Source organism: Populus nigra, chromosome 8 (genome assembly GCF_951802175.1).
Source record: "Populus nigra chromosome 8, ddPopNigr1.1, whole genome shotgun sequence".
NCBI classification, from domain to species: Eukaryota; Viridiplantae; Streptophyta; class Magnoliopsida; order Malpighiales; family Salicaceae; genus Populus; species Populus nigra.
In genome coordinates this window covers 5,062,731-5,134,819 of record NC_084859.1, presented here as the reverse complement: position 1 = coordinate 5,134,819, position 72,089 = coordinate 5,062,731, and the positions used below count along the sequence as shown (strand labels likewise).

Below are 72,089 nucleotides of genomic sequence, written 5' to 3'. Positions count from 1 at the left end.
GCCCCCCTTCATCCTTTTTCTTTGGTACCATCCTTCATTCACATGGCATGTAAGAACACTCCAATCCACCATTAATGTCGCAGAGCCTAGATCTCATCCTTGTTTACCTTGAACCCACTCCTCTACAAGAAAACCTTGAATTCCCATTTCAGAAAAAGGCTAAACTCTAATCTACCTTAAGTGGTAAAGAATCGAAAGAGGTAACATGGGAGATGAAAAGGATGCAAGGAGAGTGCCTTGCTCTCGCTTCAGTGATGATGAAGATTGTGATGCTGGCGGAGATGCTTCTAAGATGGATTAGAGAATATGAGAAAACCTAAAAATGTATATTCTTTTATGGTTTGTATTTGTTTATTGGGTTTGATTGCGAGCATTTATGTGTAGTTTTAGTTCTTGATGAGTTGTAGATTTTTTTCCAGATTTTCCTCTGTTTCTTCTTTTGTGGGATTTGATTCCTTTTGTTTAGTTGTTTATATGTAATTGTCTGGAATAAATGCAGAGAAGAGAGGATCTGTTGCAGATTACAGGCCAATTTGTTGAGAATAATTAATTGTTAATATGTTTGAGCTTTTTTTTTTCCTTGCTGTTTCAAGTTCTTAGGGACAGATTTTGTGCTTCTCTTTAATTGTTGGTGTCCATGGTATATTACGTTATTTTCTATTTTTAATTATGTTTTTTATAGATTAGAATTCTCAATTTTTTCCTTTTTAAAGCAATCAATTTATACCTCTTGAATTTGTAAAATTTGTTGAAACAAGTGTCATAACTCAATTTTAGTTGAATCTCCAAAATTGTTCTATAAAAAATACATTTTATTCAAGAATTCAAATCAATTTTAGTTATATCTCCAAAATTGTTTTATGAAAAATACATTTTATTCAGGAATTCAAAAAAATAAAAAATTCTAAAATATTTTTAAGACATGAAAAGATAAGTTTTTAAGTGCAATAAATTAAACTGCTAGCTAGATTGAGGTATTTTAACAAAAAAAAAAAAAAAATATAATTAAAATAAAGTTTAATGTTAAAATTTGATTTATCTAAAATTAGAATAAATAATTAAGTTTAAGGATTTAATTAAACTTTTAATAGGTTTAATTAACTTAATTAAAGATTTAATTAAAGTAAAATTAAGTCTAAAAATTAATTTAAACTCAAAATTAAAAGAATTAATTAAGTGAAAAGATTTCATTAAATTTTCAATGGTTTTTAAGGATTCAATCAATGATTTAATTAAAAGGAAAAAGTTTGAAGGTCTAATTCTGATCAATTTGCAAAGATTGAAAGATTAGGGATACAATTAAAATCGTAACAATCTCAAATTGTAAACTCAAAATATATGATATATATTTGTAGTTACCAAATATATATATATATATATATATATATATATATATATATATATATATATATATATTTCCCAACCTGTAACATCAATCACAATATTCATCCCATCATTTGGACTTCAAAACTCAAGCATATTTTAATATCTCAATTCTATTTTCTATAGAACACTATAATAAAACTAATAAATTCTTAACATGCATCGTCTCTTTTTTTTTTTTAAAGTATTTATACTCAAATATATATACAACCAACCATAATTCAACTTAATAATAACATTATAAATTACATCATACACGAAATAATAAGTTAAACATTACATTTTTATATATGGAAATATATTACAACAAAATATTAGTTCTTCCAATTACATTAATAACATAACAAAATTATTTATCCAAGCATCTACTTTCCAAATCGAGGGTGCGATGTATCTAAAAATATTATCGCATGAATCATGATTAAAACAATTGCACATTTCAATAAGTAATTGATTAAGGACTAATTATTCATATACATTAAAGTGACTTTCATATCATAGAATAAATTATCTTATTTTCTTTTTTAAGTTTCTAATTTCATAAATTCTCTTCTAAACATAAGGATAAATCTACTAAAATAAAAATATCAAGAGTGTCTCCCACAAACCAGCATATTTAACTTCAAAGTTTTACAATTAATCTATTTAACATCGAGTGATTATCCCATTAATTTGTAAATTAATTTTCTTAACATGGCCATTCAACCAGACATAAATTCCAGTAATCAGGAAATGATCTTCAAGGCTTGCCCATTTGCCAGGGCATTATTTCCAGTAACTAGGAAATAATTTTCAAGGGTTGCCTATTCATAAGGGCATTATTTTTAGTAACCAACACTAGAATTTACAATCTATAAAAATTCCTTCTATAATAATAAAAAAATATAAACTAATTAATTACTCCAAGGTGTCAAACACCTACCTGGTGTCTGTGCCCGTGAAGAGGTTCCTTGTTGCTGATTAGGTAATGCGGCCTCATCTGTACCAATAAAAATTACTTTGTCATTGTTCATTCATTCGAACCGGTAAAATTCTAATACCCATTACATATTCTTTGATTAAATCCAACACCCTTAATTAAGTTTAATTGACTTTTAATTCAAGGAAGATAAAACCCTCCTTTTTGAAACATTTACTTATTTTTTCACAAAAGTCCCTATACAATTTAACCTATCAACATCAATTGTCTTTAATTTGGTAAGATTCCTCAATTATATTATTTAAACTCTATTCTTTAATTTTTCTTCTCCATTTAGCCAAAAACTCCTCAATAATATCATTTAAACTCCATTCTCTAATTTTTCTTCTCTGTTTAGCCAAAAACAACCTAGGGAAGGAAGTGAAGATTTTTCTTTTTTCTTTGAAAAATTCTTACTCCATTCATATATTAACACTTATAAACCTTCATCTTCCCATATTTTCCAAACAATTGTATTAAACCTCAATCCCCTAAATTATTCCTTTTTTGGCCAAATATTCAATTATAATGAGGAAAAATAATTCTTGTTTCTTTTACTTAAAATTAAACACTTACCCAATCATAATTCATGCTTTCTAACATGGTTCAAACATAATTTTCATTATTCCTATAAATTATAACATAAATCCACAATTTCACATAATCATAATTTTGCATAATCCTTCATTAAACATAAAATTAAAGGAATTAATCATTTAGAGCATGTTATTTACCTCACTTTGAAAAGTATTTAAGGAAAGAATGCAAGAAAAATCAAGTTTTTTTCTTCTCCCTCTTCAAACCCTAGCTTGAAATCCTTCCTCCAATGCATTCACCACCTTAAAATCAACCCCCTCTTAATATTTAATTAAGTTAATCACTCTAATTACTCACTTTAATTAGTGAAATCAATGAGAATTTAAGTAGAAAAATCACACAATTCTTCCCCCTCTCTTTGTTTAAAGCTCACGACTAAAAGAGAAAAAATGAAGCATTTATAGTCTAACTTTTACCTATTTACATATTGGCCCTCATTTCTTCTCGTTTCTATTTTTATCACTCAACTCTTCTTTTTACTTAATTCTCACCTTAACATCTTATATTTTATTCTATTGTATCCAATTACAATACTTGAAATCCTTTTATTTAATCTATTCGGTACTTTATTTATTTTACTTAGATTATAATTTAGAGGGTTTTCACAAAAACTTTGGAATGCTAAATTGGTGTAATAAGGGGTTCAATTGTAAGAAATTTCAAGTTTAAAGGTTAATTAAGGGCCAAATTGGAAAAATTCAAGACCAAGGACCTTTTTGGAAAATCAAGCAACATTAGGAGCTATACAAAACTTTTTCAAGGACTAGATTAAAAAAAATCAAAGTTTAAGGCTTAATTGAGGATTAAATTGAACAAACTGGAAACCAAGAGCTACTTTGTTAAAGACACTAGACTTGAAGGATCCCAATTGCTTAAAATTAGCTAGTCTTGTCTCAATCAAGGATGTCTGAGCTTGAATTAGAAGTACAACGACCAAATCAAAATTACTTAAATTCCTAATTAAAATTTCTAATTTTTAGGGTTTTATTGGATGATGTGTTACTCAAAATTAAATGAAGAAAATGAATGACACATTATTTAGTCGTTGTGTTTCACCTCTTTTCGTCAAGAAGACTAATCGAGATACAACCTTCATGTGAATGAATATGACATCTTTGACCACCCTAGAAGTTTTAACATCCACCAATAAACTGAGAAACATATCATCTATAAGGATGAGTCACTCCCATCAAACATTTACATCTTATTTTTTTCAACGAATCAAACAACATATTGTCCCTTATCAGCCACTCTGCATTAACAGATTGAAATTGATCAGGGGTCAATCTTCCAAGTAATGATTATGGAGTTCTGGACCTCCAAATCGAATGTGGTTTGTTTTTAAGCGTACATATGCGTCCCCATTACATGGTTTAGGTAGACCAAGGGCATGATTATCTCTTAATTTTCAAGATGACCTCATCAAAGTAGCACACTCATTCAACTATGACTGAAGAAGAAAAACTCTCTTGATTAACTAACTCCATGGTTGCCTTCTCTTGATTGAATTGAACCCACAAGACGACAAAATGAACCAAAACCCATTTTTCTATGAAGGTTAGGAAAGTTTTGATAGGCATGAATCTTCCCTAAATCACCTATTTTTTTGCAAAACCATCTTGGTTTTGCAATGACTGGTTTTGGATTTGGATATAAAAAAGTAGTTGCTCTTTAAGAAAAAGGGGTATTGGAAAAGAAAAGGCAGAAAAAAAAAAGAAATGCTTAAAGACTTGAAAAAGGAATCCTATAATTGATTTAAGATAGAACCTAAAGGATTAATGTACCAAATCGAGAGAGATGTAGAATCCAAACTAGTTAGGGGTGGTTAGTTATGTCATGATTTAGTGTGTGTGTGTGTGTGTGTGTGTGTGTGTTTTTTTTTTGTTTAAAGTTTGGTTGAATGATTAAGTCTATTCATTGAAGTGTTAAATGTTAGTATATGGTAATGCTTTACATGCTTTGATGTTATGATAATTATTTTTGAAGTTATGGAAATGTGTTTAAGTTTTGAAGTTGTTATGGTTTAAGTTGTTTTAAGATAGTCTGATGCGTTTGTTAAAGTTGTGTGTATGTTGCTTAATCATCAAGATATTGAATTTATCTAATAGAACAATGTTTTTTTTTTATCTAAGAAATGTTATTTTTGCTCACTGTTTTACTTGACCTTGCTTATTGTTTTTCCTATTGATTTTGTTTCTTGTTTGTTTTGATGATTCAAGTGGGTTGTATTAAAAATGCTTAAGCTTTGTTTGCAAGGTTTAGTTGTTATTCTGGGTTATATTGTATTTTTTCGAGGTTTAAGTTCTGTTGCTGGATTTCTAGGTTTACAAACTTTCCTAGGATGATGTTCTTGCCATGAATTTTACCTTAGGTCTTTGATATGGGTATCAGTTTTAGTTGATTGTTGGTTCTTACATGTGTGTGCATACCTATTTATTTTTAATTTGAGGTTTTTATCGCTTAAAAAATTTACTTTTGATATTCATTTTTGTCTTTTCATATGTTGGATAAAATCAAATAATTGTGGCTTTTGTTGGATTATTTTGATGATCTAAGCCCAAAATCTTGTTTGAATGATGTTTGTGTGTGATTTTGTGCCTTTAATTTTGTGCAATCTAGTCTGAAATTGAATTTATATTTTTTGGGTTTATTTCCTGTCCTTCTTCGTGTTCTTCATCAAATTCAAGAAAAAAAAACTTGTTTGATCTTCAGTCTTGACCTTGTTTATAGGCTGGGGTCTTTAGGCTAGGAGACCTAACCCATTTTTTTAATAAGGCAGTGTTTGGCTAATTTGGTTTTTACCAAAGGAAAAATGCATTTTTTTTTGTTCTTAAGGCGTGTTTGTCAAACACGACATTGAGATATTTTTTTAGCCTCTGATTTTTAGTTAATGACGTGTTTGGCAAATATACCCTATTGTTTCCCCGCAATGTTTATTTTCTTATTTTTTTGCTTTTGCCAAACATACCCAAATAATTTCCAAAAGACCCTGGAAAAAATTCAATAACCATTTTAAAATTATTTTTGGGTGTCTTGCGTATTTTCCAACCATTTTATTTAATATTTGGACTGTAGACTTATATTGTAAAATACTAACCCGATATTAAATATACTTGCTTTTCTTTAAAAATTTCACAAAATTACAATCAAAATTTGCTTATTCAAAGAAAAATACAAAAAAAAATATATGTTTTTATCTATATGCATATGGTCAAGCTTCTCAAAAACAAAAATAAAATCATATTTGTATAAATAATAATAAAAAAAACACAATGTTTGATTTAGCATGTTTAAATACAAAAATTCAAGAAAATAGTTTTGTTGATATATTTGCATGAATTTTTTTATTTAATACCCAATTTATGAAATCCTTAAAAACTTGGCCTATATTTTAAAATTACCAGAAAAATTATTTTGTTTGTTCGAATATCAAGGATTATGGACTTATATGTAAGATGTATTCTTGATATTAAAAGAAAAATGCAAAATATATATTTTAACATTATAATGGTTAGGTTCTAACCTGATAAGATAAAGACTTCCTTACCAATGAGAACATGTCTTAAATGTTAGACAAGCCAATGATTATAAAACATAATAATACCTTATATCAGACAAACAAACAATGTAACTTACCCTAGGTAAAGTGTATTAGGGATGACACGTCCTCCCTCTACGCAACCAGTCCCCTTGTTTAGACTCTAAAACTAGTTAGGATTTCTAGTTATCAAAATATTAGATGGCGACTTCAATCTCTTTTTTGATAAGAAACAAGAATTTTTTTTTCTTTCTACTCATCACCATGAAAATCCTGACTTAGAAAGACAATCGCAGCGATGCCGCACACATGTGACAACTAAGAGCTTTGAAAAGTGAATGAATACTATAAGTAATGGAATGCTAGGAGTTCATTATGGAAAGTAATGAAACAATAGGTTACTTTTTATTCAATTTCTATTATCGCTTTCCTTTCCTTTTTTATAGAACAATTTTGATTCAATTTTAGGTTTGCATATATGGAAAAACAATTGAAGCAGAAAAAGCATATATATGGTTACTCGCCATAATCAACTTCATTAATCACTTATTTGATTGAATTAAAAAGTTTGTATTACTTTATATGAATCTTAAAAAAAATATAAACTTGAAAAGTGTTGATGTTTCCTAACTTTGCCATTGTTTTACTTTTCTTAACATTTAAGAAGTATGTCTATAATGTTGTTAGGTTATATGTAAAAGATATCATTTATTTTTACATCTTTATTATTGTATTATATCCCAAACACCGATATGGTTTAAAGGATTTACATTGACTATATGCATAAATCTACATATAGATAATGCATGCAAATACAAAATACTCACATTTGTGCATTTTTGTTGTTCACATGAAGTTTGTAAGTTTTGTGTTATTTGTGCATTTAAATATTAGTTTCTCAATTAAGAAGAACCATTTTTAACTACAAACAGAGTAGTTCTAATATTCTCAGAGATATCATCCTTTTATTTATAATGGACCTAAAAACTATGGGATTTGTGTATGATTATCAGTAAGTGTAAAATAAAATAAAAAGACAATATAATCATTTGTTTTAATATAACAAGTCTACTGTTTATATGTCTGAAACCTAGTGAAGTGCTCCTTGGTTTTACCCTAGTAGCTTCACAAGGTCCATAATGTTTTTGGCTAATGCAAGATGAGGTGGGATTTTTATCTTTTCCAATGATTTAAATAAGTATTTATAAAGGTAAATATGTTGTGGTTGGATAATTCTAATGGGAGGAAAGTCCATCACTTAGCACTTAATTAGTTTATTGGGCAATTTTAGACACCTTTTATGGCCTTTATTGTAGGTTTTGGTATACCGATATAAAACCATATAGTTTGTGGAATTAGAACTTTAAAAACTTTTATGCCTTACATAACTTACTAGACTATTTTAGAAACCTTTCAAGGCCTCATGGTAGGACTTTAGATACCGGTGCAAAACCATAAAGTTTATGGAATTAGTGCTTTTGCAAGTTTAGTACCTTAAATAGCCTATTAGTCAACTTTAGACACATTTTGAAGCTTGATGACCAGCTTTTGTATACCAATATGAAAATCATTTTTTTGAAATCATTTTTTATTTAACTAAAGTTTTTTCAGAATAGATCATACCATGATGTTAAGATATTTTTCTAATACCAACTTAATGCTAAGATATTTTTTTGATACTACAATAATCATATAAAAAGCAAATTTTTTGATACTAACCTGATGTTGTAGTATATATTTTTTTAAACTGCGATAACCATATAAAAGACAATAAATTATCAAATCTAATCCCAATAAACATGTCATAGAAGGAAAAATTAAAAAAAAATTAATACAAAAAAAGATAAAAAAAACATTGTGAATTACAATTGTAATCCACAATACTAATGGGTGTAGGAAAAAGATATTTTCCCCATCTTTTAGCTTTATACTTAATAATAAGACATGACTTTTGGCTGAAGAGTGAACAAAGTCTTTTACAAGTAACACTTAAATAACATGATGATACTTGAGTCATGGTTGTCGCACTTAAGATGTTAAAAATTCTTTTACTGCTAAAAGGAGTTGTGTTCAACATAAATAAGACTCGCATGAAGAAGAAAATTTATTGAAATGAGATAGATATGTGATTTTTTTTTATCCTAGAGTTACACGTGATTGAAATCCTACACTTCTTAGTAATATAACTATTCATGTTTATGAATATTCTATTGAAAAGAAATAGTCAATTGTCATTTGTTTTTGTCTATCATTCAAAAATAAAAATATTGTCAATGACTTTCAAGCCTATTTCAATAACATATACACTTTTTGAAGTAATGTATGAAAGTTTATGGTTTATTACTAAAGATAAAATAAATATTTTTATTTCTATTGCTTATCATTTCATTGTTATATATAATCTTTAATTGGCAATAACATCCCATAAGAACATAGACAAGAAAGTTCTTGTAATTGTAAGACTTTGTAGCATGATTTTTTCAAAAAAACAAAAAAACTTAATGAAACAATGACATGACTTGAATAACTCAATCTTTACTTTCAATCCCATTAGACCTAACCCAACCTACTAATCCTTAAACCTTTTTTTACAGAAACATAATGAGCTTAATTTGAAAAAAAAAGGGTGCGCAAATAGAGGAAAGTAAAAAAACTATTCAGCCCACATATTCTTATATTTCAATGAGATAGTGTTGAATTTACCAAGATCAAAACATCTTCTTCTAATTAAAAGAGTAGGGAGAGCAAACTCTAAGGAGAACACACAAGAAAAGATGACAGGAGCAGTATTCAAATCTTTTAACAACCATTTCAGAATAATAAAATCAGAAAACTAGAATCAAAAGGAGGAGGCCCTTGACAAAACAAGTAATGAGCAAGAACTAGGTAGTAATCTATTTTTCTACATTTGATATGCACTATTATATATTGTTTGTGAATTTTATGAAGAAAAGAATGGGTGGAAGCATGTAACTAACCTATGATATAAGCCCTTCACATATCTTATCAAGCTGAATACATCATGTTTAAAGAGATGCTAAAGCTATGTTGGTTAATAGAGGGCATAAATAAAAAAATATGGATGTTGATAAAAAATAAAAACAAAAGATTGGTGCAGTATTTTTTTTCAACAACATTTGAAATTATATTTTATCCACTCTTGATAACAGTCAATCTAGGATCTCAAACAATCATTCAATATATATGATACAACTTTTTTTTTTTTCACTTAACAAAGACTAATCCGCAGCTTATCAAATAAACAACATAAACATGCAGTTTTGTAAACTTTATGATTGCTTTTATAATGAAAGGAGTCTTGAAAAAAGATGATGGAAACAAGTTTTCCTTTTATAATGAAAGGAGTCTACACTTCTTTTGCCACTACTCTTTGTAAAATTAAAGAATTGATAAAAGGAGTTATTTGTATTGCAAAATTCAAACTCTGTGAAAGCCTATCCCCAAACGGATATAAATCTTGCCATAAAAAAACTACCAACCACCATTTATTATACGAGATGGACCATTCATCAAACATTGGAGCTAAGTTTTTTTCCTAGAAAATCTCCTTAAAACAGGCCAGGTAAATTTGTTGGTTCCTATAAATCCCAGGCCACTACAAGGCATGAATAGTTTTAAAGAAACCATTAATTTCTTTGTATGTGGAACATCAAAGGGTTAAGGTGTTCTAATCTATTTAAGAAAAATAATTTCCCATATCAAAATTGATTACAGATAACACACAATTTTGTTTAAGCTCAATAAGTATCTTCATACAACAATTTAAAACCAAAAAAGCTTTTGATAAAGCTTTTATAGTTAATCTCATTTCAAAAGGGCAAATGAAATCAAGCAAACCACTACCAACAATATAGTTCTCAAAACTAAAAGCAACAAATAAAGGTTCTATGTCAAATAACACATATCAATGTCAAATAAAATACATTAACAAGCACACAAAACTTCAATCGGCTCTCGGACTCGCATCATAATGCCAAAACTCGCAACGACAAAGAGTCAATAAAAGCATAACATACATGGACGGATTGATTAATTATTCCATGCTTTTATTCTTTCTTACACTAATAGGTACTCTCATGATATTTCTTTACTGAATCCCCGCCGGCTTACAAGAAAAAAAAATATTTCCCATTAAAAACTATGACTAAAGTGTGCATATTGAAGCGTCTAAATTCAATATTTCTACTTATGAAAAAAATAGCTAAAACCACCATTATCATTAAAATGGTAAAAAACATTTCCAAAATAAAAGGAAGATGTTAAAGAGCCAGCCAAAGTAATGTGGGATAGGAAGCCCCGGACCACAAACCAAAGCACCATTCAACATCAACCATGTGGAAAACCATCTAAAAAATAGAAGCAATGCAAAGGATAAAAAACAGAGGGGGGGGGAGAGAGAGAGAGAGAGAGAGAGAGAGAAGAAACCTTTTTCTCAAGCCTTTTGACGAACACCTAAGCTACAAGTAGGAAAGAAAGCATTGAAAACCAAATTAGGGCCCAAACCAATCTAATGTGAACCCCCTGCAAAATGAAACAACACAATGTTAATGATATGCAAGAAAGGATCAATGCCTAGCTAGCCGAGTTTTTCCCAACTATGAATTAGTGAAAAAGAAAGAAGAAATTCCTTGAAATTCTAATAAATTTTGACATTTTATATACACAAAACAAAATAAATTTAATAAAATACTTTCTTCATTGAATCTTACCTCCTTATATGTCCATCTTCAAAGCAGAATAATAAAACCAAATAGTAGGCCATTACTTAGAGCAAATAATCTGAGTAATAAAATAGTTCTAACAAAACTACTAAGGCCCTAAACTTATATAAGCTATTGGGGTATTTGAATCATATAGCCCCTTGGCAGGAATATCATGAGCCTTCCTTGTTTAGTTACCAATTCCCTGTGAGTCTAAGGCCTGAAATTTCCTAAGCATGCTATCAATAAACTAATGTTGAAGGGTTTTCCATTAAAAAAATTTATTAGTCTTTTCTTTGGGTTAGTAACATATTGAGCCTTTTTGGAGGTTCAGAACACAATCCTGAACATTATAGTTTATAATCCAGCTTGGCAGAGTTTAAAGTATGAGCATTTTCAGTACTTGGATATGGAAAATCCAATTTAATGCCTTCTGCCCTATTGCCAATTTCTGGAAACAAATCCTGAAATATACACAATCTCGTCAGCTAGAGATCGAGCTTCTTTGAATGACATGAAAGTGATTTTAGCACCCGTAACTTTATTTTCATTTTAAATTAATTAATTAATCACCAAACATCTACCTTGATCGAGTAGTGTTTTTTGCAACCGAACAAGAATACAAATCTTGTTTCTCATTTACTAGCATGCAAGACTTAATTCAATAACACAACACTATATTTTTTTTGAATTAAATCACATAAAAAAGATTCTAAAACTTAACAATATTTTCTTCTATTTTACAGCCATTTTATTAGCAAGCAAACAAAGAAAAACCATACTGAAGAAAACAAAAAGTAAAAAAGTATGTAAAAATAAAAACTTGACACCCAATAAATGAAATGACAAAGATTATAAGGAAAAAAAAAAGATCCACCTCCCAACGATAAGACAAAGAGGACTTCTAGTGTTCATGAAGAAAGAAAAAATGAATGAGAAAGAGAGAGTTATGGTTAGTGAATTAGTGAATGAGAAAGAGAGAGTTATGGTTGTTATTCATCACTAATTAATTAATCAAATAAGTTGGTAATATAAACAAAAGAACTTGAGAGAAAGAATCGTTGAAGAAACAAATAGCTTATGAGCAAAATCAACATCCATATCAATCTTGGTTGTAACATATAAATTACACAACAAAAAAAAATTTGCAAAAAAAAATTAAGAAAGATTTTATGAACACAAACACCAGAGAGAAATTTGATGCAAAATCCATAGATATAAAGATATAAAAACCTACAATCAAATTGACTCTTCTCAAGAAAGTTAACATCAATTTTGAAATTGAGCTTGAAACAACGATAACATGTACTGGGACACCAAGACTGTAAGTAACTGAACCCTCACCCAATGCCTATAAAAAGACATGAATGAGAAGTATAGAAGATGCCACAAAACTTGATTATTTTTTTGATAAGTCAGAGTATTTCAATAAAAAAATCAAAAAGTATGAGCAAAACTTCATATACACAATAATAATCACTAAAATCAAAGTCTATCTTCCAAAAAAACCTAAATATAAGTTAAATAACCATATTTATAATAAGTAACAACATTCTAAATAATGTTGGAAAAATAACAAAAGAGTTTTAAATAAAATAGAAAAAATAATTATAAATCAACTAGAAAACTAATACAATTCTTGCATAGTAGCTTTTAAACTTAATCGAAAGGCCTTTCTAATTTCTGGTTGCTCTAAAATTTTAATTAAATATATAACACAACCTCCAAGATTTTTTTGGTAAAATTTTAACCCAATCCAATAGTTGAATCACAAATTATGCTTGTTAGATTAATTAACCCACCATTGTGAAATAATTAAGCACATGTTGTAGATGGATCAGACCTCTCTTTCACATATATTAGATTGACTAAGGTCTAATCATCACTTATTAAAGTTGTAACCTCCTTAAAACTTATGTAAATACTCTAAATAAGCCTATTACATGTATATTTGAGCTTCTTTGGCCTTAATTTTGTAATTGACCCAATTGAAACTTGTAATGGATCTTTTGGTGTAGCCTTGATTGTTTCATCCCCTCTTTCTCAAAAGAATTCATCCACGAATCATCACCTACATCAAATAAAAAGATCAGAAATATTAAAAGTAGCATTAAACCATACTCACTTGGTAGATTCACTTTATAGGTATTATCATTAATTCTTTCAAGAATTTGGAATGGTCCATCTCATTTTGGCATCAACTTAGATCTTTTTTGTTAAGAACATCACCTGGTTAAAAAAATCCTTTTTTGCCTTTTATTATCTTTGAATTCATATTGCTTATTATTTTGTTGTATTTTGTGCCTCATATTCTCATGAGGAGCCTTTACTATATGTGTTTTTCTATTGCCATCAAGATTAACCCTTTCATCAATATGTAAAGGAAACAATCCTAAATTAGTCAAAGGATTGAAACCATAGATAATTTTAAAATGAGAATAATCAATAGTAAAATGCACACTCCTATTATAAACAAATTCAATAAATGGTAAGCAATCTTGCTAATTTTTTAAATTCTTTTGAATGATAGTTCTTAACAATGTAGTTAAAGTTCTATTAACTACTTCAGTTTGACCATCTATTTATGGATTACAAGTAGTATAAAATAACAATTTTGTTTCTAATTTTCCCTATAAAACCTTTTAAAAGTAGTTAAGAAATTTAACATCATGATTAGACACGATGCTTATAGGTACCCCATGGAGCCAAACTATCTCCTTAAAGAATAAATCTGCTATGTTAGTTGCATTTCTAACCTTGAGAATAAAGTTAATGATCTTACTTCTCTTATGCGTTCTTTAGCTTGTGGAAATGTACAACAGGTGCAAGTTTGTAGCATATGCTTCTTACAAGAACATGCTTCAGATATGTGCCCAACAATGCAAGAAGATTGCATTGAACAAGCTAATGCAGTTGATAGAGCATTCAATGGACAACCTCAGCATAAGTATGATCCTTTTTCCTATACGTACAATCCTGGATGGAGAGATCACCCCAACCTACGGTATGGGAACAACCTCAAGAAGGCAATCAAGGCTGACAATTCCATCCCCATGGATTTCAGCCACAACAGAATTATCAAGCAAGACAACCCCCTCCATTCACAAACTCCAATGTTATGGGGTCGTCATCTAGTGATGATTTTCGTGAGACGATGAAAACTTTGGCTTCTAACACTGTGACCTTACAACAAAATATCATGTCTTTTCAACAGGAAACAAGGTCAAGTATTCACAACTTGGAGAAGCAAATGAGGCAAGTAGCTTCAAGTGTGGGGAAATTGGAAGCACAAATGAATGGAAAATAACCCTCCCAAGCATTGAATCCAAAAGAGAATGTTAATGCGATCATGCTGCGAAGTGGGAAAGAACTTGAAGAGAAAAGGTCGAAACAAATTGAGATGGAGGAAGAAGAAGAGATGGAAACTAAATTGAGTACAAAGAAGGAACATCCTTCTCCTTCACCAATTGAAACCACGACCAACACTCTAAAGGTAAGTCCTCACTCAATGAATTCCAGTTTTAAAACAATTGCACCCTTTCCTGTGAGTTCTTCTAGGTCAAAGAAAGAGGACAAAAAAAAGAGATTTTAGAGGTTTTCAAGAAAGTAGAACTCAACATTCCTTTGCTTGATGCTATCAAGCAAATTCCCAAGTATGCCAAATTCTTGAAGGAGTTGTGTACTACGAAGAGAGCTTTCAAACTGAAAGGTCATGAAATGGTAAGTATGGGTGAAGTTGTATCTGCTGTTGTTCAAAAGAATATGCCTTTGAAGCAAAAAGATCCAGGTACGTTTACTATCCCATGTGTTATTGGTAATGCTAGTTTCAAAAGTGCCTTGTGCGATTTAAGTGCATCCATTAGTGTTATGCCCTAACATGTTTATGATTCTCTTAGCTTTAAGCCTTTAAATAAAACTAGCATTGTAATACAACTTGCGGATCGTAGTTTTGTTTACCCACTAGGTGTGATAGAAGATGTCCTAGTTAAGATTGATAGTTTGGTCATTCCATGTGACTTTTATATTCTTAATATGGAACATGATTCTTGTGATTCATCAAACATCACTCCTATATTATTTGGGAGACTATTTTTGGAAACTGTCAATACAAAAATTGATTATGGTAAGGATACTTTGTCTATGGAGGTAGGAGATGAAAAAATTGAATTTAATTTTCATGATGCTATGACATATCCTTATAACAATGTTTATTCTATCACATGTTATGACCGAGTTGATAAGTGTGTGCAGCAAGTTTGCGATTTTAATTGTGAGGATGGATTAAGCGTATCTTTAAGCTATGACTATGATTTTACCTAGATAGAAGAGATGGAGAGGCATATATATGTTCCCCGAAACGTGTATGACTCAGCATTGGATTTGTAAGCTTTGCAAATTGTCCTCCATGATGAAGGAGTCATTTACGTCATCACGGACAGTGAATGAGAGGCACATGTCCTTTTGATGCCTAAAAATATTGGAATTACGTTGGAAGAAATACAAAATGATGATTATGAGAATGCAAGGATTTACAAAGAAAAGACTAAAAGACTCCATGACCGAATGATTACAAGAAAAGAGTTTAATGTTGGAGACAAAGTCCTTCTTTATCATTCATGTTTGAAACTTTTTCCTGGAAAGTTACGCTCTCGTTGGATTGGACCATTTGTTGTTTCTAATGTTTTTTCTTATGGTGTAGTTGAATTACAAGTTTAGAAACCAACAAAGTACTCAAGGTCAATGGGCATCGCTTGAAACCTTTCTATGATGGTTGGACAGCAGAACTCACCGCTTCTGTGGAGTTAGCTGAACCAATCTATGAAGAATGAGCATGCAACATGTCAAGCCAATGATATAAAACAAAAGCGCTTACTGGGAGGCAACTCAGCACAAAAAAAAAACAGATTTGCTTTCTTTTTCCCTTATCTTTTATTTTTTGCATTTTACTTTATTTTTGTTATTCTCCAATATTCCTTTTCTTTTATTTCAACATTGAGGACAATGTCATGTTTTAAGTGTGGGGGTATTAAGAGAATTTTGGTTTTCTTTGTTATTTTTCAAAAAAAACAAAAAAATAGTTATATTTGATCTTTTGAACTCCCATTGGTTTTTGAGAATATGAGTATTATGTATGAGAATTAGTTGAGATAGATGAAGATACCAATGCATGCTTTTGAGCCTTCAACATTATATTCTTTAATTGTGCATTCTTTCAATGATATGTATCTTTAGAACTTGCTTCATATCTTGTTGAGATTACATTTGCATTACATATATACATGAAGATGATAAAGGCACTAGGAATTTTAACCACTTGAGCCAAAAAGTCAACTTAAAGCATATTATCCTTAGTGAGCCCCTTTTGACTTTTCTTTGCTTTATCCATGTATAAGCCTTAACTTTTTATATGTTTTCCTTTTTCCCTGACCAAGGATTAGTAGAGCATATACTTATGATATCTTATGGAATTATGGTTGAAAAATATGTGAAAAGAAAGAATAAGTGATTCTTGATGAAAAGATAGACACAGTTGTCAAAGGTAAAATAAAAAAGAAAAAGAAAAGAAAAGGTGTTCCTTTATGTTCTTAAGATTTTATGTTGAAAAAGCTTGAAATCAAAAGAAGTTAAGCATCGGTGATTAAAGATGGAAAATTTATGTGCTTTAATGGAATATCTTGTTTGAAATATTATTTTTCAGAATGCTCTACTTTCTTTGGTTTGAAAATAAGACCTTTTGATTCATGCATTGTTTGTAATATGTTAGTAATGGAGATGAGATTGAAGAGCAAGCTTATAGTAGAACATATTCATTGATTGAATTTGAGAAATTTAAACACATAAGCCTTAAACACGTGAGTGTTAGAGTGTATATCAATGAGAGGACCTATCACTTTGGCATGGCATAGATTTCATTTAAATCCCAACAATTAATTGAGTTTTGAAGTTTGCATGTAAATAAATTCATGAAAATTTATACTCTTTATCCTTCTTAATTGTGTTCTTGTTTATAATGCATATATTCTTGGATATTCATGAGAGATTAGGAGATTAGTCATAGTGATTTGATTTAATTTAACTTCAATTTGATTTTACCTATCTTTTCTCTAGGACGAGCAAGAGCTAAGTGTGGGGGTATTTGATGCAATCATATTATTCGATAGTTTCACCCATATTTAACTAGTGTTTAGCCTATGTTATATATATATATATATATATATATATATATATATATATATATATAATACCTTGATATTTCTTATTTTATGTTTTGAAGGCACTTTTGGATGAAAGATGCAAAAAGGAGTAAATTGGAGGTAATTGGCAGATTTGACGTTCAGTCGATGTTTTGTGCAGAGCGCGAGTTCTAGAGGTCGAAATGAAGTGATTCCAGTGGCACTAAAAAAAACATCCATACCTTTCTGTAAATTTAATGCAAGAAAAATAAAAAGAGAAAGATCATGGAAATCACTTCTTGCAAAGTCAAATCTCACATTCTGACAATGTTGACCTTTGTCCATTCAAAATTTAAAATATGGAGCTACAGAAATCCAATTGATGTAAACTCAATTGTTTTGGATTCCTAACTCAAAGACCTATCAACGCTCCAACTTTCAGCCAAAAATGATGTCATATGAGGGAGACATGATTTTTCAAAGATGACAACTGAATTCTGCTAGCAAAAAGGTTTCGTGAAGAAATGAGTTCAAATTACATTCTGAAGCATTTGAACCGACATCTAAGTTTTCATATAAGCAATTTAGCTCTTCTAAGTCAGAGCTTGAAGATTTCATGCAAGGTTTTTTTCTCCTTTTTAGGAAAAATAGTTATTGAAGTACTTAAATGTAAACTGCTAACTTAAGAAAGGACTATTTTGTAAAATAGAGACTAGGGTTTCTTAGTAGAAAAGAGGGAGAGCGGAAGGAGGCAACAACTAACAGAGAATAAACACAAATTCTCTCCTCTACAAACCCAAAAATCATGCTTTCTTCATTCTTTAGGACTAGTTATTCAATAGTTATGCAAGGCTAAGCTCTTTTCTTGGTTGCAAGGACACAACAAACATTCAGATTTCAAGAACCGTGAGATTTATTCTTCCTTTTATTTTCAGTTTATGTTATGAATGAGTATGATTGTTTTTCTATGTATATTTTCTATGATTGTTGTTGATGATTGCTAGAGCGGACTTTAAGTTATTATTGTGAACAATCTATTGCTAAGTTTAATATCAAAATCGGAGTTGTGATATACAAACTTGTGAAGCAACTAAGCTTGATAATTGTGGCGGAACTACATTATTGAAATTAGGGAGAACATTTGAACAAAGTGACATAAGCTGCAGACAACTTGTATGTTCATCTTGATGAAATTATATGGTTCTTAAAGCTTCCATTAAATTGAATCATTAGTGCAGACACTTTGATTGTTTGTTGGTTAGGATTAGTTATACGGCGGATCCGTTAATTAATCAACGTGAAGAAAAGATAAAATTTCAGAACATAAACTGCAATTTTCGTTTCAAGGATCGATTCTAATTTCCGTTGGTGGATGTGTGCTTGCGACCAAGGTTTGTTCTCTTGATAATTTTCTGATTTTATTAAATTTTGTTTGATAGTTTTCTATTTTCTTTTGCTTCTTTAGCCTAAATAATGTTCAAACCCCCCCAAATTGCATATCGTCTAGCATAAAAATCTGACTTGAACCTTCCTCGTGGGATCGACCCCTTGCTTGCTCTATACTATCTTGTGTGTTGTGTTTGAAGCTAAGGTAATTAATTTGTGCGACCACGACATAGCAACACAATTCTAAAATAACTTAATGCTTAAAGACAGAGTGCAAAAATATTAAATTTAAAAAAGAGTGACCCTAAAAAAATTGAGCCAACCCAAGTCAACTCATAAAACCTGCAATCTAAGTGATGAGATCGTGATAGAAAAGTAATGAGAAAATCAGAGAAAATCACAAGGCCTCATATCAAAAAACCTTAACCTTGAAGGATGGAACCAAAAAAGAGAATTCATTCCCAACCGATACAATTGTGAAGGATGAAATCATGAAAAAATATCAATTTAAAAAACTTGCCAAAGTAAATCCAACAAAAAAAACAACAAATAAGAAGACCTAAGACAACCCAGGTCATTTTGAAAATTCATAAAATATTATATAGAAGACAGATAAAAAAAGAACATAGTCTAATCGCTAATGATATAAATGTTAAATAATGAAATTGAAAAACCATCAGCTTAAAAATTGAAACAAAAAAATAAACCAAGCAAACTTAGGTGAGCCTTCAAAACCTCGACTAAGATTTCAAACTTGCAACCCATTACATCATAGATCTGGACTAAATTAAAAAGTTCAATTTCCAACCATTTTAATGTTGATTAGCTAAAGTAAATCTAACAAAGAACAACAAATAAAAAGAATCGAGAAAACTCAACCCTGAGGGGCGTAGCTCAACTCGTCAGACCTTGAGTTTGCTCCCTAAGGGTCACCAGTTCGAGTCTCACAAACCTCAGGGCCACTAGAGGCTTATATGGTCGTTAACTTCAAGGCCCGTGGGATTAGTCGAGTTGTGCACAAGTTGGCTCGGATACCCATGTTAATAAAAAAAATTTAAGAAAACTCTGGTTATTTTCAAAATCAGTAAAAAATCCTATAGAAAGCAAATAAATAAAAATAACAAAGTCTAGTCTCTAATTAAATAAATGTTAAAAGATGAAACTTAAAAAACATGAGCTTAAAGAAAGGAAAAAAAACAAGCAAACCCGGGTAAACTTCTCAAATCTTGGGTAATCTCTAAAACTTGAAGCCCATAAAATAGTAGACTCAAGCTTAGTCAAAAATCTTTATTCTTAACTAATTTAATGTTGAATGATTAAATAAAAAAATATCAATTTAAAAAATCTACCAAAACAAAAACAAAAAGAATAAGAATTAAATTTGAAAAAAAAAAGACTTAAGGATGACAATAATCAAAATAATATGGACTAAATTCTAAAGATTAAAAAAAATAAAGGGGGTGAAATTGAAAATAAATTCTAATTTTATAAATTATTTTAAAAAATTATTCCAAATATAAAATGATGGAATAAAAAAATATCAATTTAAAGAATTAGCAAAAAAAAAAACCCAATAAAAAATGACAAATAAATATTAACATATCATGGAGGGAATGTCGAGACCTTTCAAACCCTACTATAAAAGATAACTTTTGGTGATTGAATGACCTCACACATCCTTTTCAACAAAGTTTTTTTAAAAAATATTAAACATTTATTAACATAAAAAAGTACCCCTAAGTTAGTTTGGCTTTTAATTTGATATTAATAAAGAAACCATGAAGAAAAGATGAAAAAGCTCCTTAAAGAAAGTTTAGGAAAATTTAAGTTTAAAGGTAATTAAATCATTACTACTTTAAAAAATATAAAAAACTGAAAAGCCCATGAATGTAAGTTTATTTATTTTTTATTTTAGGGGTAACTAAGTAATTTTAGTATGAAAAAAAAATAATAAAACAATTCAATAACTAAAAGATATGAAAATAGCAATTATATCATAATGGAATGACTTTCTTGCCTGGATGTCTAGCTTAAAGATTTTATAATTTAAGGTCAATTTTATCATTATATTATTATAATACTATCATGTTAACTTCTCCTCGAACTTTAGGTTTTTATAATTTAATTTTAGCTTAATGTTAATTAATATGATGCAATAAGCAAGAATGAACCAATAATTTCATCCATTAGGTTTTTTGAATTACGGAGTACATATGTAAGCATGTGAATGTGTTCGCAAGCTTACGTGGAACTTAAGAGTAGATCTCTCCAACATTATTAATATAAAAATAAAATAATTCTTTCACTTACAAATATGACATTTAGTTTCTCTTACAATTTATTATTTACTAAAAAATGAATCGTTTTGATATTAAAGTTTCTCTTACAATTTATTATTTACTAAAAAATGAATCATTTTGATATTAATAAAACATTTAGTTTCTCTTACAATTTATTATTTACTCAAATATGACATTTAGTTTCTCTTACAAATATAATATTTAGTTTCTTTCACTATTAATAATTTTTTTTATATTTTAAATCAATTTAATATGATGATCTAAAAAATAATTTAAAAAAAATATAAAAACATAATTTTGATACATTTTGGCATAAAAAGTATTTTGAAAAGCAATCGCAGCTACATTTTCAAATAGACTACGGATAAAACTCATTTATCTCATTTTCAAGTTTTATTGTTTATTGTTTATTGTTTATTTTTTAAAAAACAAAGTATTTATATTTGATTGGAGATATATATGAACAAGAAAAATGGATATGAAATATATGGTAAGTTAATGTGCATCCATTTTATTTACCGAAAAAGAAAAAATATAAAATTACTCCATCCAAAGAATGACCATGTTAAAATCTCACAAATCTAATCACCAGGTTAAAGAAAAAGCAACTAATCTGGCCCTTAAATAAAATATTTGGTTACCTGGTAAAGAAATTGTAATTTGCAAGTGGAGATCTTCATGATGGTTCGGTAGTTTTTCAAACTATAGAGATCTAAAATCATTTGGCAAGTTTAATTGCTTATTCCTTTTATGCCATATATATATATATATATATATATATTAAACTTTTAAAAATAACCCTACATTATTATACATACACTAAAAGAAATTGTGTTTTCCTACCGAAATGGTATAATTATAAAATTTGTCAATTTTTTCACTATAATAATGGCAAAATTGTGATTTTTAGGTTTTTGTTTTTTAAAAAACATGTTTTTCTTATTTTTTTTGTTTATACTTGGTATTTTTATCATTTTATATTTGGTCTATTTATCACCTGTTTTTTTTCTTATCTTCGTTTTTATGTGATGTTTATTTTTCTTTACATTTATTTTTGAAAAAATTATTATTTTTTATTTTTTACATTTTGAATATTTATCACTCGAAACTTTGTCTATTATACATTTTTTTTGTTCTTATCTTTATTATATTTGAAAAATCATTATACAAATACTAAGAAAATGATGTTTTATTATAGCAATTGCAACATTATTTTATTCTTCTACTACACTAAAATTATTTTGAGTTTTTACTTGTTTTTATCAACGCATATTATTATTATTATATTTTAATATATGTAATATTGATATTTTGTTTCACGGTTATATTTTTTATTTAAAAAATATATTATTAATACATACATATTAATTCTTTCATGTTAGAAAAAAAATTTATTCGACTTAGAGCGAAGCAAGTTAAATAGATATGTTAACACTTTGTGTTTTATACTTATTAAACACAAATAGTTTTTAATGTATTTAATTAGTTCTTAATGTATTTAATTAAATGCATGCGTATATTTTTTAATTTATAAATATTTTTTTAAATAAAACACATTTAAAAAGTTTATATATATATATATTTTTTTATTACAAAAATTTATCGATCCACAGCAAATCTATGGTAATGCTAAACACTCGAGTGTCTTTATTCTCGTAACTTTCTTTCCTCCCCCACTCTTTTCAAATGAAAAACACACACACACAAACGCACAAATGCGCGCTTCTCTCTCTCCTCTCCTATTTCTATCAGCAAAAAAATATACAAAAGGTACTCTTTTTTATTTTATTTTAATCCAAACAGCAACTCTTCTTCTCTCTCACTCTCTTTTACTGGCACACACACTGCAAAAAGAAAAAAAACTTAATTTGATATGTTTCAGACAAAATCTAAGCAATAATTATTATAATAAAAAAAAGCTAAATTACAATCAAGAAGAGGAAACCTTAAAACACTGTCTGGTTTTTGAACAACAGCAACAGCAACAGCAACGGCAAACACCAAAACCGAAAGCCCTTCCAGATCTCCTTCTCCAGATCCCTTTCTGTATAAAACCCTTCAATCCAAGGTTTATTTGGGGTTTTGTCTTCCTGGGTATTCTTTCTTTTTGCTGCAATGTTTTTGGCTGTTTGTTTCTTTTGGGCTACGGGTTTTAAAGGGTTTATAAGCATTTCTCCATGAAACCGACCTTTGTAGCTGGTTTTGGCTCCTGGGTTCTCTTCAAAATACTGGCTTTTGATTGATTTACTAGACTTTTCTCTTTGATTTTTTTGTTTGTTTTTGGGTCTGGAAAGACTGAGTTGGGGTTTCTGAAATGGGTAGTAGCTCTGCTGACCCCAACTGTAATATCAACAACATCAACACCAAAGCCATTGATGCATCTGTGGGTGCTTTAGTTTGGGTCCGCCGGAGAAACGGCTCATGGTGGCCGGGTCGGATTGTGGGTCTCGATGAGATTTCTGAGGGTAGTTTGGTCTCGCCAAGATCAGGCACTCCTGTTAAACTTCTTGGCCGCGAGGATGCCAGTGTGTAAGTGCCCATTAACATCTCTTGATGTACTATCTTTTCTAATTGCCGGTGGTTTGTGAGGGCCCGGGAGACTTATGTGCATTGATCTGTTGCAGTTTTGCTAATGCTACCTGGCTTATGAGATAGATAATTGATACATTGCAGTTTCTTGAGTTTATACTTTACAGCTCTTTTTCCTGGTTTTGATGCTTCTGTGGATTGTTATTGCGATTTTTCTCGATGGTTTTAGTTTTATGGTAAAAACCGGATTTCGAGGTTGGTTTCAAGCTTGTATATATGCCCAAATGGGTGTTTTTCTTCTTCTTCTTCAAGATTTGTTTGCATGTCTGCTGTTGCTTCTTAATACATTTTTCTCTGTTCTGAAATGGTTCTTTTCTAGTCTGTTCTGTATCATAAGGTTCATGTTAATTGGTGTTGGGTTTTTATATGAAACCTCTGGTGGCTGGTAGCTTGGCATGACTGGGAACAACTTATGAAAAATGGAAAGGTATAAGCTCTCTTATTCAGGGGGTTATAAGAATGAGAGTGTGTTAATTCATTTCATAAGCGTGCATCTGCATAGCTGCCACCAAAACTGTCACCTCCTCATTGCTGTTTATTTGATCTGATATTAGTTTAAGATGTGCCTGATTATGCTATAGTTTGATTCCTCCATCTTCCTGTTTTTGCAGCTGCTAAATCCTATCCATCTTTCTTAATAACATATTTTCTACTTCTAACATCACTACACTGCTTTCATCATCATTGGCTGTGGTGCCACCACTCAGCTGCTGATCCAGTACTTTTCTTAATATACTACCACACTAAAATTCATGCCTCTGCAAATTGTGAGGCGTGCATATGTTTTCTGTGCTGTTATGCCAGAACAATATTTCTTTTGTGTTTTTTGAGATCTATAAATAGATCTTTCTTTCTGAAACACTGTTGTACTATTTTTGTGCTTTGTCCCGTGGTTCCTTGCAAACTTTTCTGAACTGAGGTTTTGTCCATCTTCATAGCTTGTTGCTGCCATGGTTTAATTTTAGGGAAGACAGCTCTAGTTTTTTTGCCCATTTTGATTGGTCTTTTCTTTACAGTTAGTGTGTGTTTTGAAAAGACAAGATTGAGTTCTGTGTTTTCAGGTTGGAGCAAGTTTTGTATCCAAAAAGTAGGGACATATCCCCCCCATTCTAAACCATACAGAAATTGCCTGTAGCATAAAAGCATGGAAACATTATGTGTTGAGTTCATCCAAATTCTCTATTGGAAACAAAATGTTTTCAACCTTACATGCATGTGGTGCATTCTAATAAACAAAAAATTTGCTAGTTAATGACTCCATTTCCAGGAACAAGAAGTATTAGAAGAAATTTAAGTGAAAAAGATCTCTTGTGCCTTTTTATTATCTAACTTCCCTGTCTTTTCCTTTGTTAGATTTGATATTCTATAGAGTCTGCATTGTCAAAATCTTTTCTTATCAGTTCATCCAAGTACTGCGTGTTTGTCACTCAATTATTTTTTTTCTCGGTCACTTTTTAGCTTAATAGATTTATGGTTTCTATTGTTTCTTGTGATAATATCTAGTGAAGCAGGAGAGCCTTAGGTTTGATAAGAAAGAGTGTTATATGATATCGTTATCAGAGGCACATATATGTTGGGATTCGAACTCCACGTGTTTCTTAGGTGGAAGACAGGCATCTTTTACTTATTATTGTACCTTCTTATTGTTTTTTGTGGCATTTGTGTGGGAGTTAGGTATCATTAGATGGATCACCACTTCAGAAAATAATATCTGTCAATTCTAGTCAAAGTAAAGAGTTAGTAGTGCTGGCTGGATGATCATGCAGGAGGACATTCTGAGGATTGATCTGTAATACCTAACTGCACTATTTTAGTTGTTTATGATGTGGATTGCTGAAGCCTGAGGCTGATGAGATTTCTGCTCCTATGCAAGTAAAAATGTTGGCTCAAAAGTTTTATTGCTCTCTTGCATCTGGATACCTGTTATATGAGGTATTAATGGAAGTTGGCTGAGTTTCTGCAGCTTTTGAACTGAGTTTAGTTTCTTGAGATGCTTAAACAGTCATATAAATATGTGCATATGAAGATTGTCCATTGTGTCTGTTATATGCTGCATGTTTGTCATGACTGATGTTGGAATAGAAAGTACCAAGTTGGAACAGTGCTTGTGCATAACAGTTTTTGTGTTATTTATTTTATTTTATTTTGCAGCTGATGTGTAAAGTTTTGTTCTCTTGAGACTTTGCATTCTTAAGTAACATTCAAATATAAAATTTTCTCTTCACATATGGTTGATTTTTGTGTAACAGATGCTTTATTTTGTTGGTTTAGGGATTGGTATAATCTTGAAAAGTCGAAGAGGGTGAAGGCATTTCGATGTGGGGAATATGATGAATGCATTGAAAAGGCAAAGACTTCCGCTGCTAATGGTAATAAGAGAGCTGTGAAATATGCTCGGAGAGAAGATGCCATTCTCCACGCCTTAGAGATTGAGAATGCTCGCCTAGGCAGGGATCAACTGGACTTCTTCTCTAGAAGTGATAATTTGGGTGAAGAGCATGGTAGTTCAGCCAAAGAATCAAGCATGTCTTTTTCTGGAAAAGAAGATGGTGATATGACTGATGGGGATAGTTATTCTGAAGACAATTCAGACATGGATGCAGATTCAGATTCTGGTTTGGATGCTGATTCAGGCTTGGGTTCAGATTTAGCACCAGAATTATCAGAGTCTGGTACATCCTCTGAGGAGCCAAATTATAATGGTGCTTGTAAGATGCAGTCTTTGCCAGGAAAGAGGAGAAGAACCCCAAATGATTCTGAGGATGATGGAACAGAAGGAATTAAGCGAATGAGAGGACTTGAGGATCTTGGAATTGGTGTAGGAGATTCAAACACCGGGAATTGTATGCATAATATCTGTCCTGTAAATGGTAGCAAAGGTTATAACTTGTTACTGAAAAGAAAAAGGTCTCAAGTAGCAAATGTTAATGAGCTCTTGAAAAGAAAAAATCGTCACCGGCCATTGACAAAAGTTTTAGAGAGTACGGCCATGGTGTGTGTTCCAGTTATTTGTGACCATCTTTCCAGTCCAAGTAGCTTGCCTCTTCCGGGATTATCTGACAGTAAGATTTCTGGAATAGAATCAAATGGGTCTAGAAAAGACTGTTCCGTTGCAACCAATAATAACTCAGACAGTTATGGAGTTTCTTGTGAGAATGGTAGCTCATCAAAGTCTTCTGATCATGCTTATGATGCTGCTCTCATTAATTACAAGTTGAAGAAGGAAAAAGATATTTCCAGCATATCCAGGCCAGCTGAGAACATTTCTGTGGACAGGTTATTTGATGTGCCATTTGTTGGGGAGGAAAAACACTCTACAGGTAGTTGATTAGGACATTTAAAACTTCAAAGCATGTAGCCTTCTCTGTTCATCTTGTATTTCCTCCTGTGCATATGTTGTCTGATGTCTTTAGTAGCATAACTGAAAACATTGGGACATAACTGGCTTGGAGTCCTATTTGTCTAATGTTTGTATATATTCTATTTACGTGTCTGTTTTGAGCAGACTGTTGTATTTCTTTGTTTAATAGATTTAGGATAGCCCAACCATTGTGGAGGAATTTTTTACTTGTTCTGATTTTTCATTTTGATCTCCAGGTTTTTCTCCAATACTTGTGTCCTGTTCACCTGGAAAGCATCAAATTGGTGGATTGGGGAAGCAATTTAGTCAAAGCAGTCAAGCAGAAGCTGTATTGTTGAAAAATGAAGCATGCAACGAATCTGGTTCTACTAGTCTGGCAGCTGCCTGTGTTTATAATAATTTCAGCCAGAGGATAGAGAAAGGTGCTTCAAAGTGGCAGTTAAAAGGAAAGAGGAATTCAAGACACACAAGTAAAAATAGAAAGCAAGACTCAAGAAAAGATGACATGGATGATGAACCCAATGCTTACTTGGCAGGTATGGAGCACTTGGATGGATTCCGTCAGGGTCCTGATCAGAAAGTTGATTGTGGTGGAGGTAAATCCGAACCGTTTTCTGAATACCATGTGGATGCTGTTCAGGACCAGAGCAAGTCTTCTTCTCATGGGGAAGGTATGAGGGCGGCAACGGTGGAGTTGTCTGTGCCTCAAAGGTCACTTCCATACCGTCAATCACGCTTCATGGTTAATTCCAGATATCAGACATCAGATTTTCCTGGAAGAAACTTCTCCTCGTGTTCAAAACTATTTAATGTTGAGATCAAGGTTCAACGCAACTACCGGCAGCAGCATGTTCCGTTGGTTTCTCTAATGAGTAAATTGAATGGTAAAGCCATTGTCGGTCACCCTTTAACAATTGAGAATCTAGATGATGGCTATTCTGATCTGATGCTTGGTAGTAATGAAAGGGATACAACTCATGTTAAGGAAGGGGAAACTCCCAAACTGGGTTATGCGGCTATGCGAAATATAGAGGCTGGTAGGACACCTGCCAGGCGTATGACAATGAAACCAAGATCTTCACCAAGAAAATCACACAAATTAAGGAAATGTGGGTTGCTTTCTAAAAAGATTCGGAAACTGTCTTCTTTGACAGGGAAAAGAGTAGAAGATAGAAAACTGGTGGTGGAGAAGCCCGAGGGTCCTGTTATAGCTTGTATCCCCCTCAAACTAGTGTTCAGTAGGATAAATGAGGCAGTGAATGGTTCAGCAAGGCAAACACACCGTGCCTTACCATCAAGAAACTCGTGAATCGTGTTCTCTGGAAAGGTTGGAGAATTTTGGATTAAAATGATAAATTTGTTTAGTTTTGGGGCGCGCGTCGTCACGGGAGCCTGTTTTAGTTGGGGCACCTAGTTTTCTGCATATCCAAATGATGTCTGATCTGTGGCATGTTTGCTTCACCCTGAAGGTGGAAACTCCCGGTTACAATTCCATGAGCTTTCTCACCGTTGTAGAGATGGACAGATAGGATTAAGAACAATGGAGGCTGTCTAGCTGTGTACATATGTAACGGTAGTTGAAGTGTAAATTAAAGATGGCGACCTTGGTTGGTATAAGGTACTTGTGGCCTGATGCTAGGTTTTAAATTTATGAATTGAGGTTGGTTTAGAGGGCAAATAACTTGAGTTTTTTCAGCAACTGGTCTGTGACATGATAACAATTTTGAGGGTAAATTATACTCCTCTACATGTACGCCTTGTGTTGTACTTTTGGCATGATGTTAGGTTAAATTTATGAATTGAGATTGGTTTAGAGGGCTAAGAACTTGCAAATTGTTTACAAATTACATTTTACATCTTTAATTGTTCCCCCCTTATGCAAGTTTTCTGTAGTTGTTTCTTCATTCTCTCTCCCTTCCGTTCCATCTCTTCTTTGTTCTAATAAAAAGCTAATGGATTGTTTCAACCAAAAGACAAATTGCATGCAAATTCAATGCAACGCTTACTTGTCGAATGGTAGAACTCGTGATTTCCCTCTCTCCAAACAAAGATCAACTATTTCTCTCCAAAACCCTAGCTGTTAATCACGCCACTGCCCACAGATAGCAGCTAGCCACTACCGACCAATCCAGACAATCCACACCAAAGACCAATCACGACAGCTTCTTCACATCCGGCCACCATGCCGCTTGACAAAACTACAACGATCAGGGGATTCCAAACGAGAATTCATAGTAGACTCATGCAACAGCCACCATAACAACGACCAGCAGTCCCCTCTCTCTTCCCCACCTCCACCACAAAACCAACAATTTCAACCACTCTCCACCCGGGATCAAACCATAATTCATATAATTGTTCTGATTGCAGCTGATGATGCAGAAGGTTTTGTGTTCTGGACCTCGTTACCGTTCCTAATTTCTTCTTGATGCAGTTGCGAGGTTAACTGGTCTCCCTTCACTCGGGCTACCAGTATTCTTATCAGCATCTATGTTTCTTGAGCGAGCTCTGTGAAAAGCTTTTATAGTGCTGCAAAATGTTCTCCATCAGGAAATGCTTCTTCCATGTAAGCTTTTATAGTGCTGCAAAATATTGAAACAATCAATTCCTCACCAAACCAATGTAAATAAGCTAAATTAGAAAAAAAAATTGTTTGGTGATTGAAGTGGAAGAGTTTTCAAATGAATAAAAAAAAGGGAAACGATACCAGTTTCCAGGATTTTTTTTTTAAAGTGTTTTTTATTTATAAATGAATTAAAATAAAATTTTTTATTTTTTAAAAATAATTTTTAACATTAACACATCAAAATAATTTAAAAATACAGAAAAAATATTAATTTGAAACAAAAAAATATAAATAAAATTTAAACTTTTTTAAAAATATTTTTAAAACATAAAAATAAATAGAAATTAAAAACTAACTGTACATCAAAAAATACAAATAGATATAAGATTACACTTTACATCTTATAATCTAATTATATTTTTACTTTACATTAATTATTTTAAAAATTACATCTTTCAATTCGGAAAAACCAAACTAATCTTATATAATAATAATAATAATAATAATAATAATATATCAAAAACACACAGACGACAAATCAGATAGATCTAGTTTTCTCTCTCATTTGGAACCGGGCCTATCTCTTTACTGCCTCCGCTGCCGTCCGCATGTCGTCTCTTGAAAATATAGAGATTGATTGAAAATAATCAAAATCAGGGAAGGCCCAGAACTAAAAAGTCGGGTAAAGATCCAGCCAACTAATTATCTCAGACCCAGCAACCCGAGGGCAGTTTAGTAAATCTAAAAAAGAAACTAGGGTTTCGCTATAAATCTTCCATATAAATCAACCTCCATTTTTCTGACCATTACGCCAATACTCTCACTCTGTCAGCTGCCTTCCAAAACCCTAACAGGTCTCCCTCTCCCTCTCTAAATCTCTATGTATCTTCGTTTAATTGACTGACTATAGAGAATTTGGATCTGGTGTGTTGCTGTGCAGGGAAAGAAGAAGAGAGGATTTGAAATGGCGACAGTACCAGGACAACTGATATGGGAGATAGTTAAGAAGAATAACTGCTTTTTAGTGAAGCAGTTTGGAAGAGGAACTGCTAGCCTTCGGTTCAGCAAAGAGAGCAACAATCTCTACAACCTTAACTCTTACAAGCACTCTGGTACTCTCTCTCTCTCTCTCTCTCCGTGCGTGCCTGATTGTCTGTCTCTCTTACACTATCGTGGTTAATGTTTTCTCTTAAGGGACTGTGTGCTAGGTTTTGTTTGATCTGAGTTGAGGGCTTGGTTTAGTTGATGTTTGGTCTTGAAAGCTTTTATTTTTGAGGGAATGGAGAAGAATAATAAGGGAAAAAGTTAACCATGGTGGTTTCTCCTTCATTAACTGACCAGATATGTTTTGTTTTGCTTCAATTTGAGGTTGCAGAACATAAGATGATAAATATATGATCAATCTTTGTATGTCAATTCACCTGTTTTGATGTGATTATGCATTAATAAGTTATAGCTTGTTGGATTTCTGATTGATGACTTTGTAATGTTTGGTTTTTAAATAATTTGGAAATCAATCAACTGAGGTTTTAATCTTATTTTATTGTTTGTCAACCAGGTTTAGCAAACAAGAAAACTGTCACCATTCAGGCTGGGGATAAGGATCAAGCTGTGGTTCTTGCTACAAGTAAGACCAAGAAGCAGAACAAACCAGCAGCTTTGTTTCACAAATCTGTCATGAAGAAGGAGTTCCGCCGCATGGCTAAGGCTGTGGAGAACCAGGTAATTATTGGTCTTTCGTCATCTTGTAATGCTTTTCATGTTTGTTACTAAAATTGCTTGTTTCTTAGTCATTCACATCACTCTAATGATGGTTTCTTTTGTTTCAGTTGTTTCTGAATGGTTGAAAGCTGAAAATTGTCCTTTCTTTCTATGCACTTTCATTTTTCAGAGAATTTTTTTTCTTTGCAAAATCAAGCACCCCTATATTACTGGTGATTTTATGTGCCCACTTTTTTATATTTCAGTGGAATTTCAAATATTGAATTAGTTTTTGGAAAATTTATATTAATACTTTTAATATCCATATTTTGTTCAACTAAATCCATGTTTTGTTCCACTAACTGGTTAAAGTCATGGATTTCTCTGCAGTGATGAACTGATAGCATGTAAGTAGATTTGTAGGGTTTCTTTGATGAAATATACTTGTTACCCTTGGCTTCTGAGCTTTATCATTAAAGTGATCTGTTGTGATGTATGGCTAGTGGTCAAGTTTATTAATGCACACCATCGATTTCATGTGTCATTTGTGCTTGCTTTCAATATTTGAGTACAATTTCAAATATATTGAATAATGTTTTTAGCATAAAGTGAACGGGTCTTTTTTGAAGCTTCATATCTAATATTTGTTCAATTTTCAATATTGAAATAAACGCCTGTTTTATTCAACCAACTGTTTAAAGTCATAGGTTCCTATGCAGTGATGAGCTCATACTTGTTACGCTTGGCTTCTGAGCTCAGTACCTGTCATAGTGATTCTTTGATGTGTAGTGGTCTTTGTTTGATTTGCTTGTACATGTCATGCTGCACTAAGGAAATGAAACACTTTTAGCTATCTTGGTGAAAGTCATTAGATTTCTATGCGGTGATGAGCAGTTAACATGTAAGAAGAACCCTATTGTGTGTAGGGTTTCTTCCGTGAAATGTACTTGTTACTCTTGGCTTCTGAGCTTTGTACTTGTAGAGTTATAGCAATACCTTGATTTGTTCAAAGATTCTTCCAAAATCATGTTGCATCATGGAGGTTATCAGGTTGTCAAACATAATCATATTTGATTAGATAAATTTTTTTATTTAATCGTGTTTTTTTAGCCATCTTGGTCGAAGTCATTAGATTTCTATGCGGTGATGAGCTGTTAACATGTAAGAAGAACCCTATTGTGTGTAGGGTTTCTTCAGTGAAATGTACTTGTTACGCTTGGCTTCTGAGCTTTGTACTTGTAGAGTTATAGCAATACCTTGATTTGTTCAAAGATTCTTCCAAAATCATGTTGCATCATGGTAGGTTATCAGGTTGTCAAACATAATCATATTTGATTAGATAAATTTTTTTATTTAATCATGTTTTTTTAGCCATCTTGGTCGCAGTCATTAGATTTCTATGCGGTGATGAGCTGTTAACATGTAAGAAGAACCCTATTGTGTGTAGGGTTTCTTCAGTGAAATGTACTTGTTACGCTTGGCTTCTGAGCTTAGTACTTGTAGAGTTATAGCGATACCATGATATGTATGGCTGATGTCTCCTTTTTTGATTTGTTTGTGCATGTCATGCTGCACTAACAAAATGAAGCAGCATCTCACTGTTTTATGCACTTGCATAATTATGAAAATTAATTTTGTTTCTTTAAGTTGGTTTTTTTTCCCTTAAAAATTATTAATGCACTTGATTCATTCAGCAAAAATTGAGTCTGGAATTGAGGAATCAAGGGGGTTTTGCTTCAATATTGATATCCATTTTCAAAGATTCTTCCAAAATCATGCTATATCTTGGTAGTTTTTCAGGTTGTCAAACATAATCATAATTGATTTGATAAATTTTTTTATTTGATCATGTTTTTTTTAGCCATCGTGGTCGAAGTCATTAGATTTCTATGCGGTGATGAGCTTGTTAACATGTAAGAAGAACCCTATTGTGTGTAGGGTTTCTTCGGTGAAATGTACTTGTTACGCTTGGCTTCTGAGCTTAGTACTTGTAGAGTTATAGCGATAGCATCTCACTGTTTTATGCACTTGCATAATTATGAGAATTGATTTTGTTTCTTTAAGTTGGTTTTTTTTTTCTTAAAAAAATTATTAATACACTTGATTCATTCAGCAAAAATTTCGAAGATTCTTCCAAAATCATGCTATATCTTGGTAGTTTTTCAGGTTGTCAAACATAATCATAATTGATTTGATAAATTTTTTATTTGATCATGTTTTTTTTAGCCATCGTGGTCGAAGTCATTAGATTTCTATGCGGTGATGAGCTTGTTAACATGTAAGAAGAACCCTATTGTGTGTAGGGTTTCTTCGGTGAAATGTACTTGTTACGCTTGGCTTCTGAGCTTAGTACTTGTAGAGTTATAGCGATAGCATCTCACTGTTTTATGCACTTGCATAATTATGAGAATTGATTTTGTTTCTTTAAGTTGGTTTTTTTTTTCTTAAAAAAATTATTAATACACTTGATTCATTCAGCAAAAATTTCGAAGATTCTTCCAAAATCATGCTATATCTTGGTAGTTTTTCAGGTTGTCAAACATAATCATAATTGATTTGATAAATTTTTTATTTGATCATGTTTTTTTTAGCCATCGTGGTCGAAGTCATTAGATTTCTATGCGGTGATGAGCTTGTTAACATGTAAGAAGAACCCTATTGTGTGTAGTGTTTCTTCGGTGAAATGTACTTGTTACGCTTGGCTTCTGAGCTTAGTACTTGTAGAGTTATAGCGATAGCATCTCACTGTTTTATGCACTTGCATAATTATGAGAATTGATTTTGTTTCTTTAAGTTGGTTTTGGCTTCTGAGCTTAGTACTTGTACGGTTATAGCGATACCATGATATGTATGGCTGGTGTCTCCTTTTTTAATTTGTTTGTACATGTCATGCTGCACTAACAAAATGAAGCAACATCTCACTGTTTTATGCACTTGCATAATTATGAGAATTGATTTTGTTTCTTTAAGTTGGTTTTTTTTTCTTAAAAAAATTATTAATACACTTGATTGATTCAGCAAAAATTGAGTCTGGAATTGAGGAATCAAGGGGGTTTTGCTTCAATATTTAAATCCATTTGCAAAGATTCTTCCAAAATCATGTTATATATTGGTAGGTTTTCAGGTTGTTAAACATAAACATATTTGATTTGATATTTTTTTTTATTTGATCATGTTTATTTTTAGCCATCGTGGTCGAAGTCATTAGATTTCTATGCAGTGATGAGCTTGTTAACATGTAAGAAGAACCCTATTGTGTGTAGGGTTTCTTCAGTGAAATGTACTTGTTACGCTTGGCTTCTGAGCTTTGTGCAAATAGTGATTTTTTGACATGTATTGTATATTTTGACTTATGTTAGCTTAAGCACATACAATTTACTTGCCTGCAAGATACATGCTAGCAGTGTCTAGTTATCTTTCTTGTTGTGTTTCTTGAAATGCTTTGCGCTGTATTGTTGAGAAATTCACGTGCTTTGCTCATTGCAGGTAGAAGGTAACTATTACAGGCCTGATCTGAAGAAAGCAGCTCTTGCAAGGTTGAGTGCTGTGCACAGGAGTCTTAAGGTAGCCAAGTCTGGTGTCAAGAAGAGGAACAGACAAGGTTTGAAGGTCCGCTGAAGGAGGTGATTTGAGAGCCGAATATATAAGTAAGTACACTGTTGGGTGTCCTCTTGTGCCGTCGCAAAAGAGGAATAGGTAACCCTTTTGTCTTGAGGTGTCTTGGGATTTTTATTTAAGATTTCGATGTTGAACAATAGAGATTGTGATTTTTCCTGGATAATTTCTCCGCAGTTTTGGATGGTTAGGTTCTGTTTTCTGGCCTCTGATTCAGAACCGTTCTGTTTTCAGTTTTTGCTTCTAAGGATTCGGAAAATGTCACTTTAGAAAGAATTACCAAAGGGTTTATTATTTCAAGCATGGGCACCGCAACGAACCAATCAGGTTGATTTTTAAAGCTTGCTATAAAAATAAGTGACAATAAAAGGATGTCTATCCAAAATAAATCTCTTTATTTTCTTTTTCAACATATTATGAAATGATCATATCTGTTTATATTTAATCAATAAAAAAAATATATTCTAAAAACTAAATTTTAAAAAGAACAAAAAATAAAAAAAGAAAATAAAAATTTGAGTTTTTTCTTTTAAAAAAGCAATCGGTGAATTTGATAAATCTTTTCTGATTTGTGAAGTTGTATACTATGTCGAAGTCATTTGATATTTTTTTCTCAAAAGATTTTCTGATTTGTGAAGTTGCTATTAATTAGAAAAAAAATAGCAAAAAATATCTTAAAAAAAGTATTGAGAAAAAAAGTTGCTAAATTAAAAACAGCAATAATAAAATTAAAAATTAAATTTAATAAAAAAAACTTGAGGATGAAATTATAAAAATATATTTATTAAAAAATTATTTTAAATAAAAATAATAACAAAAATTGAAGGGGATAAAATTAAAAAAGAATTTTAGTTTTATAAATTATTTCAAATAAAAAAAATATAAAAAAATAACAAATAAAATGGTTGTTTCGAAATCTTTATGGGAAAAGTGTGGGAATTGAGGAGTAGAAAAAAGAAGATATATAAAAAAAGATTCTCAATGACAAACCAGACGGTCGTTACGGTCGTTTGGTATATATGTGCTCTCATAACAGAGGAGATGTTAAGGCAATTCAAACACCCTAAAAGATAGTATCTGGTCGACAAACAACCTCACACACATCATTTGAAAGGTGTGGGGGCGGCTGCCCGTACAGTGTGTAAAATATGTATCTTCCACTTTCTTAAAAACATTATTTGTATTTATTAAATTATAAAATTATCCCTAAACCAACCTAAAAATAATAATAAAGCCTTAATGAGAAACACCAAATTGCCTTGGAATCAAGCCATAGAAAAATTCTAATGGTATTTATGTTATTTTACCTTAGAAAATTAAAAATACAAAAACATTTCTAAGAACTATTCTTAAAAGATTTGGGAATAAAAGTAAGTAGTCGATTAACTGTTCATCAGAAATGCAAAATGACCTATTTATTTATCATCTAATGTCTAATGGGTCTCTATAAAAAGATTATATTTCCCCTAATAACTAATTATTTTATTTGTTTTAAGAAGAGAAAAAGTAATTTTACTCTGAGCGATATAATGTTTCCGTGCCTTTTAATTTTTCTTATAATTATAATAGTAGTGTTTATTTTACCTTTTCCTTTATATATACACGAGCAGGATAGTTATTCAAGTAATTAAATAACTTCAAATTTTTAATAGATTTTTTTCTATTTATAAATCATTATACATTGATTGAATGAAAGAAGATTTTTTTGAATGTGAAATTTAATAATAATACAATAATATAATCAAATAATTATTATTAATAATAATCTCTTCACATTGGCCGAACTTTTAAATAAATGCTACTTAATTAAATCCTTGGATATAGTTATGTATTTACTTGATGCCAGTTAAAATTATCTAGGAGGCGACAACTATCTCTATTAAACAAAATGGAAATATTACAGTTTTAAGGGAGAATGAATTACAGGAGACTTAAATGCAAGAAATTAAAAAAGCAATATTAAAAAAAAACTAGGAAAAAACAACATAGATTGTAAGAATTTGAATACATGAGGCTGATCATTGTTTATAGATTTGTCAAAATATTTCTATTTATACTATTATTATGAGGTCAAAGCAGTATCTATTTCTATTTATACTATTACAAAATTTAAATCCTACTTACATAAATAATTAAAATCCTTTTTAAATATTGATATAAAATAAAAAGGTTTGCTAAATTTTAATACAAGCCAAATTCCTTTTCCATTGATATACACATGAATTCTTGTATAATTGACTCCCACTCTAAAAAAGAGACTATCTTTCTAGTTATGTGCATGTTCAAGTTGAACAATTGCTTAATTATTTCTTTTTGGTTGTTCATAACTTCTAGTTTATTCATCAATTATTAGAACTTATATTCTGAATATGACTGTTTTGATTATTCAAACTCTTATGATCGATCACTTTCTCTTGATGGATCATGACTAGTGACCGATCATGACTCCTAGTTAATTAAAACTTTTTAAACCTAATTGATTTTATTAATCCATAATCGATTTCAGTTTTTTTTCTTCTATTTGATAATGATTAATTAGTGTTCATCCATAGTCACAACGTGGATATTTATTTTGGTATAAATATATTTATAATATGAAAAAACTATTAATTTGGTTCTCGTAATTTTTATAGGAATTGCAAAAAATATCTGAAATAAATTGAGAATTTCAAGTAGTTAACTATAACTAGTTTATTTACCCACCCATGTTGTGGGGGTGTGTAAGCTTGCATTTATAACTCAATTGAAAATCAATCAAAACAATGCATTATTGCGCGAACTGATTGACTTGCCTATATCTATATGAGAGAAGCACCTCTTTCATCGCTCAAGGGCGAAGGGAGAAAATGTAATGACTTGCCTATATCTTGTATTTCCCATGTAGTCTGCTAGTTAAACCAACGATTCCCTTCTCAAAGAATATATGTATTCTCGAGTTAAATTAAATGTTATTTTTTAACATAAAAAAAAAGAAAATGTGAGCAAAATCATTAAAATTTTTAGCTTGTAGAGAGTTTTTTTTTTAATTATGAACTAAAATGTTAAAGCAGGTAAATAATCAAATAAATCAAGAATTATATACTTAAAAAATATTAGAAAAAGACATTGATGCACATCAAAAATTAAATTTGACAATTAAAAGATAAATACTGATCAATATAAATGATCTCTTGTCATATGAAACTATTCATATTTTTTTATTTAATCATATATCAATATTTTTTTCATAAAAAAGTAATAATTTAGATTCTCTCAAAACAAAATAATTTGCAAGTATAATCCTTTTTTCTTATTAATATATTTTTCTCAACAAGAAAAATCTAGTTGTTTCAACAATGTTCTTCATTTAAAAATAAAAAATGAAGGTGAGATTGGAATAAATATCTAAAAGACTCAGAAATTTATTGAAAATAATTAATGTTCTTATTATTATAACTCCAATTTATTAAAAAAATGTGAAAACAATAGACCTGAAATTTTTGGAGTTTGTTTTGTATGTAATCATGCAATAATAAAAAATAGCATAGAAAAGCTAAAACAAAAATTTAAGAAAATAGAAAAAAAGATATACAAATCTTTGAGGGATGTAGTAAAAAATGCTTGATAATTTTATAAAAAAACTAAAATCTTATTCTTAAAAGTGATATTTTTAATTTTTTAAAGTTATTTATTTTATAAAATTTAAAATTTTAAAATAAAAAACAATAAAATAAATATACAAAGACCACGCATGTGGGTGTAAGAAGCTGTTTTGAATGCGAAAATTCAACTTTAATTTTCAGTAACAAAAATCCAAATCACCCTCAAACATCATCTACAATCAGGTGAAAGTACTAGTTAAATCTTACCACAGCAGCAAAGATAAATGCAAGGGGCAATGCACAAGCGAACATCATGATCATTCCTAGCATTTCTTATCCTGGAAGGAATTATTTAAATGCTGTATAAACATGATGATTTGCTTTTGATTCACAGGTATTGATGCAGGACAACAAACAAAAGAATTAAATAAGGGAAAGAGAGAAACTTTTAGAAAAAAAAAAAGCAAAGGAAGAAAAGAACGGGGAATGAAGATATGTATAATCTGCAATATTTTTTATTAATCATAAAAAAATTATTTAACATTTAGAAATGTATGATATAAATACTAAAACCCTAACTAGAACAAGCGATTGGGCTTATGACCCACTAAATAAAATACCAAATAATAATTAAATCAAACCCAATAAATAAAGTCAAGTTAATAAACCTCAACTAAAAGTTCATCTAAATTAAACCAAAAAACATAAGGTAAAGCTCAATTTCTCAATGGTTTGGGCTATTCTCCATCGTTTATGATCATATGCGTGCGTAAACAATGTTTCCGGTTCGGTGTCCCCACCAATTCTCCCAGGGTTGAAAGAACTCGACCCCGTCGAGTATAGGTCAAGGCAACTCCGATAACATTGTCAAAGATAAATATCAAGCTATTGTGATGTCTCTCTGATAATCTAAGTATAGTCTGAATCTGGTCGTCGAGTCCATATACTGACAATCCCTGGTAAAAACAATTTGTGCATTCAAAGTAGCATTAATATGTTCTTTTAGTGCCAAAAATAAGGATAATGAGGCAAGGGTTTCAAAAAGAGCATCAGGGATATACTGTTGTGTTTTATATATAACAAGATTCTTCATGTCAAAAGTAGAGCTAATATCAAAGTTTAATGATAATTTAATGACGTAATTATTTGATTCAATCATTGGCAACACTTTGATCTAGCAATACTTGCAATTTATAATCAGTTTCCAAAGGACACCGTTCAGATTTAATCTATATCATAAAATAATCTCCAACATTAAGTGCATCATGATACTTAAGTAAATCAGCTCAAAATTTATATTGTTCATTACTTGCGAATTTGTTTCGTGATCACAACATGCAAATTATGAACTTTACATGCTAACGACTCAGCTGATTTAGACATCCTATCACGAGGAGATATGGGAAGGTGTTTTATAGGCTTCTTGGGTTTGTAAGTATGAATACTAAATGATTGGGGGTGTGGAATGAGACAGACATTGTTTGAAACCTGTGTAGATATGGTATGGACACAACCAAGTAAACTAGGATTATCTTCATCTTCCTTATCACGTGCATGAGGTAAGAGTCAGGAAGCTTAACATGTTGCACTAAACCTATGATGTGTTAGACATCAAGCATGTGGGGTGAGGAACCAGGTAGTTTAGGAGGACTAATATCATGAGACTCTTCTGAGGCCATATTTATCTCTCTAGGTGATTCCACTGAATAGTTTCCTAAAACTTCCTCTACCATTAAAGCAGACATATCAGACTCTTTCTTAACCTCATTCTCAAGCTTACATGGACTCATTGTGTAAGTCTGATGCAACCATATTATTCAATAGTTTCACCCACATTTAACTAGTGTTTTGCCTATGTTTTATATATAAAATGCCTTGATATTCTTTGTTTTATGTTTTGAAGGCACTTTTGGATGAAAGATGCAAAAAGAAGTAAATTGGAGATAATTGGCAGATTTGACCTTCAGTCGATGTTTTGTGCAGAGCGTAAGCTCTAGAGGTTGAAATGAAGTGATTCCAGTGGAATTAAAAAGGTAACATCCATACCTTTCTGGACATCTAAGGCAAGAAAATAAAATAAGGAAGAGCATGGAAATCGCAGCCTTCAAAGTCAAATCTCGCAATCTGCCAGTGTTGACCTTTGGCCATTCCAACTTGAATATCTGGAGCTACAGAAGTCCAATTGATGTAAACTCAATTTTGTTGGATTCATGACTCAAAGTTATATAAAATCTAAAAATTTCAGCCAAAAACGATGTCATATGAGGGAGATATGATTTTTCAAAGATGACATCTGAATTCTGCCAGCAAACAGGTTTCGTGAAGAAACGAGTCCAAATGACATTCCGAAGCATTTAAACCGATATCCAAGTTTTTATTTCAGCAATTTAGCTCCTCTAAATCAAAGCTTGAAGATTTCATGCAAGGCTATTTCTCCTTTTTAGGAAAATAGTTATTGAAGTACTTAAATGTAAACAGTCTACTTAATGGAGGACTATTTTGTAAAATAGAGACCTAGGGTTTCCTAGGATATAAAAAGAATGAGAGAAGAGAAGGGGAGCAGCCAGCCAAGGAGAGAAAAACGCCCCCTTCCTCTAAGAAACCCTAAATTATGCATTCTTCCTTCTTTTTGATTAGTTGTTCAACAAACATGCAAGGCTAAACACTTTTTCTTGGTTGCAAGGACACGGAAACCTTCGGATTTCAAGAACTGTGAGATTTATTTTACCTTTTCTTTTCAGTTTATATGATGAATATGTTTGTTCTCCTATGCTTATTTTTCCTATGATTGTTTATTTTAATTGCTAGAGCGGACTCTAAGTTATTATTGTAGACAATCTATTGTTAAGTTTGATATCAAAACCGGAGTTGTGGTATATGAACTTGTGAAGCAACTGAGTTTAATAATTGTGGCGGATCTATGTTATTAATCTTAGGGAGAACATTCAATCAAATCAAACATAGACTGCGGACAGTTATGTTTTCTTGATTAATCAACTTATCTAGTTCTTAAGGCTGCCATTGAATTAAATTACTAGTGCGGACACTGTGGTTGTTTGATGGTTAGGGCTAGTTATACGGCGGATCCGTTAACTAACCAATGTTAAGAAGAGATAAATATTCAGAATATAAATTGATGTTTCGTTTCCATGATCAGTTCTGATTTCTGTAGGTGGATGTGTGCTTGTGACCAAGGTTTGTTCTCTTGATAATTTTCTGATTTTATTAAATTTAGTTTGATAGTTTTCTGTTTTCTTTTGCTTTAGCCTAGATAACGTCCAAACCCCCCCAAATTACATATCATCTAGCATAAAAATCTAACTTGAATCTTCCTCGTGGGATCGACCCCTTGCTTGCTCTATACTATCTTGTGTGTTGTGTTTGAAGCTAGGGTAATTAATTTGTGCGACCGCGACATCGCAACAAATTTTGGCGCCGTTGCCGGGGAAGTAATTTTAGTTGATTCTTGTGCTATTATTTTTATTTGCTGTGATTGTTATTTCTTTTTCTGAAAAAAAAAACAGAATTTTTGTTTGCTGCGGTACTGTTCATTACGGCAGCGGTACTGTTCAAAACAGATTTTTTGGTGGAATTAGGTATCAGCCATTTGTTTACTGAAGGGAAACGACGTTCTAAACAGGACTAGTGGTAGAACCACTAGCCCTACCCTATTGAGGCCAAATTCCGCTGTTTTCTAGGGTTTTTAGGCAGTTTTTGTTTTCTACCGTAGGATTTTCGTACAATTTGCATTGTTTTCGATCTCTTGTGTGATTGGTTTATTTTGAGTTTTCTTGATGATTTATGCCAGTAACCCGTTCTACTAATCAAAGTCAAGTGCATTTGGATCTCGAAATAGAAAAAACTTTACACAGGTTACGAAAGGAAGCTCGCCTTAACACCATGGCTGTTGCACGACAACAAACACTCAAGGAGCTTGCTGCTCCTAACATGGAAAATCAGCCATTGTGCATAAACATCGACAATAATGTAAACTTTGAGCTCAAATCTGGTTTTATACATTTGCTACCAACTTTCAATGGTCTTGCAGGAGAAGATCCTCATACTCATCTCAAGGAATTCCATATGGTTTGCGTTGGCATGAAACCGAATGGAGTTGATGAAGAACAGGTTAAGTTGAAAGCTTTCCCTTTCTCTTTAAAAGGGGCAGCAAAGGTATGGCTTTTCTCCATTCTTCCAGGTTCAATTGGAACGTGGAATGACATGAAGAAGATCTTCCTTGAGAAGTATTTCCCAGCATCTCGAGTTGCCAACATAAGGAAAGAAATATGTGGGATTCGACAATCTCATGGAGAGACACTTTCCGAGTATTGGGAAAGATTTGAGCAACTGTGCATTCAATGCCCTCATCATCAAATACCCGATCAGCTGCTCATTCAATATTTCTATGAAGGATTGATGCCTACTGACCGTAGTATCATTGATGCTGCAAGTGGAGGGGCATTGGTAGATAAGACACCCGAGGCTGCACGCCAATTGATCTCAAACATGGCAGCCAACTCGAAACAGTTTGGCACTCGTGGAGACTTTGCAAATAAACGAGTAAATGAGATAAGTATTTCTAACCTTGAGAATAAAGTTAATGATCTTACTTCTCTTGTGCGTTCTTTGGCTTGTGGCAATGTACAGCAGGTGAAAGTTTGTAGCATATGCTCCTTACAAGGACATGCTTCAGATATGTGCCCAACAATGCAAGAAGATTACATTGAACAAGCTAATGCAGTTGATGGAGCATTCAATGGACAACCTCAGCTTAAGTATGATCCTTTTTCCCACACGTACAATCCTGGATGGAGAGATCATCCCAACCTACGGTATGGGAACCAGCCTCAACAAGGCAATCAAGGCCGACAATTCCATCCCCATGGATTTCAGCCCCAACAGAATTATCAAGCAAGACAACCCCCTTCATTCACAAACTCCAATGTTATGGGGTCGTCATCCAGTGATGATCTTTGTGAGATGATGAAAACTTTGGCTTCTAACACTGTGACCTTGCAACAAAATGTCATGTCTTTTCAATAGGAAACAAGGTCAAGTATTCACAACTTGGAGAAGCAAATGGGGCAAGTAGCTTCAAGTGTGGGGAAATTGGAAGCACAAATGAATGGAAAATTGCCCTCCCAAGCATTGAATCCAAAAGAGAATGTTAGTGCGATCATGCTGCGAAGTGGGAAAGAACTTGAAGAGAAAAGGTCGAAACAAATTGAGATGGAGGAAGAAGAAGAGATAGAAACTGAATTGAGTACAAAAAAGAAACATCCTTCTCCTTCACAAATTGAAACCACGACCAACACTCTAAAGGTAAGTCCTCAATCAATGACTTCCAGTTTTAAAACAATTCCACCCTTTCCTGTGAGTTCTTCTAGGTCAAAGAAAGAGGACAAAGAAAAAGAGATTTTAGAGGTTTTCAAGAAAGTAGAACTCAACATTCCTTTGCTTGATGCTATCAAGCAAATTCCCAAGTATGCAAAATTCTTGAAGGAGTTGTGTACTACTAAGAGAGCTTTCAAACTGAAAGGTCATGAAACGGTAAGTATGGGTGAAGTTGTATCTGCCGTTGTTCAAAAGAATCTGCCTTTGAAACAAAAAGACCCAGGTGCGTTTACTATCCCATGTGTTATTAGTAATGCTAGTTTTAAAAGAGCTTTATGCGATTTAGGTGCATCCATTAGTGTTATGCCCAAACATGTTTATGATTCTCTTAGTCTTGAGCCTTTGAATAAAACTAGCATTGTAATACAACTTGCGGATCGTAGTTTTGTTTACCCACTTGATGTGATAGAAGATGTCCTAGTTAAGATTGATAGTTTGGTCATTCCATGCGACTTTTATATTCTTGATATGGAACATGATTCTTGTGATTCATCAAACAGCACTCCTATATTGTTTGGGAGACCATTCTTGAAAACTGCCAATACAAGGATAGATTGTGGTAAGGATACTTTGTCTATGGAAGTAGGAGATGAAAAGATTGAATTTAATTTTCATGATGCAATGAAATATCCTTATAGCAATGTTTATTCTATCACATGCTATGACCAAGTTGATAAGTGTGTGCAGCAAGTTTTTGATTTTGATTGTGAGGATGGATTAAGCGTAGCTTTGAGCTATGGCTATGATTTTACCGAGATAGAAGAGATGGAGAGGCACATATGTGTTCCCCAAAACGTGCACGAATCAGCATTGGCTTTGCAATCATTGCAAACTGTTCCCCATGGTAATGTCTTTGTTGATTTAGTACTCTCACATAAAAAGCTTTTGCCATCTATTTTACAGGCACCCGAGTTAGAATTGAAACCTTTGCCCGATAATTTGAAGTATGTATTCATTGGCGACAACAATACACTTCCCGTTATTATAGCATCAGGTTTGACAAATACGCAAGAGGAAAAACTTGTGAAATTGTTATGTGATCACAAGACGGCCATTGGATGGACTTTAGCTGACATCAAGGGCATTAGTCCCTCAATGTGTATGCATCACATACTATTGGAGGACAATGTGAAACCAACAAGGGAAATGCAAAGGAGGTTGAACCCGCCTATGATGGAGGTAGTGAAAGCTGAAATTTTAAAACTGTTAGATGCAGGAGTCATTTATCCCATCACGGACAGTAAATGGGTTGCGCCAATCCATGTGGTGCCTAAAAAGACCGGAATCACGTTGGTGAAAAACAAAAATGATGAGCTCATTCCTACTCGCATCTCGAGTGGATGGAGAATGTGTGTTGATTACAGAAAGCTAAATCTTGCTACACGCAAAGATCATTTTCCATTACCATTCATGGATCAAATGCTTGAACGCCTAGCAGGTAAGTCTTTTTATTGCTTTCTTGATGGATATAGTGGATACAATCAGATTGTTATTAATCCTGAGGATCAAGAAAAGACTACATTTACATGTCCATTTGGTACATATGCATATAGGAGAATGCCCTTTGGTCTCTGTAATGCACCTGCAACTTTTCAAAGATGCATGATGAGTATTTTTTCTGACTATGTTGAAAGAATAATTGAGGTTTTCATGGATGATTTCACGGTGTATGGTGATTCTTTTGATAAATGTCTAGAAAATTTATCTTTGATCTTGAAAAGGTGCATTGAAACTAACCTTGTCTTAAACTATGAGAAGTGTTATTTTATGGTAGAACAAGGAATAGTTCTTGGGCATGTTGTGTCTTCACGTGGATTAGAGGTTGATAAAGCTAAAATAGACGTTATTTCATCATTGCCTTACCCCTCCTGCGTGAGGGAAATTCGTTCTTTTCTTGGCCATGCAGGTTTCTATCGACGCTTTATTAAAGATTTCTCAAAGATTACAGCACCCTTGTGCAAACTATTAGCCAAAGAAGTGGATTTTGTGTTTGATCAAGCATGTAAAGATGCCCATGATGAGCTTAAGAGGCGTGTCACATCTGCCCCTATCATCCAACCACCAAATTGGGATGAGCCTTTTGAGATAATGTGTGATGCAAGTGACTATGCGGTAGGGGCTGTCCTTGGGCAAAGAATTGGGAAGAATTTGCATGTTATCGCCTATGCTTCCCGCATGTTGGACGGTGCACAATGCAATTACCATACAACTGAGAAGGAACTTTTTGCAGTGGTGTTTGCTCTTGAAAAATTTAGGTCATATCTACTTGGTACAAAAGTCATTGTTTTTACTGATCATGCAGCTTTAAGGTATCTTTTGAAGAAAAAGGAGTCCAAACCAAGATTGATTAGGTGGATCTTGCTTTTACAAGAATTTGATCTTGAGATCAAAGACAAAAAAGGTGCCGAAAATCATGTGGCTGATCACTTGAGCCGACTAAGGACTGAGGATATACAAACCGAAACAATAAGAGAGACATTCCCCGATGAGCAGTTGTATGTGTTACATTCCTCTACAAGACCATGGTATGCTGATTTGGTGAACTATTTAGTCACCAAAGAATTCCCTCCAGGTTTGTCTACATCCCAAAAAGACAAGTTACGAGCTGATGCTAAATATTATTTTTGGGATACTCCTTATCTGTGGAAATTTTGTGTGGATCAAGTAGTTAGGAGATGTGTACCACAAGATGAATTTCATTCCATTCTTACCTTTTGTCATTCTCATTCTTGTGGTGGGCATTTTGGAGCAAAAAGAACGGCCCACAAGGTACTTGAAAGTGGTTTTTATTGGCCTTCTATTTTTAAGGATGCATATCATTTTTGCAAATCATGTGAAAAATGCCAAAAAACAGGTAATATCACTCACAAGAATCAAATGCCTTTAACAAATATTCTTGTGAGTGAAATTTTTGATGTTTGGGGTATTGATTTTATGGGTCCATTTCCTTCTTCTTTTGGCAATCTTTATATCCTTCTTGCTGTTGATTATGTGTCCAAATGGATTGAGGCGAAAGCCACACGAACTAACGATGCTAAGGTTGTTTTAGATTTTGTCAGGACTCACATAGTTGACAGGTTTGGAATCCCTAAAGCTGTCATTAGTGATCGTGGCACTCATTTTTGCAATCGTTCAATGGAAGCATTGTTACGCAAATATCATGTGACTCATCGAACTTCCACAGCATACCATCCTCAAACGAATGGCCAAGCTGAAATTTCAAATCGAGAAATCAAGTCCATTTTGGAGAAGACAGTGCAACCTAACCGGCGAGATTGGAGTCTACGACTTGGTGATGCACTTTGGGCTTATCGGACTGCTTACAAATCACCTATAGGAATGTCACCTTATAGGATGATTTATGGAAAAGCATGTCATCTACCGGTGGAGCTTGAACACAAAGCTTTTTGGGCCATTAAAAAATGTAACATGGATTATGATGCTGCTGGGATTGCAAGAAAGTTGCAATTGCAAGAGTTGGAAGAGATTCGAAATGATGCTTACGAGAATGCAAGGATTTATAAAGAAAAGACTAAGAGTCTCCATGACCGAATGATTACAAGAAAAGAGTTTAATGTTGGAGATAAAGTCCTTCTTTATCATTCGCGTTTGAAACTTTTTCATGGAAAGTTACGCTCTCGTTGGATTGGACCATTTGTTGTTTCTAATGTTTTTTCTTATGGTGCAGTTGAAATTACAAGTTTAGAAACCAACAAAATACTCAAGGTCAATGGGCATCGCTTGAAACCTTTCTATGAAGGTTGGACGACAGAACTCACCGCTTCTGCGGAGTTAGCTGAACCAATCTATGAAGAATAAGCATGCAACATGTCGAGCCAATGACATAAAACAAAAGCGCTTACTGGGAGGCAACCCAGCACAAAAAAAAAAAACAGATTTGCTTTCTTTTTCCCTTGTCTTTTATTTTTCGCATTTTACTTTATTTTTGTCATTCTCCAATATTCCTTTTCTTTTATTTTAACATTGAGGACAATGTTATGTTTTAAGTGTGGGGGTATTGGGAGAATGTTGGTTTTCTAATTTTGGTTTTCTTTGTTATTTTTCAAAATAAAAAAAAATTATGTTTGATCTTTTGAACTCCCATTGGTTTTTGAGAATATGAGTATTATGTATGAGAATTAGTTGAGATAGATGAAGATATAAATCGAATGAAGGAGTGTGCATGCAAGTTTTAAGGTTTAATTGGTTTAGGGATTGACTTTGAGAATATGCCATGTTGACTTTATAGTGTTATACCAATGCAAGCTTTTGAGCCTTCAACATTATATTCTTTGATTGTGCCTTCTTTCAATGATATGTATCTTTAGAACTTGCTTCATATCTTGTTGAGATTACATTCATATTACATACATACATGAAGATGATAAAGGCATTAGGAATTTTAACCATTTGAGCCAAAAAGCCAACCTAAAGCATATTATCCTTAGTAAACCCCTTTTGAGCTTGTTTATCTTTTCTTTGCTTTATCCATGTATAAGCCTTAACTTTATATATGTTTTTCTTTTCCCTTGGCCAAGGATTAGTAGAGCATATACTAGTGATATTTCATGGAATTATGGTTGGAAATTATGTGAAAAGAAAGAAGAAGTGATGTTTGATGAAAAGATGGGCAAAGTTGCCAAAGGTAAAAAAAAAAAAAAAACAGAAAAAAGAAAAAGAAAAAGAAAAAGAAAAAAATGTTCCTTTATGTTCTTAAGATTTTATATTGAAAAAGCTTGAAATCAAAAGAAGTTAAGCATTGGTGATTAAAGATGGAAAATTTATGTGCTTCGATGGAATATCTTGTTTGAAATATCATTTTTCAGAATGCTCTACTTTCTTTGGTTTGAACCTTTTTCTTTTACTCTCTTTTACCTCACCTTTACCTTAGCCCCATTACAACCAAAAAATAAGACCTTTTGATTCATGCATTGTTTGTAATATGTTATTAATGGAGATGAGATTGAAGAGCAAGCTTATAGTAGAACATATTCATTGATTGAATTTGAGAGATTTAAACTCATAAGCCCTAAACACGTGAGTGTTGGAGTGTATATCAATGAGAGGACCTATCACTTTGGCATGGCATAGATTTCATTTAAATCCCGACGATTAATTAAGTTTTGAAGTTTGCATGTAAATAAATTCATGAAAATTTATACTCTTTATCCTTCTTAATTGTGTTCTTGTTTATAATGCATATATTCTTGGATATTGATGGGAGATTAGAAGATTAGTCATAGTGATTTCATTTAATTTAACTTCAATTTGGTTTTACCTATCCTTTCTCGAGGACGAGCAAGAGGTAAGTGTGGGGGTATTTGATGCAACCATATTATTCAATAGTTTCACCCACATTTAACTAGTGTTTTGCCTATGTTTTATATATAAAATGCCTTGATATTCTTTGTTTTATGTTTTGAAGGCACTTTTGGATGAAAGATGCAAAAAGGAGTAAATTGGAGATAATTGGCAGATTTGACCTTCAGTCGATGTTTTGTGCAGAGCGTGAGCTCTAGAGGTTGAAATGAAGTGATTCCAGTGGAATTAAAAAGGTAACATCCATACCTTTCTGGACATCTAAGGCAAGAAAATAAAATAAGGAAGAGCATGGAAATCGCAGCCTTCAAAGTCAAATCTCGCAATCTGCCAGTGTTGACCTTTGGCCATTCCAACTTAAATATCTGGAGCTACAGAAGTCCAATTGATGCAAACTTAATTTTGTTGGATTCATGACTCAAAGTTATATAAACGCTCAAAATTGCAGCCAAAAACGATGTCATATGAGGGAGATATGATTTTTCAAAGATGACATCTGAATTCTGCCAGCAAACAGGTTTCGTGAAGAAACGAGTCCAAATGACATTCCGAAGCATTTAAACCGATATCCAAGTTTTTATTTCAGCAATTTAGCTCCTCTAAATCAAAGCTTGAAGATTTCATGCAAGGCTATTTCTCCTTTTTAGGAAAATAGTTATTGAAGTACTTAAATGTAAACAGTCTACTTAATGGAGGACTATTTTGTAAAATAGAGACCTAGGGTTTCCTAGGATATAAAAAGAATGAGAGAAGAGAAGGGGAGCAGCCAGCCAAGGAGAGAAAAATGCCCCCTTCCTCTAAGAAACCCTAAATTATGCATTCTTCCTTCTTTTTGATTAGTTGTTCAACAAACATGCAAGGCTAAACACTTTTTCTTGGTTGCAAGGACACGGAAACCTTCGGATTTCAAGAACTGTGAGATTTATTTTACCTTTTCTTTTCAGTTTATATGATGAATATGTTTGTTCTCCTATGCTTATTTTTCCTATGATTGTTTATTTTAATTGCTAGAGCGGACTCTAAGTTATTATTGTAGACAATCTATTGTTAAGTTTGATATCAAAACCGGAGTTGTGGTATATGAACTTGTGAAGCAACTGAGTTTAATAATTGTGGCGGATCTATGTTATTAATCTTAGGGAGAACATTCAATCAAATCAAACATAGACTGCGGACAGTTATGTTTTCTTGATTAATCAACTTATCTAGTTCTTAAGGCTGCCATTGAATTAAATTACTAGTGCGGACACTGTGGTTGTTTGATGGTTAGGGCTAGTTATACGGCGGATCCGTTAACTAACCAATGTTAAGAAGAGATAAATATTCAGAATATAAATTGATGTTTCGTTTCCATGATCAGTTCTGATTTCTGTAGGTGGATGTGTGCTTGTGACCAAGGTTTGTTCTCTTGATAATTTTCTGATTTTATTAAATTTAGTTTGATAGTTTTCTGTTTTCTTTTGCTTTAGCCTAGATAACGTCCAAACCCCCCCAAATTACATATCATCTAGCATAAAAATCTAACTTGAATCTTCCTCGTGGGATCGACCCCTTGCTTGCTCTATACTATCTTGTGTGTTGTGTTTGAAGCTAGGGTAATTAATTTGTGCGACCGCGACATCGCAACAAAGTCACTCTTCTTGCACATCCTCGTCATCTAGGTCACTAAAATCCTCAAGATTAGGCTCATACACTTCAACACTACAATCTTCCTCTTTACCTATATCTTTATATTTTTGGATGACTGAAGGTTTAGAGGCGCAATCTAAAAAGATATGACCAAAACCTAGACAATTAGTACATTTAACCCTTGAACTCACCTTAGACACTTCATTGACAACTCGTTTGCCTTTATCTTTCTTATAAAGTTGGCACTACTAAGATTAGGTCTGTGGGGTGGAGCACCTAACAAAGAATCACTATTTCTAAATTAGGACCTAGTAGGGATACTATAAGGGTCCTGATGATTCATCTATTGATTCTTTGTGACTAATTTGTAGTCTTGAACTAAGTTATAAGCTTGGTTAAGGGTAGATACACCTTGAGATACAACTTATCTTCTAAGATCATCATTTAAGCCTTTATAAAATCTACGCAAAGTTATGGCTTCATTCTCTCTTATGGCTTATCTAATAATGTAATCGTTAAATTATGTTATATACTCATTTATAGACTTATTTCCTTGTCTTAGATTGTTAATTGGTTTAAGAGTTTATTCCTATAAGACTGGGAACTGGGGTAGGTACTTCTCCTGAAGTTTTTGTTTCATTTTAATCTAATCAGTTACATAAGGTATAGCCCAATTTCTCAATGGTTTGGGCTATCCTCCATCGTCTATGATCATATGCGTATGTAAACAATGTTTCCGGTTCGGTGTCCCCACCAGGTATGGATGCCTTATAATATATACAAATGTTTAGATATTACCATCAAACATGCCATCTTCTAGCTCCTCAACAACACTTGCAGAATGTTTAGGTACTCTTTCTCCACCTTGGAATTGAACTGAAGCATGACCATTATCCTGGTTTTTCTTGGTTCTTGAAAAAGAAGATGCGTTAAACCATTTTCCTTGAATTTAAGTTAATACTCCATATTGAAGAGAGGTAAAATAAATGGAAAAGGCTTACCTTATTGCCCTATATTTTTTATAGTTGTATTTAAGATAAGGCAGTGAGTTTTCCAATAGATTGTCCAACACCTGAATCAAAAAGATATAATTTCAATTGCATATTAATTTAGAATGTTAATGATAATTTGCAAAACCAGAGAGAAACATAAGTAATTATTTTGCCTTATATATATTCACACGTTGAACCAAGACCTAATAAAGGGTCATAAAGTTGCGATGGAAAAAGGCATGGTAGAAAACTCTAATATATGACTGCATAAAATAAAGGCCAAAAACCTGCAACATGAAGTGAATCCTTGAAGTAAAGCTCAATTGAAGAGATAAAGAAAAGCAAATGGATTCAATTTTCAATAATTACTTTGTACATCAAGCTGCCAGCCTGATATTCTGTGTTCTCATATTGTTAGAGTTTCACCAATATCTTTCCCCTAATCTATGTAAAATTATGAATAATAACAAGGTAAACAACTATTAGCCCAAATATGAAACCTGATAGTTAGAAAAAAGTGTCATCATTTCATGTAGCAAATCCGAATCCGAAAACATAAAAAGCTATTAAAGAATGGAAAAGAAATTGGGCAAAATCTAATTTTATTAACAAATATCTATTAAAAGTCATATAATGCTTGTAGTAGTTGACAGTGTAATATAAACACTGTAATGCCATAGAATTAAGAGTTACTACATCAAATATCAATCCTCCAATGCTATGAACAAATTTATAAATTTGAAGTTCGTTCACTGTTGCAACATACAGGTCCAAACCTTCAATGGAAGGCAAAACGACGCACATCTGATTCTTATTTGTAAGAGGCTTTTGAAACAATAAAACCGCTTATAGTTCCACTTTCCCACATCCTTCATTAAACAATCCTTAGAATGGAAACAAAGCATCCTAATTTTCTTATATATGCAAGTAAAATTTTATTGATAAAGAAAAAAGTGGGAGAGACAGTTCAACAATCAAAACATGGTCAATTCGGGCGACAAGTGCAGTTTTAAGGTTTAAAAATGACAAAAATGAACTGAACCAAGCGCAAGAGAAAATGAAGATATCCAGCATTAGCTTTGGATGCAAAGTTTTGGTGGGGAAGCCATATGCAAGAAAAGGGAAGTCAAAGCATTCAAAACCTCATGGTACTAGCTGCTTTGTAAACAATAATAAAATGGGATATCAATTTATCTGCTAAATATGTATTTTTCTGCTGGCTACATGAATTCAACCATCTATATTAATCAACATGAATTTGCTTGCATCAAACTCTGGAACAATCTTGTTACTAAATCCTGGTCAAACTAAAAAAAAGGAAGGGAAACCCTAAATGAGGATGTGAGTGAAACCTAATTCCTATGTTTTTAGGGTTTCAAACAGAGACTCGATCAGAAGAAAAAAAGCTTTACTTTAGTTGTACAGAAAAGCAGCAAAGTACATGCAATAGACTTGAAATGAAAAAAACATGGATTTATGATGTCAAAATTAAGCAAATTACTGGTTGGCTCACTTAAACATTCTTGTTAAACTAATTAAAAAAGAAGAATCATAAGACAACTAAAGCATGCCAACTTTGAAGTTATAACAAAAAAGGACATAATAGAGGAAGATAACTGAAGAAACTTCCTAAGATGGATGCTATTAGTTGCAAGGAAATTGATCATAGTCATAAACTATGAGACAAATTTGAAAAAAATATTTGAGAGAGAATTGATCTTATTTTCTCATATTTTGGAATGAAGTGTACAACACAATAAATAGGAAATGATTGCAATATGCAAACCATAAAATCAGAAAACAATCAAACTAAAGAAAAAAAAATCCTCCACTAAACTAGGAAAAAATAAACCTTGAGATCTAGTCATATAATATCAGATTCCCCTTATTAAAACATATAAAAATATCTTATAAATCCCTAAAATTACTAGCTAACTTTGAGCACGATTTCAATACTCCTTCTCAAGCTGGGTTGTAGATGTTGTACATACACGACTTGTGACTCAACTCTTCAAAGTTAGTTCTTGGAAAAGCTTTAGTAAGTATATTTGCATTGCGAGATTTCATGGTTATATAAACTAGATGAACAATTTCCTTCTTGATCTTTTTTGAAATAAAATGTTGATCTATCTCAATGTGCTTTGTTCTATCATGGTGAACGTGGTTCTTTGCGATACTTTTACTAGCTTGATTATCGCAGAACATCTTGATAGGATTCACCAATTCCACTCCCAGCTCCCTAAGCAATCTTTGCTTTCACATTCCTTCATAAATGCCAAGAGCTAGAGCTTTGAACTTCGATTCTGCACTGTTTCTAAAGACCACAAGTTATTTCTTGCTTCTCCAAGTCACGAGATTTCCCCAAACATAAAAACAGTACCCAGATGTAGATCGCTTGCCTAGTTTGCATTTGAAAAGACTTCAACATTTCTATTGTCACTCTTTTTGTATAGCATTCCTCTATTAGGAGTCATCTTGAGATACCTTAAAATTGTTTTCACAAATTTCATATGCTCTTCTGTTGGATTGTTTATGAACTAACTCACACCACTAACAGAAAAACCAATATCAGGTCAAGTGTGTGAGAGATAGATAAGTTGTCCTACCGATCTATAATATCTCCTCATGTTAACCGGTGCATTATCAATTCTAGCTCCTATCTTCTTGGCTGAATCTATTGGAGTATCTGCAGGTTTATATCCAAGCATACCTGTTTTTTTAGTAGATCCAGAACATACTTTTGTTAGGAGATAAATATACATCCTTTTTATCGTGCCACGTCTATGCCAAGAAAGTATCTAAGGTAGCTGAGGTCTTTGGTTTCAAATTCCTTGGCTAAAAGTTTCTTCAATCTTATCAGCTCCTTATAGTCACCAGTTAGAATGATGTCATCAACATACACAATTAATATTGCTATTTTCTTTTCCAGAGAGAACTTTACATACAATGTGTGATCTACTTGACATTAGAAGTATCCATACCAAACTACTATCTTTGTAAACTTGTTAAACCATGCCCAAGAAGATTGCTTGAGTTCGTATAATGATTTTCTCAGCTTACACACTTTGTTGTAGTTGGAGGATTTTTCTAGTCCCGACAGTATCTCCATGAATACTTCTTTCAAATCACCATTCAGGAACACATTCTTGACATCTAGCTGATGTAACAACTAATTTTGATTAGCTACAAGGAACATAAGAACTTTAATAATGTTAAGCTTGATCATTAGAGAAAATGTTTCTTAATAGTCTATCCCATAAGATTGAGTAAACTCTTTTGCGACAAGACGAACTTTTAACCTCTCAATACTTTCGTTAGCCTTATATTTGACACTAAAGATCCACTTACAACCAACTGGCTTCTTTCCAGGTTGAAGTTCAGAACTTTCCCAAGTGCTATTGTTTTTCAATGCACTAATTTCTTCACTAATTGCCTTTCTCCATCATGAGTCACTGAGAGCATCCTGAATAAAATTAGGAACCTATACATTATCAAGAGCTGAAACAAATACATGACAAGATGGCAACAACCTTCCATATGAAACAAATCTGTTGATGGGATGACTTATGCATGATCTAACACCCTTTATTAGAGCAATTGGAATATTTGGATCATCAATAATAGATGCAATATTCTTAATATAAAAAATTTCCTAACCTGAATGTATTTGAGCAGATTTTGAATTCGGTTCAAAGTCTTGGTCAAGAGCAAGAGGTATTGGGTGCTCTATCTCCTTTCTAGGTCTTTTCCTCTTACCATAAACATGAAGCTCATGATTTTATGTTGATTCAAGATGTTTATAGATAGGGGATTGAATTGGAGTTGTAGGAGGATGACTCTAGATTTGCTAAGTTTGCTCAAGAATGGAGTTTTAAGGAGTTGATTTAGGATGTTTATGAGTATGATCATTAGTTGTATTTTGGAATGATTGTGAGGTGTCCCCTGGTTGAACTAAATGATCAGATTCAATGTCTTAAAGTTGTTATTCTCTTATGTTTGGTATCATACCATACATTGGCAACCACTAGGTTCACTCCCATATTCACGGAGTAGGTTATGTCCTCAACCTCGGTTCTTCTAGCAGTCAGAAGTGGTGTCATTCTCTCGTCGGCGATGAAGTCTCCATCTTAAAGCTTATAAAAGGTTGTGAAGATGGCTCTGACGTCTTTGTGGAACTGGGTCTCATTGTGGCCCGAAGGAGGGTTCGCGGTTTGGTGGGACTTGATGTGGCTGCAAACAAAGAGCATGATGCCAGTTAGTGCCAGGTCTTGTATGGGCACCTAGTGGTACGATATGGCTATGATCGCCTTTATGAACACGAATATGATGTTCAACGGGTCATCGTTTCGCAGGTCGAACCTCAACAGGGAGAGAAAGAACGTCCAGTTGCAAAGCAAGACGTACACCCTATTCGGGTCAACAGGCGGAGACATATTTATGGTTCTCGGTGGGTATTAAGGTGGTAACTCAATAATGATAAAGCTTTAGGATTCGCGGTTGTTTAAAATCTAGCACCAATAAAAAATCTAACCGAAAAATTGAAATACAATGTGATTTCATACGGAGAGATTTTTTATTGATGCTAGATTCTGAACATTGACAAATCCTAGAGCTTTATCATGGCTTAGTTACCACATCAGTACCCATCAGGGACCGTGAATGTGACCCTTACTACTGACTTGAATAGGGTGTACATCTCGCCATGCAACTGGATGCTCTTCCACTCCTTGTTGAGGCTCGACCTGCAAAATGGTGACCCAGTTGAACGTCATGTCCATGTTAAGTAAATTGATTTGTGATCTGAATTGTGTTGCTAAATTCTTTCCTAACTTGTGTGTATATCAGGATTTGGATTCAGGGAAAAAGATTGGCAATGTTAAGATGTGTTCAAGACTCTATCTCCTCAAAGATGATACTTCTAAAAGAAAACAAGTTCATAATACAATTTGTATACCATCTAAGGGTCAATTAGCTTTAAATTCTCATGCCAATAAAAAAAGTGATGTTATGTTATGGCACTATTGTCATGGTCATCCAAATTTCATGTACCTTGAAAAACTATTTCCTTCCTTATTTATCACTAAAAATTCAAAGTCTTTCAATTGTGAAATCTATCAATTCTTAAACATACCCATAGTAGCTATCCAAGCATCTCATATAAGCCATCCCATTCATTTGCCATGATTCACCGTGATGTATGAGGCCTCTCAAAAGTGAAAAATATAACAAGAACTTGTTGGTTTGTCTCGTTTGTTGATGATTACACTAGATTGGCCTAGTTATTCCTTATGAAAGAAATATAAAGTTAGTCAAATTTTTCAAAACTTCATTTCCATGATACAAACACAATTCCAAACCAGATCCAACTCTTAAAAACCAATAATGCCAAAGAGTATTTCAACTCTGTCCTTGGTACTTGTTAACATAAGTTCCTATGCTGACACTCCATAACAAAACGGAGTTGCACAAAAAAAAAGACAAATGTTAGGAGTAACTTGATTCCTCATGTTCTCTACTAATGTTCCATAACTTTTTTGGAGAGGTTGTCCTTACTGTTGCTTATCTCATAAATAGAATGCCTTCTATAATCCTCAAATTCCAAACTCCTTGTCACTACCTCTTTAAATTCTTTCCACACACTAAAATAATCTTTTCATTAGACCCTAAGATATTTGGATGCTCAGTTTTTGTCCATATAAATCAATACAATCGTGGAGAACTGGATCCTAAATCCATCAAATGTATCTTTCTCGGGTACTCTCCAAACCAAAAGAGTTACAAGTGTTATTCTCCCATCACCAAAAAAGTCTATACTTTAATAGATGTGACTTTTTTCGAGCATCAATCCTACTTTCCCAAATCTGATATTCAGGGGGAGAACATGAGAGAATATCAACTTTGGGACATTGAATCTGATCATTTAGCTCAACCAGGAGACACCTCACAATCATTCCAAACTAATCCAACCAATGATCATATGGTATGCTTTCACTATCTCAACCATATCCACAAGAGCACTAAAGTCCACACGTTCCTTACACAGCTCGAACATATGGTTGATTGTGGACAAGAGCGTGATGTAGCTCCCTACCACCCTCAGCTCCGTCTCTTGGGCAAGGAGTCTGGACGTACATGCACCTGCGGCTTCAAACTTTTCTCTCTTATAATAGCAGCGACTATCTGCTTGAGGTTCATCGTGACTGGATGGCATGCCTTGTGCCACAACACGTCCTGGATGAGGGCGATATCTGTGTTGAACGACTCAGTCACATCTGTGCTCCTTCAATAGGCCTTCTCTGTGACCGCATACACCTTTCGCGACTGGGTCACGGTAGCAAACGTTTAGTGGTAATGGGTCATTATCAGCGAGTAGCCTGCATCGGTATCAAGCCGGTGGCACGCTTCACCATTACACATATGGTTGCATGCATCTCGTTGGTTAGGCCAAGGGTTGTGTCTAATACATTAGCAGACACTAAGTTCACTCTCTCATTCTCGAAGTAGGTTATGTCCTGGCCTCAATTCTTCTAGCGGTAAAAAATGATGTCGTTCTCTCGTCGGCGATAAAGTCTTTGTCTTGAAGCTTCTAGAAGGTTGTGGAGACGGCTCTGGCAGTGCCTAGGGAAATGGCAGCCTTGTGAATCTAGGCCTCATTGTGGCCCGGGTGAGGGTCTGTGGTCAGGTGGGCAAGGTGAGACTTGATGTGGTCGTCAACAGAGAGCATGACGTCAATTGGTGTCCGGGCCACAATGAGGCCTAGATCCGCAAGGTTGCCATTTGCCTAAGCACTGCTAGAGCCATCTCTACAACCTTCTAAAGACTGTTTGTTGACGATGTGCTCTCTATTGACGACCACATCAAGTCCCACCTTGCCCACCTGACTACGAACCCTCATCCGGGCCACAATGAGGTTTAGACCCGCAAGGCTGTCATTTGCCTGGGCACTGCCAAAGCCATCTCCACAACCTTCTAGAAGCTTCAAGACAAAGACTTCATCGCTGACGAGAGAACAACACCACTTCTGACCGCTAAACAAACTGAGGCTAGGACATAACCTACTCCGAGAATGAGAGAGTGAACTTAGTGTCTGCTAATGTATTAGACACAACTCTTGACCTAACTAAACAGATGCATGCAATCATGTGCATAATCGTGAAGCATGCAACCAGCCTGATACCGATGCAGGGCTACTTGCTGATAATGACCAATTACCACTACCTGTTTGCTACCGTGACCTAGTTGCGAAAGGTGTATGCGGTCACAGAGAAGGCCTACTGGAGGAGCACAGACATGATTGAGTGGTTCAACACGGATACCGCCCTCATCCAGGACGTGTTGTGGCACAAGGCATGCCATCCGGTCACGATGAACCTTAAGCAGATAGTCGTTGCTATGCATGCTATTATAAGAGAGAGAAGCTTGAAGGTGCTGGCGCATGCACGTCCAGACTCCTTGCCCAAGAGACGGAGTTGAGGGTGGTAGGGAGCTACATTATGCTCTTGTCCACAATCAACCCTATGTTCGAGCTGTGTAAGGGATGTGTGGACTTTGATGCTCCTGTGGATGTGGTTGAGATAATAAAAACATACCATGTGATGATTGGTTGGGACTAGTTTGGAATTTTACCTCACAATATTTGATTCGATTCGATAACTTTATAAAGATGGGCGTATGCCAACTTAAATGACAACTCGAGGCAGATAATACTCAAAATGATGATAACATTATTTTTAAATTGCATGAGATGCCCAAACCATTCATATATCTGGTACGCTTCTTTCTCTTTCATTTTTTCACTTCCCAAATTCTTCATGAGTTCTAGAGGAGATTGTATGGAACTCTACTCCATGCGCAAAAAATTATATCTTTGGTTGGCATTAACTGGAAACTTTATTTGTCATCTACAAAACAAAAATCCGAAGGGGAAGACGAGGTTAAAGAGCATAATGATAAAGAGGCTAGCAAAGCTAAAAAATAATCTTATTAGGAAGCAAAGAGAACGTATAAACTACAACAAAACAGACCATAGACAATAGCATTACATTAAAGACATACCTCACTAAAAGAGCTGAGTTCTTACGCTTCCAGAACTGGAAAAACAACACAGCCTAGCATTACGCTTATGAAGAAAAAAGGTAGCACTAGTAACTGCAGTGATCTGGAAAAAGCAAATCATTATGCATCCGAAGTAATTTATGTCACCAGATGCTTCAACACCTATTTTAAAAACATGTTACATGAATTACAAAGCATACCAAAAGGCAGCAACTAGACAGACTTACCCAAAATCAACCAAGTGCACAATAAGTCCAAATACAGTTGGAAAGATCATCCATCGAGTATATATCCGAAGGAAAGCAAAATAGATGGCAATCTACCGAGAGGAAATTCCCTAGTTAGAATTCAATGACATAATTGCAATGACCCACACATTGGCTTAGCTGCATGCACTCACCTTCAATCCAAAATATGAATACATGTCATCAATAGGCTGGTTTGTGTAGTTGTGCCAGTTCAGCACCCAACTTTTCAGGAGTTTCTTTCTCTTAATTTCATCTAGAAGCCAGCATTTGTCTAACTTCAGAGTTTATATAGCATCACAAAGCAGGTAATTTAGTAACAAATGAAATTTAGCATACCATGTAGAGGAAAAACTTGTTTAACAATCCCTTCAGATTCCAACATTTTTAGTAAAGGTTCCCCGACTTCCCATACTAACACTTTGCCATCTAATGCTAGAGTTAAGACTAGCTTGCCCTTGTTTACCTGAAAATTTTAGTTTGAGTTTCAGTAACCAGAGATATCATATATGCTAAGTTCAAAATGCATGCATGTGTACGCACATGCATATACATATGAGCAGACCTGGGCACAACAGAGGTTTGGGCTATCTATGTTAGCAAGGATATTTCCTAGTGAAATTAAGGACGATGATGGGATGAAGTTATTGGTTCCTTCAAATTATTACATAATGGAAGTGTGCTTAAAACATATACAGAATGTTTTTTCAATTAAATGAGATGCATGGCGATTCAAGGGCAAAGAAAAGTACATAACAGTAAGAAAAACACAAAAAACATGTCTCATCATACAAAAATGTCATCCCGAGTTGTGATTGTGTGCATTTTTGCAGCCAGAAAATAAATCTGAATTTAAATTTATAGTAAAAGAGAGAGCTAACAAATTATACATACAAAAATATCTTACAATCCCATGTAATAATTGCTGGTAGCACTGGAAACGCTCAAACCAACTGAACAATGAGCCATCTGGCTGTCTCACGAATGCTTCAACATCCTCCCATTCAAATTGTAGATCCATTCCTGGAAATGAAGTAAAAAATAAGACTACAATTCGCCACTGCTTATATGCCTTTCCATTAAAGAAAAAAGGAGAAAGCATGGTAAGACAAGCCCTCTTATTATAGAATCAGGAAAAAAAAGAAAAGGAGAAAAATCAACAACTTAAGAGCATCCTATAATTACCAATTTAAGTTGGCTCCTTCATTTGCAACTGTGCCACGGCTCTCCCCAGTGTCTCCAGAGGTGCTGCCAGCTGAATGAAAATTAGTTAGCTTAGAATTCCAACTTATGAATATTCAATATTGCAATTTACTCGGGTCGGTCAAATGAATTAAAGTAGGTAGATCATCAATATAAACAGGTTTCGTTTAAACAAAATGTTGAAAAGATCCTGAATCCAATATTTTAAACGGCACATTGGCTTTATCTAATTACAATCATGTAACAGAGAGACAAGCCTAAAGCATCATGACTCAAGGAGTGAAGCTAACTTAACCAAAAGACAAACATAAATGTCACGAATATTAGAACTACATGCAATTGCCAAGTTCATGAAGGGCCTGGGAAACACATTTGCAGTTCTAAATGAGTTGTCATGCTCAACTTTTCAATCATATTGATGTGCACTACAACATCGATACGAGCACATCTTGAAATCACAAAATAGCCCAAGTAGTAAAACTTCTCCAATATAATATAGCCTTCTCCACCTCCCAAACCCCTAACATATGTTAAAGAACAATATTTATCCCAATGATTTGCAATTGCTAGTAGTCCTAGGGCAGTACATAATTATGTAGAACAAGAAACAAAAAGCATTCAATTGCAAGACCACACATTTGTGAGTTGATTAATTAGTATAATGATATTAAAAATGTAGGAGACAAGCACAAAAAAAAATTAGAAAAAGAAAAAAAGAAGCAAACCTTGATAAACATATGTTAAGCCATGAACTCTCTCGGCAATAAACCCCACATTCCTCAACTTTTTCACAAGAAACTCAACACAATCACAAGTCTCATCCTCCTCCTTGACATTCCTTCTAGAAACCACCACACATATTTCAAAAGTAGTTTGTGCTTCTTCCTCTCCATAGCTATTCATTTCCAGGCCAACCTTATGAGTATAAATTTTGGAAGAAGTAGAAGAAGAGAACAAGGGCTTTGGATAATTTCTGATATCTTTTATTGAATGCTACCAGGCTTTATATACATGAATGAATAACAATAATGCTGGAAAGTAGGAGAGTAATTAGCAATTTCAAAAAAAATCTTTATTATCTGCTAACAGCCTAATTAAAACAAACTTGACTTACTCATGTCCCTGTCGCTGCTGTGCACATATCACAACCACACACAATTGCAAAATGCACCAACTAATACATTACCTAAAGTGATTAAGTGAAGATTATATCAATCAAAAGGCGATTTACTGCTGAATTGGCCCAAGAGACGCTCCCATGTATCAGAAAAGAAAAGAGAAAAAAAAGAAGATGAGTTCTTGTTAGATCGCTCAAACAGTAATAAGGGTTTCTATATTTAACTCAAACGGGAAAATGGGTCTCTCTATGTTTAGGATAATATACAGAGAGAGATACGAAACAGTAAAAAGATTCAGTTTTTTGTTAAATTATGGCTTGATAACGCTATAACCTGAAGAGGGTTTCTCTTTATTGCTCAAAACAAGGCAAAAACGAGAAGAGCTTGTATCAAAAGGACAATGCGGGTGGTTCATTTGAAGATAAAACAGAGAGGAAGAAAGACAGAAAAAGAAAAAACCAAAGATGTCTGACTGAGGAATCGGGTATTAGGGAAGGGGCAGCTTCTTACGCAGAGACACATGGGAGAGTGTGGGAGGAGAGACACAGTTACTCAGTTATGTAATCATAATTTTAATCTTTTCTGATAGGTGAGTTTTTCAATGCATTTCATTTCTTGGTTTTGCACAACTGGGGAGGAAATTCTATCCTCTCTGCGAATGTGAGTGTGTGATTGTGATGGAAATTTTCATGGAGCAGCTGCAGCCGACAATGAATGAAGAGTTTTAGCAATGTATAATTAATTACACTCTTCAAAGATTTGTAAGAACAAGTCAAACGCGAGAGGAATATACGTTGGATTTTGCATATATCCTTTCCTTCTCTGAGTCTCTGGTTGAATTTAATTCGTGCTACTTTAGAAATTCAGCTGCTGCCCGCCCCTCCAACAACAGTACATAATTTATAAACTCACTATTGAAAATGGCCAAGTTGAGAATCCTAGGTTAGAGATTTCAATCACTGTAATGAACTTGAAGGATATCGAAATTTGGGTCACATCATGAAATCTTAATACCCTACTTATCCTGTCATCAAGATCATTCATTCCTCGGAATTGGCACCTTTGCCCCAACAGATTTCTTCAGTCATTCACCAGGTATGGACTAGGTCAACATGAGTTGGTTCCTTGTGAGAATTGGGAAGCCTGCTTGGCCTAGAATCCATGTATTCAGATCAAGTTCCTGCCTTTGGAATTATTCCACGAAATGTAACGATGACATTGCTCCAGCGATTGAGAACAATCAAGCAAAGACGGATTGCGAGCATGAAACCGCAAATAAAATTTCCACCTCCCCATAGCTGCACACAAGAACTATGTTCTGCCGAGGTTTACAGTAGAAAATCATTCAAGTTTTTTCGATCCAAACTCAACATGGTAGTAAAAGAAGACAGTCAACGATATCTCATATCTCAGTTCAAACGAATATATCAGGGTATTCTCCAACATGACCCAAAAAAATATAAGGCACCCAGTAATTTGAACTTTGAATTAGTATATATGGGTCTTTGACAAGCTGCCACGGAGCCCTAGTTCATGCCAAAGACCATAATTCACAACTACAATGAACATACTATGGGGAAAAAAACGGAGATCCTGCTTTATGAAACCTGAAAATAAACCCAAGTTCTTCCAACATTCAATCTCGCCATAAATGCATACAAAGCATACCATCTCATACTTGTAATCTGAAGATTGAAACCATTTCTCATACTCTAGGTATAGAAAGTATTTGCTGGTCAATAAGTTATGCAACTCAACAAGTGCATAGGCCATTCGTATTCAACACACAAAAGAGTCAACAAATACTATCATCCCAATTAAGCCAAGTTTACAAGATATGTTTTTGGAATGAGGCACAGTAAAAACACCATATAGATAGATGTATAACGATATAGAACATTCGCATGAGATCATCAGATCCTAACACATAATTTACCCTTTGGCCTTAAGCTCTGCAAGTCGCCTTGATAAATCATCCTCACCCACCTTCTCCTGCGAACTGGTTGCCACTGCATGAGCAGCAGGCTGTGGCAGCCCAACAGAGACCTCCAATCCATAGTCATCAGCTACCTGCTGCATCAAGCTGTTGACCTCACCCTCAGGTGTGGAAAGGGAGGTAGACCCAGCCATAGAACTCTCCATGAACTCTGCCTGCACCTCCATATTCACAAACTGCTTCTCAAACTGATCCATTGTCTCCGACATCTTCTGCAAATTACCTGTATCGACGAATGATAGAAAACATCATCACAGATCACAGATATCTTCAATTTTTTTTTAAAAAAAAAACAGCTACAAAAAACCAACCCTTTTATTAACCTAATAAATAAATAATGAAAAGAAGATGTTTGATCAGTAAAACCCTATTATGATAACAAATTATGATCTCTTAATTAAGGAAAAGATACGAGTAGTTACCAGTAGCGAGAGTCGACTCGAGGGACTTAACAATAGAACCCATGGACTTGTTAATGGTGGTCATCTTAGCCTGAGTATCAAGCCTAGCGACAACGGCATCGAGCCTGGAGGAGAGCCTCAAGTAATTCATCTGTTCAGTCCTCTTACGAATGGCGTTCTCAGCATAGATCCGAGCACCGTCCATGTTTCCTTTCTCGATCGCCTTCTTCACTTTCAATTTCTCCGCTTTCTCTTCCTTCTCGCACTTCCTTGACTGCCTTTGCAGCGATTTCGATGTGAATTTCAAGTCCATGATCTGATTCAACAGCTTCTCTGTGTTTCCCATTTTTTTTTTCTCTCTACCGATATCAAATAATCCACTCCAATTCGATTGGATTTTATCAACTCTTTCTTCTTTATCATCCCCTGTAAGGGAAAGGAAAGTGCCGGGGGTTTTCTTAAATGCCCATGTTACCCTTGGGAGTCCGCGTGCGTGACCGTGTCAATCGCTGCCCTTGTTTGCAATTTGCTTGCCTTCTAGAATACATTTTCCCAAAACAATCTTCTTCTGTCTTACAATTGCACCCTTCCATTTTCAATTTCAATGTGCATCCATGCCCTACATTTTAATTAAATCCAGTTAAAATAGCTAAAAAAATCATTTTAACTAACCAGCTAAAAATTATTATTGAATTCATTAAGTATTAAGTATAAAGCTAAAAAAATCATTAAGTATTAAGGGTTTTTACTGTAGCTGAAATCACTATTTATCCTCTCATAAATTAATGTGAATTAGAGTAGTAATTTTTTTTCAAAATTTTCAATTTGATCTTTAAACTCTTTCTTTACATAATTGAGTTGTTCTTAGCTTAAATTAGAACTCAATTGCATGTTTTTTTAGAGGGGATTGATTTAAAAGTCAGAGGACTTAAGTGAAAAACACGAGTAAAATAAGTGGTGACTTTCAATTTATTTGAAAAGTACATTTGAATCTCCCATCTTTTTTAGCTACAAGGTGATCAGTCCCTCTAATTCTAGAAAAATTAATTTCGATACCAAACTTCATTTCAATTATTTCGATACCAAACTTTAATTATCTCTAATTGGATTTCAATTTAGAGAAGAAAAATTATTGTTGCGACGATTTCAACTACCAAAATAATATATTTTTATCTCAAATGGTTTCATATGATAAGGGTAGCTCAAATTAGGTTTTTTTTTTTACCTTGAAAGTGCTTCAAGAAATGGATGTGAGCATGAGATGATTTTTTTATTTTGGGTTGATTTTGAATTTTAAAGTAGTTTTTTGTACTTTTGGAGTTTATAGATTGATTTAACATGATTCCTATAATGTTTTCTAAGTTTTCTTGGTTGAAAATGAATTTTTAAAAGAATAAAACAAGTCACCCTAATTTCACAGCCATCACAGTAGCAAAAATCTAGGGATTCAAGACAACGCGTCATTTTTTCTTTCCAAACTGATTCGCGTCATTAACTTATAAAAGAATAAAACAAATGCCCATAAGCGAGCCTTTCATTAATGGGTCAAGCATTTGGCTTGGACTCATTATATATATATATATATATATAATTTTGATTTATTTTTAAATTTAAATCTTTTTTAAAAATAATTTTTTAGTTTGTATGGTTTTTTTTGCTTATTTATCCTTTTTAAATAATTATTATTTTTTAATTATATTAGATGTGTTTAATTTTTGAAGATATAGTATGATTCATTTGTAATTTTTCTTATATATTTTTTATATATTAAACTTATTTTTAGGAAAAAAATATTTATTTTTTTATAATATTTTTAATATGTAAAACCTTACATAGTATGTTTTTTATTTTTATTTTATTTAATAAATTTTATGTGTGCGTCGATTTCTATTACAAATTAATTTTAATAAAAAAATTCATTAAATACAACCAAGTAAATTACTTGTATTGCGAAATTAAATATTTTAATCTATATTTTTTTCTCAGTTTTTACAATTTTGTATTTAAATGAATTTTTTAAATTCTTTACGTAATGGTTCTTAATTTATTTAATTATATACATGCATAAAGTTTTCAATTTAAATTTAGAATTTTTTTATATAAAAAAACACGTTGAGAAATTCTACATGTTCAATTTTTTTTTTTGTTATAATGTATTGATGTTTTCAACTTGATCCTTCTTCATTAGATTTTTTATTTTTTTTCTTCATCTTTTTATGAAAGTTTTAATTTCACCCTCCAATTCAAGTTTATAGTGTTTTTGGTTTGATGACTTATTTCAAGGATTCAAAAAGTTAAAAGGGTTAACATTTTCTTAGTCTTATTTTCTTTTTCACAGTTTTTCCCAGGGCAATATTTAAAAAAAAATAATTTTTTTTGTTGTTACCTTATTTTTTTAATTATATTATCAAATTATTCAAGATTTAACCTCGTTATAGAATTTCCCTCACTTCTTCAAAAACATAATTGTCTCTTGAATTTTTTTATTTTTGTGAAAAACGTTTGGTTTGGCCTACGAGGCCACCAAACTAAAAGGTGTGGGAAACTACTATTCACCTGCATCTATTACGTTGTGGATTATAATAACAATCTATAATATTTTACTTTTTTTTCTCTTGTTTTTTTTATTGAACTTTTGTTATGATTTTTTTTTCAAGTTTGTTTTTGTTAATTTCATCTTTTAATATTGGAGTGATTTAGGATTTGGCTTTGTAATTTATTTTATTTTATTTTGTCTTTCTATAGGGTTAGCATGATTTGTAGGTTTGTTAGGGTAAACTAGGTTGCCCTGGTTTACAAGTTTAATGTGGTATCTTTTTTTTTTCTATTTAATTGAGCTTGGTAATCCATAATGTTTTGCTTCTTTTTTTTTTTTTTTTTTTTTGTTATGATTTTTTTTCAAATTTGTTTTCGTCAATTTCATTTTTTAATATTGAGGTGGTTGAGAATTTAACTTTATATTTGTTTTCCTTTTCTTTTGTCTCTATAGGGTTAGTTTGGCTTTCGGGTTTACCAAACTTAAGTTGTCCTGATTTATGAGTTTAGTGGAATATTTTTTTAATTGAACGTGACTTTTTTATCATCTATTTTTTTATCATATAGTAAAAAATAGTGTTAGAGAAAAGTCATGTTATTAAACTTTATAAAGTCCATAGACATGTTCATAGGTTTGGCTGGTGGACCTGGTTTGCAGGTTTACATGTTATTAAAATTTATAAAATTAGAGCTTAAGTTTTTTTTTTATTTTATCTCAGAACCTATTTTTCAACCTATTTTTGACCCAAAACAGCTATAAAACACCTTAGAAACTATGATAAACCTATCAATGACCTAAAAAACCAAAAAAGCCTCTCAAACATCAAAATCAACCCAAAATCAAATCAAGCTCAAATATGTTTTTTCACGAACTTTAAAGGTTAAAGAAAAACACCTAATATGAACTCCCCTCATCAAATGGAACTATTTGACACAAACATCGACTGTTTTGGTGTCAACAATATTTTTCTTTTTTTACTGCTGGAATTTGACGACCTCTCTCAATAAGAGACTAAAAAATAACAAAAATGAACTTTTGTACCAAAATTGAATCTGAAAAAAATTGAAGCACTAAAATCATATATTTGCATTATTTTTAAAGTTAAAGGACCAAAATGTATATTTCCCGAAACTTCTGGCACGCCATCCATGTTTGGTGCCTTTTTTATTTCAGTCTCTATTATTCTAATTCCACCATTGACTAAGAAATCAGAAGCAATTAGCCTTAAATTAAAATCAAATCACCAAAAATAAAACTTTGAGGACCAAAATGAATTGTCAAAAAATAAACAGTGTTATCCATTAGTTGAAGAGGGCATAAAAGAACCTAAAACACTAGCCCAAATAGTTTTGGGCTTGAGTATTATAAAGACCAAAATTTTAATATTATATATATATATATATATATATATATATATATATATATATATATAAAAGATAAAATCATAGAGTTTATATAATATAATTCAATCATCAATAATAGAGAAGGTAAAGGTGAAGCAACTTGAGGATCATGAACTTTGTAAAATTAGGAAAGAGATAAAGAAAGGGTTAAAAAATGAGTGTATGATATGTGATGATGGTACCTTGTGGTTCAAAAATTGATTATATTTTTTGAATTATGCAGAATTCAAGAGGCAGATTTTGAATGAAACTCATGGTTTTCGTTTCATCTTTCATCTATGTGGTAAGTAAATTAGGATTTGAAGAAAATATTTTTGTGGAATAACATGACGAGAGAAACTAGTGAGTTTGTTTTAACGTGTTTAGTTTGTCAACAAGTTAAGTATGAGCATCAAACACTAGTAACACTGTTGCAACATTTAGAGATTCTGGAATGAAAATGAGAGCACATCTTAATTGACTTTGTGGTAGGGTTTCCAATAGGGGTGATTATTTTCGGTTCGGTTCGGTTTTTACCTAAAAAATAACCAAACTGATTTTTTTAAAAAAACCCGAAACCGGTTCAAATCGACCGGTTTTGGTTCTGTTATTTTAGGGCAAAAACCAAAACCCAACCGATTGGCTCTGTTTTTTTCGGTTTGGCTCGGTTTTTTCCGATTTGGCTCAGTTATTAATTTCAGTTCGGTTTTTCAGTTTCAGGCTTATGAAACCTAACCGGCCAGTTTTTTTAAATATTCTAATCTGTTTAATCGGTTATTTTTTCACGGTTCGGTTTTTTCAGTTATTTTTTTTTTGATTTTATCAGTTTAATCAATTTTTTGGTTTTTTTGCTCACCCCTAGTTTTCAAGATAAAAAAAGAAAAAAAAACAAAAAGGCAGTGACACTTTATATGTGATTATTGATAGACTTACTAAGTCAACTCACTTTCTTCCTATCAAATTTACTACTCTACTTTGTGATTTGGCACGGTTGTATGTGAATAAAATTGTTATTTTATATGGTTTTTCTATTAATATTGTGTTAGATAAGACAAATTTGAAATTTGGCATTGTATTTAACAAGCAAATTGATGAACAAACTGAGAATAATCATATTATGGAATATCTATTGAGAACTAGTGTAAATGATCTCAAATGCGATTGGAATCACTATACACCTTAATGAAGCTTATATATAACAATAGTTACCAAACAAGTATAGGGATGTCACTTGTTGAAGCTTTGTATAGAAGAAGGTACAAGTCTTTTTTGTGTTGGGATGAAATTGGTGAGCAAAAGTTGTTAGGATCTAAAATTATGTAAGTTATTATGGAGAAAATAAATTTAATTAAGGATAAGTTTAAGGTAGCTCAGAATCAACAAAAAAGTAAGGCTAATAATTAAAAAAAAAAGAGTGAGATGTAGTTTAATTATGATGATCATGTTTTTATAAAGGTATCTCCCATTAAGGGTGTTTATGAGGTTTGATAAGCAAAGAAAGTTGAGCTATATAGGACCATTTGAGTTCCTAAAGATGATTTGTGAAGTTGCTTATAGAACTTCCTTACCACCGGAGTAATTCAATGTTCATAATATGTTCCATGTATTCTTATGGAAGTATGTTCCTTATCTAAGTCATGTTGTGGTATACAAGCCGTTGCGGGCTTAAGAAGATCTGACTTGTAAAGAATAACTCATTCAGATTATAAACCAGAAGGACCAAATATTAAAGCATCAAATTATTCTATTTTTGAAGGTGCAATGATCTAACCATATATCATGAGAGGCAATTTAGGAGAAAGAGGAAGATATACATGCAAAATATCCTTATCTATTTGAGAATGAAGGTATGTCAAGTTTCGAGGATGAAACTTTTATAGGAAGAGGAGAATGTAATACCCTAACCCAAATATTTTTAAACTAGAGTATTATAAAGACCAAATATATATATATATAATTTTATTTTGAACTAAGTAGAAAAAAAAAAAAGGCTCATGTAGCCCTATATTTATATAAAAGAAAAGATGGAACCATATAGTTTATATAACTTAGTTTTACAAACTTCATGATAGTTTATAGAAAACAAATCTTAAAAGTCATTTGTTTTTCAAAAAGTATAGAGAAGAGGAGTAAAGTAGATTGACCTAGAGTGATTGAAGTTCCATTTTTTTTTAAAAATTTCAATGTAAAAAATATGAATCTATTTTATGTAGAAAGATTTTGGATAGATTAAGGTTTTTTTGCTATATAAAAGGTGCATAAAGTTCAAGAAGTTAAATCTTATTTGTATGAATGATCAAATATAATGAATATAATAGATTCTATAATATTGTAAGATGTATTAAGAGTTCTTAATAATTATTTAATGGTCTGAAAGTATTAGGTATAAAAGTGAAAAGTTGTTAATTTAAGTATTTGACAGAGACTTCTAGTCGATCCAAAAGCTATATTGAATAGATTTATTTTTTAACCCAAATTTTATACTTGGGAAAATTATCATGATAGTTTAGAGAAAACAAATCTTAAAAGTCACTTATTTTTCAAGAAGTATAGAGAAGAGGAGTAAAGCAGATTGACCTAGAGTGATTGAAGTTCCATTTTTTTTTTAAATTTCAAGGTAAGAAATATGAATCTATTTTATGTAGAAAGATTTTGGATAGATTAAGGTTTTTTCGCTATATAAATGGTGCATAAAGTTCAAGAAGTTAAATCTTATTTGTATGAATGATCAAATATAATGAATATAATAGATTCTATAATATTGTAAGATGTATTAAGAGTTCTTAATAATTATTTAATGGTCTGAAAGTATTAGGTATAAAAGTGAAAAGTTGTTAATTTAAGTATTTGACAGAGACTTCTAGTCGATCCAAAAGCTATATTGAATAGATTTATTTTTTAACCCAAATTTTATACTTGGGAAAATTATCATGATAGTTTAGAGAAAACAAATCTTAAAAGTCACTTATTTTTCAAGAAGTATAGAGAAGAGGAGTAAAGCAGATTGACCTAGAGTGATTGAAGTTCCATTTTTTTTTTAAAATTTCAAGGTAAGAAATATGAATCTATTTTATGTAGAAAGATTTTGGATAGATTAAGGTTTTTTCGCTATATAAATGGTGCATAAAGTTCAAGAAGTTAAATCTTATTTGTATGAATGATCAAATATAATGAATATAATAGATTCTATAATATTGTAAGATGTATTAAGAGTGCTTAATAATTATTTAATGGTCTAAAAGTATTAGGTATAAAAGCGAAAAGTTTTTAATTTAAGTATTTGCCTCAAGCTTCTAGTCGATCCAAAAGCTATATTGAATAGATTTATTTTTTTACCCAAATTTTATACT

General features: G+C 32.7%; 3 protein-coding genes, 1 long non-coding RNA gene, 7 other non-coding genes and 1 pseudogene across 13 annotated transcripts; 10 read left to right on the top strand and 2 right to left on the bottom strand.

Annotated features, from left to right (window-relative positions):
- Positions 1–22,742: 22,742 nt before the first annotated feature.
- LOC133702159 (uncharacterized protein At1g51745-like) lies at positions 22,743–28,831 on the top strand. Of its 3 annotated transcripts, none has more exons than XM_062126403.1 (3): positions 22,743–23,585; positions 25,917–26,965; positions 27,243–28,831. In XM_062126403.1, exons 1-3 carry the CDS (start codon positions 23,371–23,373, stop codon positions 28,313–28,315), a joined length of 2,337 nt encoding a protein of 778 aa, XP_061982387.1. In that variant the 5' UTR covers positions 22,743–23,370; the 3' UTR covers positions 28,316–28,831. The 3 variants fall into 3 exon arrangements, with proteins under 3 accessions (XP_061982387.1, XP_061982388.1, XP_061982389.1); XM_062126404.1 differs by having other exon boundaries at positions 25,895–26,965; XM_062126405.1 differs by lacking the exon at positions 22,743–23,585 and adding an exon at positions 23,599–25,577.
- A 1,442-nt stretch (positions 28,832–30,273) lies between these two features.
- On the top strand, positions 30,274–35,164 carry LOC133702252 (large ribosomal subunit protein eL28z-like). Its single transcript, XM_062126554.1, has 4 exons — positions 30,274–30,426; positions 30,513–30,684; positions 31,131–31,294; positions 34,760–35,164. The coding sequence occupies exons 2-4, from the start codon at positions 30,537–30,539 to the stop codon at positions 34,889–34,891; spliced, it is 444 nt and encodes a 147-aa protein (XP_061982538.1). The 5' UTR covers positions 30,274–30,426; positions 30,513–30,536; the 3' UTR covers positions 34,892–35,164.
- On the top strand, positions 31,657–31,742 carry LOC133702444 (small nucleolar RNA R24; annotated as a pseudogene).
- LOC133702443 (small nucleolar RNA R24) lies at positions 32,151–32,245 on the top strand. Its single transcript, XR_009843734.1, has one exon. It is a non-coding gene; the product is annotated as a small nucleolar RNA R24 (small nucleolar RNA).
- Positions 32,411–32,505, top strand: LOC133702441 (small nucleolar RNA R24). The gene has a single exon (XR_009843733.1). It is a non-coding gene; the product is annotated as a small nucleolar RNA R24 (small nucleolar RNA).
- LOC133702439 (small nucleolar RNA R24) lies at positions 32,672–32,766 on the top strand. The gene has a single exon (XR_009843731.1). It is a non-coding gene; the product is annotated as a small nucleolar RNA R24 (small nucleolar RNA).
- On the top strand, positions 33,162–33,257 carry LOC133702438 (small nucleolar RNA R24). The gene has a single exon (XR_009843730.1). It is a non-coding gene; the product is annotated as a small nucleolar RNA R24 (small nucleolar RNA).
- LOC133702437 (small nucleolar RNA R24) lies at positions 33,527–33,622 on the top strand. The gene has a single exon (XR_009843729.1). It is a non-coding gene; the product is annotated as a small nucleolar RNA R24 (small nucleolar RNA).
- LOC133702435 (small nucleolar RNA R24) lies at positions 33,892–33,987 on the top strand. Its single transcript, XR_009843727.1, has one exon. It is a non-coding gene; the product is annotated as a small nucleolar RNA R24 (small nucleolar RNA).
- Positions 34,487–34,582, top strand: LOC133702436 (small nucleolar RNA R24). The gene has a single exon (XR_009843728.1). It is a non-coding gene; the product is annotated as a small nucleolar RNA R24 (small nucleolar RNA).
- Positions 35,165–38,665: 3,501 nt separating the features above from the next.
- Positions 38,666–51,884, bottom strand: LOC133701922 (uncharacterized). Its single transcript, XR_009843635.1, has 3 exons — positions 51,813–51,884; positions 51,610–51,722; positions 38,666–39,425 (listed from the first exon to the last, which is right to left on the bottom strand). It is a non-coding gene; the product is annotated as an uncharacterized LOC133701922 (long non-coding RNA).
- A 12,268-nt stretch (positions 51,885–64,152) lies between these two features.
- LOC133701921 (ESCRT-related protein CHMP1B-like) lies at positions 64,153–65,272 on the bottom strand. The gene is made up of 2 exons (XM_062126120.1): positions 64,843–65,272; positions 64,153–64,643 (listed from the first exon to the last, which is right to left on the bottom strand). Exons 1-2 carry the CDS (start codon positions 65,165–65,167, stop codon positions 64,357–64,359), a joined length of 612 nt encoding a protein of 203 aa, XP_061982104.1. The 5' UTR covers positions 65,168–65,272; the 3' UTR covers positions 64,153–64,356.
- Positions 65,273–72,089: the final 6,817 nt, after the last annotated feature.

Excerpts from the sequence above, each read along its gene's own strand:
- LOC133702159 (XM_062126403.1), top strand. The coding sequence starts at position 23,371 with ATGGGTAGTAGCTCTGCTGACCCCAACTGTAATATCAACAACATCAAC. Across the intron at positions 23,586-25,916 it reads GGCCGCGAGGATGCCAGTGT|GGATTGGTATAATCTTGAAA; the intron begins GTAAGTGCCCAT and ends TTGTTGGTTTAG. Across the intron at positions 26,966-27,242 it reads GGAGGAAAAACACTCTACAG|GTTTTTCTCCAATACTTGTG; the intron begins GTAGTTGATTAG and ends TTTGATCTCCAG.
- LOC133702252 (XM_062126554.1), top strand. The coding sequence starts at position 30,537 with ATGGCGACAGTACCAGGACAACTGATATGGGAGATAGTTAAGAAGAAT. Across the intron at positions 30,685-31,130 it reads TAACTCTTACAAGCACTCTG|GTTTAGCAAACAAGAAAACT; the intron begins GTACTCTCTCTC and ends TTTGTCAACCAG. Across the intron at positions 31,295-34,759 it reads CTAAGGCTGTGGAGAACCAG|GTAGAAGGTAACTATTACAG; the intron begins GTAATTATTGGT and ends TGCTCATTGCAG.
- LOC133701921 (XM_062126120.1), bottom strand. The coding sequence starts at position 65,167 with ATGGGAAACACAGAGAAGCTGTTGAATCAGATCATGGACTTGAAATTC. Across the intron at positions 64,644-64,842 it reads CGAGTCGACTCTCGCTACTG|GTAATTTGCAGAAGATGTCG; the intron begins GTAACTACTCGT and ends TCGTCGATACAG.